The sequence below is a fragment of the Coffea eugenioides genome, chromosome 6 (assembly GCF_003713205.1).
Source record: "Coffea eugenioides isolate CCC68of chromosome 6, Ceug_1.0, whole genome shotgun sequence".
NCBI lineage: Eukaryota > Viridiplantae > Streptophyta > Magnoliopsida > Gentianales > Rubiaceae > Coffea > Coffea eugenioides.
Window position 1 is genome coordinate 2,937,886 of NC_040040.1, and position 58,535 is coordinate 2,996,420.

Below are 58,535 nucleotides of genomic sequence, written 5' to 3' on the forward strand. Positions count from 1 at the left end.
AGGTCGATTCCCCATTGGAAAAAAGGCCAAGGGCTCTGAAGAGGGATCATCTCCTGAGTCGGGGCGTGATGGATCGGCGCATGCAGCTGGCAGGACTTGCACCGAGTTACCAGCTCAATCGAATCCAAGAACATGGTCGGCCAGTAGTAACCAGACAGCATTCCTTTCTTGGCCAAAACCCTCGGGCCGACGTGGTTTTCACATATGCCCTCGTGCAGCTCACGCAGGATGTAGTGTCCCTCTTCCGGAGTAATGCACCTCAGCCACGGGCGTAGGTAGGATTTCCTGTAAAGCACCCCATTTGAGAGCTCGTATCCCCGCGACCTGAGGAGGACCCTTCGCGCCTCCACCCGGTCTTGAGGGAGCTCTCCACTAGCTAAACACCGTACAATGGGATCCATCCATGAGCTCACTACTTGAATAACAGACAAGTCCACCTGGTCATACGCCCGATTTCTGACGACTTCCACCAAGACTTCTTTGTTCAACGTGCCAACCGAGGTGGAAGCTAGCTTGGACAGGGCATCCGCCCTCTTATTTTGGCTCCGAGGGACCTGCTTGAGCGCGAATACTTTGAACTGGGCCCTTAGCTCATGCACTTTGGCGACGTACCTTTTTAGGGGCTCCTCCTTAACTTCGTAACTTCCCCCTACCTGGTTGACTATCAGCTGTGAGTCGCTGTAGACTTCTATTGACTCGGCCCCCAACTTCCGAGCTATCACCATCCCTGCGACCAGGGCCTCATATTCGGACTCGTTGTTAGAGGCCCTGAAATCAAATCTCAGGGCATAGGCCAACTCATCCCCCATAGGGCTAGTCAGGAGGAGCCCTGCTCCGCATCCTTCCTTGCTTGACGACCCATCCACGAACAGGGTCCAGACTGGAATGATCTGATCAACTTCGCCAGTGGCCTGTTCGATCTCGACAGCCTCTTCGGCATGTTCAGCCTCCGCTGCTTCTCCGATCTGTCCGGCCTGAGCTCCCTTTGTGGCCTGCCCGACCTTGACATGTCCCTCCGCCTGCTCGGCCTCGAAAGCCTTGGTGGCTCGCTCGACCTGGACAGCTTTTTCGGCCTGCCTGGCCTCTGCCACGCCTTGGGTCGTTCGGGACTGGGTGGTCTGCGTGGCCTCGACAGCTTCTCCGACCTGCGGGGCCTCGGCTGCGTCTCTGGTCCGTTTGACCTGTGGTTCCGGTTGTCCGAAGGAGACCCCTTCGGCTATAAAATCTGCCAATGCTTGGGCCTTAATGGCCGTGCGAGGTTGGTAGCCGAGGTCGTATCCGGACAGCTCCACGGCCCACCTCACCATTCTCCCTGAGGCGTCAGGCCTTGAAAGAATTTGCTTGAGTGGCTGGTCGGTCATAACCACCACAGGGTGAGCTTGGAAATATGACCTGAGCTTCCGAGCCGCGTGAACTAACGCCAAGACATATCGCTCAATCGAGGTGTACCTTGTCTCCGCGCCCTGCAGAGCTCGGCTGACATAGTATACAGGCTTCTGGACTTTTCCTTCTTCCCGAACTAGTACCGCACTGATCGCCTCCTCCCCTACTGCTAGATAGATAAATAAGGTTTCTCCATGCGCAGGAGAGGTCAAGGACGGCAATCGCGCGATGTGGGCTTTCAGCTGGTCAAACGCTTGCTGACACTCGGGGGTCCACTCGAACTGAGGGCCTCTTCGCAGGGCCCTGAAGAAAGGGAAACCCCGAACTGCAGATTTCGACAAGAACCTGTTCAAGGCCGCCATCCTGCCAGCTAGCCGTTGAACCTCTTTTATGCTTCGGGGAGAAGCCATGTCCATGATGGCTTTTACCTTGTCGGGGTTAGCCCTTACTCCGTCTTTTGATATCATGTATCCAAGGAACTTGCCCGACCTGACCCCGAAGGTGCATTTCTTGGGATTTAGTCGCATCCGCGAGCTCCGTAGGACGTCAAAGATCTCCCTGAGGTCGTCGACGAACTGCTCCTGAGTTCGGCTTTTCACCAGCATGTCATCCACGTATACCTCCATGTTTCGGCCGATCTGGTTTTTGAACAGCTTGTTGACCAGCCGCTGATAGGTCGCGCCTGCATTTTTCAAGCCAAATGGCATGGTGGTATAACAATACGTACCGTATTCGGTGATGAAGGCAGTCTTCTCTTGATCCTCCTCATCCAGAGCTATCTGGTGATACCCTTTGAAAGCATCCAGAAAGCAGAAGATCTCGTACCCAGTTGTTGAGTCGACCAGCTGGTCGATGCGAGGGAGAGGGTAGCAATCCTTCGGGCAAGCCTTATTCAGGTCGGTGAAGTCCACGCACATCCGCCAAGCCTTGTCCTCCTTTTTGACCAGCACCGGGTTGGCCAGCCAGGTCGGATAGTGGACCTCTTTCACAATTCTAGCCTCCAACAGCTTGCCCACCTCTTCTCTAACGACCTCGTTGCGTTCAGGTGCAAAGTTTCTCTTCTTCTGTTTCACTAGCCGGATGCTCGGATCCACATGCAGCTTGTGGACTGCCAATTCGGGAGGAACTCCTGGCATGTCCTCGGCACTCCAAGCAAAGATCTCGGCGTACTCCTCCAGGAGGGACTCCAGGGCCCTTCTTACCTGCTCGTTTAGTCCAGATCCCGCCTTAATCACACGATCAGGTCGCTCGGGGTTGACAAGCAATTCGAGCAGATTTTCGTCCGTCTCCAACCTCTCCTCCTTCTCAGTAGGCTCCCAGGGCTCCAGAAGGACTGTCTGCGCCACCAGCTTCTCCTTACCCTTGAGGGTCGCAATATAGCAGGCTCGAGCTACCTCCGGGTCTCCCTGCACCTCGGCCACTCCCTCGGGAGTGGGGAATTTCATGCTGAGGTGTAAGGTCGAACAGACAGCTCGGAGTGCGTTTAGGGTTGGACGTCCCAATATCATGTTGTAGGAGGACGGCTCCTTTACCACCGCGAAATTCACCGAAACAGTTCGGCACCTTGGTGACTCCCCAATAGTGACCTGAAGGGTTATCATCCCCTCAGGCCTTACCAGCGGACCTGCAAAACCTATCAAGGGAGTACGAACTGGGATGAGCTGCTTGTCTTCCAGCTGCAGTTCTCTGAAGGCCTTGTAGTACAACACATCGATGGCGCTCCCATTGTCAATGTACACCTTTTTTACCTTATAGTTACACGTGACGACTTCTATCACTATTGCCTCGTGGTTATTGGAAGCTAAGGGTACCGCATCCTCCGGCCCATAGACGATCTCCTCGTACATCTTTAAGCGCTTGTTTGAGCTCTCCCCACTGGGGGGAGGTCTGTTATTTCGCCGAGCCGAATGGCTATCCCCTCCAGCAGGTCCCCCTGCAATAGTGTTGATTACTCCCGCCAGATTCGGCACCCCACGTACCGGAGTCCGCTCCCGAGGACCCCGAGGTCGGTCGTGCGAGCTGGACGCCCGATCTCGTTTGAATCCTCCCTGCTTCTGATCAGTTCGCCCCTCGCGGACGAACTGGCCAAGATGACCCCTCCGGATCAGCTTTTCAATTTCCTTCTTAAGGTGGCGGCAGTCTTCAGTGTCGTGCCCCACATCCCTGTGGTACGCACAGTACAGGTCCTGATCTCTCCTGTTTCTATCCCCGGCCAAGGGCCGGGGAGGTCGGGAAAGTCCCTCTTGCTCCATCACCGCGAGGACCCGAGCTCGGGGAGCCGTGAGGGAAGTCCAAGGCTTGTCTCCCCCTAGGGGTCGGCCTCTAGGCGGGTGGTCATAGGTAGGCTTCCGCCCTTGGTCACGTCGAGCGTCTCCTTGGTCGGTTATTCTTCGGCGCTTGTCGTCCCTCTGCCTCTCCTGAGCGCTCTTCAAGCGGTTAGCCTCTTCAGCATTGGCCTTCTCATGAGCTCGATCCAGCATTTCCCGAACTGACTTGGGCGGTCTCTCAACGAGCTCGGTGTATAACTTCTGCTTCCGTAGCCCGTTAATGAAGGCAGCCATGACCACCTTGTCGTCTCGGTCACGGACCTGGAGGGATTCGTTATTGAACCGCACCATGTATTCACGCAGTGATTCCTCGACCTTTTGTTGGATGGTCATAAGGTGAGCGGTGCTTTTAGAGAAGGCTCGTGAGGAAACGAACTGTGCCGAGAATGCTCGCGCGAGCTGGGTGAAAGAGCTGATCGATCTGGGGGGAAGCCCCTGAAACCACTGCCGAGCCCTTCCTTCTAGGAACATCGGGAAGGTCTTGCACCTGACCGCATCCGCGGCCGTTTGTAAGCGCATCTGCGTCATGAATACGAACAGGTGGTCTTCCGGATCCGTGGTGGCATCGTAAGGTTTCATGGTTGGAATTTTGAACTTCGCGGGCAGTTGGTATTCCTCGATGTCAAGCACAAAGGGGGAAGCAATATACCTCTCCGCCTCCGGGTCGAGGATTAGGTCAAGCTCGTCTCGTACCTGTTGTCGCTCCCTCCGGGGGGAGAGCCTCCGGACGGGCTCCGGATGTTCAGTTCGGGAATTCTTGTGAGATGGCTCTACGACCTCGACCTGCTCACGTGTGAGTTCCCGATGCGTCCGCTTGGCCCCGTGATTGGGACTCCCAGTTCGGGACCCTGACAGGTCGGCTCCTTGTACCTTAGGCTCCTTGTCGGAATGACCTCCCGACTGCCCTTTGAGGTAGTCCATGATCGCCTCGAAGGTGGGCAGGTTTGCTGCCACCGTTTGCACCAGCTGTTCGGGTGGGATCCGTGAGGGCCCCGCCCCTGCTCCTTCAGGTATCGGATCCTCATGAGAGTTTTGCGGGCCGCTTCGCTCCATCCCTTTGGATCCACCAGCGTTCCTTTGAGACCTAGTTTTCGGCATGATTCGCGAAGAGAAGTAACGTGTTCCCACAGACGGCGCCAATTGATGCGACTGCCGAGGTGAAGATCCGACCTGCGCCCGGTGGCCAGGGGGCGAGCTGGAGCGTTCGACCTGCACTCTGAACGAGCTGCGGGGCTAAGTCCCCTGGAGCAACTCCGACGATCAAGTCAGAGGAAGATCTTGTAAGTAAAAGAGTAGAGATTGTGCTATGAATAGCGTACCTTGTGTTTTTCCCACGGGTGGTATTTATAGGAGCACAGATGGTAGTCTCCTAGTAGAATAGGGAGTCCTTATGGGAGCAGAACTCTCCCTAGGCTCTAAACTCAGTGAAGGATGCTTGGGCTCTGCAGTCCGCGCGGCCCATCCGCTTGGGGAGACCGCGCCCTCTGGGCCCCCCTCGAGCCGACCTGCTGGGCCGAGATCCTCCTACTAGCCGAGCTTGCGGGCTGGGCCGACGTGTACGTGGGCCCCACTACGGTACCCTAACTGGAAAAAAATATCACACACACACACACTGGATATATGGGATAAAACGTGAGGTTTTGAAGGTGGTTGGAAGGGATAGGGTAAGGAACTGATCTTATCTTTTTATCTTGTCGGATCAAACCGTCTTCTGGGGTGGGGCAGGAAAAAAAAAACTTTAGATATTGAATTATTGATGTAGTCGTGTTAGTATTGGTACGTGGAAGTAGGGATGTAATCGAGCCGAGTCGAGCTCGAGTATCACTATACTCGAGCTCGACTCGACTCATACACACAGAAACTCGAGCTCGACTCGAGCTCGATCGAGCCCGAAAATCGATACTCGAAGATCGACTCGAAGAATTTCCTTAGGCTCGAGACTCGACTCGATAAGGCTCGATCTTTAATCGAGCCTTATCAAGTCGAGTCTTATCAAGCTTTTTGACTCGATTTGACGAAAATGCAACAAAGCAGGGACCTAATTAAGGGACTTATGATGGTGTTGGAGGCAAATATGAAGCTCAGGAAAAGACAGGACCAAATCACTAAACAAAAAGAAAACGGAGGGACTGAAATTGCAATTTTGGACAAGTGATCATCTTCTCCAACGAGCAAATATCAATTACCATTCAGCAACCAGAAATCTGGCTTCAATTTCTAACCATTCCAACAAACAATGAGACTCACAACACTCCCTCTCATAACATCAATTCGAATTCACTCGACCGGAAGCATAAGGAGCAGAAAAATGTAAGACATCAACACACCAAAAATTCTTAGATGCGAGGAAGTGAACTGGCCGACTTGGCCAGTATTTTTCATGTGCAAAAATGCAGACCAATCACCCTTCAACTAAAACTTTCAATCAAGCATTTTGTCGAACAGTAAATGGGCATTAAAATTTTGCCGGATTCTCACTCAAATTAAAGCAATAACTAGCCCAAAAATGATCAGAAACCTTATCAATTCAGGATAACAAGTTTCCTAGTCGATCTTGGCCCATTTTAATGCCAGAGACACAGAGCCAAAAACAGAGGAGCACTTACCTAAGTGAGCCACAGATGAGCAGTGATGAACCAGCGATGAACTAGTGAGATCTTGGTGCTTCGTCTTCGACACTCGGCAGCGATGAACCAGCACGGCAGGACACAGCCGACAGGAGACGTAGAGCGCGGCGGACTGGCGGAGGCCGGAGAGGCAGAGAGCAGCTTCGATTTGGGACTTGGGACTTGGGACTTGTTAAGGCGATGGCGATGGCGATGGAGCCTCACAGATGCGGCGAGCAACGGCGTCGGCGACGAACGGAGTGAGGGTGTAGATCTAAATCAGTCAGAGTCAGCTGCCGGCTGGTAAGTGAATTTTTTTGCTAGGCTTTCTTCGAACAGAGAAGAAAGTCGCACAGTCGGCACAGAGAAGGAAGAAAGGCTTCCTTTTTTTTTTTACATTTTTTCTTTTTAGTGTTTTTTACAATTATGTTATTACTTTTTTGCCATTATAGGATTTTATTATAAAGAAGGTAATATTGTAAATTCCATATATCTTATACCCATAATGGTCATTTTATAATTATAATAAATATATATTATTTAAATTATAAATATTTTATTTAATTAATGCCGGCTCGTCGAGTAGCTCGACGAGCCACGAGCTCGGAATATACGGCTCGAAGCTCGACTCGATTACGAGTCGAGCTACTCGAAACTCGACTCGAACTCGGTCAACCCGAGTTCGAGTCGAGTTGTTGACCGAGCTACTCGCGAGCTACTCGCGAGTAGCTCGGCTCACCAACAACCCTACGTGGAAGTGATGTGGAGTTGCTTGTCATTTGGAGAGAGAGAGGGAGAGGGGGGGGTGGTCAGGGATCAGACCAAGGGGCATCAGAATTTTATCATCAGAGATTCAATATATTGTATGGTATCTTCTGTGTTACACTAGGCGTCCATGCGTCTCTTAAATTTGGTTGGTTCAATAAATGGGCATATTTTGTGTAACACCTAAATTTCTTTTTGGATTATCATCACTTTATCTCCCTAATATTTTGTGTCACTATCAATTTCTCTCTTAATGTTACTTTTTAGTCACTTTATCCTTAAAACTAACGGTCAAATTTAACGGAATTGTTGATTCAAGTGAAAAGACATGTTTGGTACTTAAAATTATTATTATCACTTTACCCCCATAAACTATATCCTTATTATCAATTTATCTCTTAGAGTTATTTTTTAAACAATTTATCCCACCATTAAACGAATTTAGCAAGCTAAAAAAATTTTAGAAGAAAGTGTCCTCCTCTTTATATAATAAAAACAACAAAAAATTTAGAGTGACTCTTCTCCTTTTTATTATTAAGGAAAAAAATAGTTAAAATATTATCTCTTTCTTCTTGGCAATCTTATTAATATTGAAAAGAAAATAGAAAGTTGGAAGAGGAGAGAGAGTTCAATTCTTTTTTTAAAATACAAATAAGAAAGAATTCAATATTTTTTTTATTTCAAAATTACTTTACTTTTATGTTTACTACCTAATTCAAAATAATACGATAATATTAGATTCTTCCATGGTTTATTTCTTTGCAAAATCTAATTTTCTATCGCCTTCTCTCTTATCTTGTTGTCTTTTCCTATTATTAATAAGTGTAAAAAAGAAATTTAAAAAAATTCTTTTATTTTTATGTTTTTGGCACTCTTAGAATGAAAAAAAGGACGAATAACCATTTCATTTTTTTATTTTTAATTATATATTTAAAAAATATTAAATAGGTTAGATTAATGATGGGGTAAAATGTCTAGAAAATAATGTTAGAAAGCAAAGCGATTGTATCACTATAATTTAAAGGGATAAAATAATAATAACAATATCGTAATGCTATAAAATGAAAAGATATTTTTGTCCAAAACTTATTAATATGCTGAGTTGAATTATCTATAGGGGTGAAGTGACTAAAAAATAATATTAGAGGATAAATTGATAGTAATAATATAATTTAAATGAGTAAAATGATAATAATCTTTTTCCTTTTCCGCCCCTTCTTTTCCTTCACGTCAAGCATAGCTAGGGAAAGGATGCGTTTCCAGTGAAATAATTATACGCAGCATTTGTTTTTCAATTTGAGGACACATAATTTGCCACCACAAAAAAGGAAAAAAAAAGAGTTGTGCCCTCAATGGAGTTTGATTATAATAAAATACTTACTTGTTTAAGTTTCAAACGATATAACATGCATTAAATTAAGAGTTCACCTAAAAAAAAAACTATTAAAGAGCCTGATATTCTTAAATGATAGGTACAAACATGCTAGCTCCTAAAACTAAGGACATAATCATCTTTTGATTTATTTGTGTCACTTAAATCGTATGCTATTTAAATTAATGTTAGTACTAAATGATAGGTTACTTTTCTTCGGGTGTTGATGCGTTATTGATAGTCATTTTCTTAAAGTGAAATTGGAAAAAGAAAATATAAACCTTAAGAGAAAAGGAAAAAAAAATTAAATGGATGATGCGGCGGGCCTAAGACAGGAGCAAGATATAGGGCTTGTTTGGAAGTGAAGTTTTTGGCCTAGTTTTTTAGCTACTAATTTTTTAACAACTTTTGCTATAGGAATCCCAAAAAACTTATCAAAGTTTTTTACCTACACACTTCAAAATAATACACAAAAAACTTTCCCTTCAACTTTTCTTCTTCTTTTTCCTCCCCCACCCAACCGACCACCACCTCCACCACCGCTTCCGGAGCCGGTAACTATTCTGGCCAACTTTTGCCGGCCTTCTCTTTTTTTTTTTCTCTCTTTTTTTTTTCTCTCCTTCCCCTCCCTTTTGACAGATATGTTGGTTTTCCAAAATCTCTTTTTTCTTTTTTTTTTTCTTTCTCCCTCCCCCCTCCCCTCTTTCCCTCTGCCTTTCCCCGCCACCTTCCCCCTTTGTCCGCCGCCATCTCCTCCCCTCATCACCAGCGCACGCCGCCACCTTGCCGCACGTCTCTCTCCTCTCGCGCGTTTCTCGGTCTCCGCGGCCGGACACCGCTGCCCACGGCGCGCGACTCCAGCGACACCACAGCCCTTCTCTCTCCCTCGCAACGCCGACGAAGCCACCACACCTCGCGCGACTCCAGCCCAACCGCCGCCTCTTGCTCGCGCCACGCCTCCTGGCTCCACCGTGCGCCGCCGTTCCTCCTGGCCGCAATCCAAAGCCCTCGCGCGTTCTCTCTCCTCTTCGCAACTCCCACCTCGCCGTCATTCCTCTCAGCTCCCTCCACCACAACGCACGGGTGGGGGAGAGGGGTTGCGGGCAGAGGGAGAGGGAGGGGGAGCTTTTGCAGGATGGGGCTGAGGAGAAGGGGGGGGAAAGGGGGTGGCGGGGCCAGAGGGAAAGGCAGGGCAGAGGGGGAAGGGGGAAGGGGGAAGAGGGTGGCGAGGCTGAGGGAGAAGGCGGGGGGAGGGGGGTGGCGGGGGAGAGGAGGAGAAGGGGAAATGGAAGAGAGGGGTGACGGAGGTAACGGGGAAGGGGAAGGGGGAAGGAAGAAGAAGAAGAAAGAAAAGAAAAAGGAAAGAAAGAAAAGAAAAAGAAAAAGAAAAAGAAAGAGAAAGAGAAAGAGAAAAGGAAAGAAAAAAAGAAATGGAAAAAAAATTTCACCTTACAAAAATTTCTACAAAATTTTTCTAGTTACAAAAAACTTCTACAAAATTTTTTCAAAAACTTCTACAGTGCACTACAATAAAGTTTTAGACAAACTCCCAAAAAACTCAGGTTCCAAATAGGCCCATGATTAGCGTGGGAACCTGTGGGATCCAAATAGCGAATGCGAAGCATCGGTTTCGGCCATGGTAGATGACAACTAAACACGAGATAAGGCCGCAGTGGGTCACCCCCCCAAATCCACAAAAACCCTTCAAAATTGGGATCAGGGCTGGAACGGTTGTTAGTGCAACTGTTTCGGAAGCTTGTATGCATTTTATACACGGTGTAACATTATTTGTACACGATATAACATTAAAACAACAGTGAGTAACACTAAAACAATATTTTATGGATTCCACACATGTTAAAATCTGGACCTTACAAATTTTATTGGCCAAATCTTGGCCATTAACTGGCAGGGAGGGTTACCATTCTCCTCAAATTTGTGCAGTGTGCTGACAACCACTGCTAGTTACTAGCAGTAGTAGCAAAGGTAGAAGACGGCTGTCATTTATTGTTGGGTTGCTGGCACAGTTCCACTGTGGGTCGCCGCGTGCTCCACGTGTGTCCAAGGTTTGTCACCGTCCCACTCACAAAGTACAATCGCTTTATTAATATCCTTTTCCTTTCATCTTCATTGCCACCTCTCGACTGACTGCGTGGCCTATGAGTGATGACTAATTCCGGCGTTTTTGATCCTCACAATTCTCGACTGTGTGTGTACCCACGATTCAATCAGTCCTTTTCGCCTTATCCATCCCCGACCAATCCTTTCCAAACAACAAATGGCCCTCCGCTTATGGATAAAGTTTTCAACCGTTGTCAGTTATACGATTGAAATCTTCAGATCTATGCATGGATACAGCGCAGACATCGAGCTGACGATGAATTTAAACACCGACGGTCTTTTTGGTACCCAACTTTTAGAACCGCGTAAGACTTTTTTTTTTTTTTTTCCCGAAAAAAATTCTTTCATACTTATAATTTAAATTTTTATTACGTTAGTGTATATATTTGTTGTATTAGACCATAATTATCTTCAATTAGTTATCGGAGAGTTGTGCAAAAATAGAAGACTATTTTATCTTGTTTTTACAAGTTAAATTTTCAATTCAAATGCAAATTGTTGACCAACAACCAAAAGGGATCAGACACAGGGATATTCGTGTGTCCTAAACTGGATTGGAGAGTTCTTCAGGTTACTCTAAAACAAAGGCTCTCTATGGATTGGAGAGTTTTTCTCAAAAGTTATTTTTGTTTGTGGAGTTCATATACCAACTCCAAAACAACTCTAAAAAACACACAATTTTAAATACAACTTACAAAAATTAAAAAAAAAATTCCAAATACTATCACACTTTGTTCGTCGATGTTACCAAGCGCTTATCAAAAGCGAAAATACAAAGCTTCAACTTTGACCCCACGTTTCTGAAGTGCCCCAAATGGATCAAAGAAAGATCAGTGCCGAAATAGTTGTGTTTGGATTGTATTTTCCGTCATTTTTCATGGAAAAATTACTGTAGCGATTTGATATATGTGAGGGAAAAAGATGATAGGGAAATGTGATAACGAAAAACGATAATATTTTTCCGATGAAAATCAGCAATCCAAACAATCCAGCTTGGATTGTTTGGATTGCTGATTTTCATCGGAAAAATATTATCGTTTTTCGTTATCACATTTCCTAGCATCCGGCATTCAAGGAAATTGGTCCTCTACCAAAATGGAGTTGGGGCAAGGACGGTTGTATACTTGTATTGTATGTAGCAATCATTCGAAAAGGTTGATTACTATTATTTGGCTGAAGAAAATGTAAGGATCATATCACATCTTCTTGTGCATCAATTTTTAATACCGTATTTAGGATTCATAAAATTTTATTTTATATTTATAAGTTATTAAAAATAAGCTACATCACGTGAAAATGAAACAAAACTGGCCCATCCGACAAAAATAACCTTCGGATGCGGATTTACAGAAGCTGAAAGACTGGGCCACAAGACCCACTATGGGCTACTCACATGAAAAAGAAATAGCATAAGAGGATCAAGTCCCCTTCTTGGGCTACCCCTTGAAGTTCTAAATTCACGTAATGCAACGCCGGCTTTCACTGGTCACCGCGAACAACAGGCTAACATACTATAGCTTGTGGACAACCAAGTACAGTCTGTGTAATTGATAGGTTACGAGGTTAAATTATCTGAGGAGTGTAAATAAAAAAATACTATTGATCTAATTTTTTTTTTTTTAAGAATAGAAAAGATTATTAAAAAAAAAATACTGCCAACAAGGGAACCGATCGGAGGCTCTTTAATCATACACAGAGCCTGAAAACTGGTATCTTGTTGCCCTCAAGACTTTTTATAACTGGTAACGGCAGTAGTTACACGAGTACGAAGTTTGTGGCTTTTTTCTTATCTTGAATCCCAAAAAATAAAAGTTATATTAAAACTCACACATAACTATAAGAACTAGTTCATATCTTATGTACCAAACTCATAAAAGTAAATTTTATATACATTGACAGTATATGCACTATCACCATTTGATTCATGATATGCATGCAAAAGTTGAATTTCAAGTTTAAATTTTGTATAGTTATCATTCATTCAACGCTGATAATATATACATTGTTACTGTTAGCGTAGAAAGATTAATACAACTCTTAAACCCTCTCATTTCTTCCCTTGCAAGTCAAGAGTATTCTCTTGAGCTTAAAAAATTTTTTTTTGTTCTTAACGTTCACACATCACTATAAAAAAAAAACAGTTCACATCGTGTACAGCTTTAAGTTTCCTCGTTTTCACATTCAGTTTCAACTGTAACTCATGACCGTATTCATGGGCTGGACTTGTTTGTCGTTAGTCGCTGGATTGAGATTAGTATACTCTCTTTCTAGAAGCCTACCTTAACAGAATCTCGTTTACCGGAGCAGCTGCCTTCCTAGGTGTTCCACATGCTTAAACACCAATGATCTCAAAATTAAGGTACCGTTTGATAATTCAGTCCTACACTAAACTTAAATTCAATGTATTCAATTCTTAACATGTTCAAACATATTTGATAATAAAAAATTAAATATCTGATGAGTCGCACTAAATTTTTTATGCAGAATTTGCTTCAAATAAAAGTGATAAGTCATTTATTATCACTTAATTTGATATACACTTAAATGTATCAGATTTAGTATTTAACAATTTAATGAGTTAATAGACTCAAATTTCAGTTTTTAAAATTTAATTTTATTACATATAATCAACTTGGGGAGATGGTATTAAATCTTTAATCTAAGATTTCGTTGGTTGGTAAATGCCTAATTGATATTTGGTTTAGCTAAAAAGAAGAGAGGTCTGGAGCTCTCGAGTTTCAACATTGCGTCCCCAAATTGGGTGCCGGGAGGACATTAATATCACTCCCAACTAATCCAACCAAGTTCATCAAAGGAGAAAGACTTGTTTGCGAATTTTAGGGTATTTTATTTGTATATTAACTATGAATTAATATTATATATATTTTTATCATTGAATGTATGATACATAATTCGAATTTGAATTTGAAATCTAAATTTTACATATGTATCGGATATTTAATCGTGATAGTGTACACACTCGTTAACAATATGCTGTCAAAATAGGATCCATGGACCATGAGTCGAAATCACGAGCGGTAAAGGCAGACAAGAAGATGTTGAAAATGAAAATTGAGATTTTGTACACCAGTTCTAACTACTGCAATTTCCATGGAAGGCGCTGAAGATTGGAGCAAGCCCCAGTCCATGTAGTTGAAAATGAAAACTGAGATTTTTTACACCAGTTCTAACTTCTAACTACTGCAATTTCCATGGAAGGCACTGAAGATCGGAGCAAGCCCCAGTCCATGTAGTTGCACAATGTTCCCCATCTGAAGCTGCTGCACCATCACAACACTTGCAAACAACTCCAAGGCTAGCGAAAATCTTTGAGTATCCTGCAAAATTAGGATCAGCACAACTTAAGTTCATTGATCATGATACTCGAATCTTTTCAAGTTAAAATGAGAAGAAGGGGGAGAGACTAGAGAGAGAGAGAGAGATTCGGTGGCCATCAGTTCTTACTCTGTTGAGGTAAAAAGGGGAGTGGCCTGCTGGCTCCTGCACTGCTAAATTTCTCGTCCTGCCATCCGAAACTTACTAAAAACAGCATCAGTAACAAAGAAGCCGCCGGCTTAAGCAACCACCCCATATGTGTCCAGTCGATCTTCTGCTGATTTAGTTGGATGGAAATGCTTGGAGTAGAAGATTGATTGTAAGCAGAGTCGCAGACTATCTGGCCGGAGATGGAGGTGACTCTATACGAGTATAGTGATTGATATTCCCGAGGCTGTGGGGGTGGAGGGGCAGTAGTTTGATTCTAATATATACAGAACCCAAAAGAATTAGAATTATCATTTACTACTTATTACGGATGGGAAGAAATCGTTATTAACATAATAAAGGGGTCGTTGTCGTGTCTAGAAGGTTGGATTCTTCTGTTTGTAGTTTGTACCAGGAGCACGTAACCAGTGTGGGCTTCTAGAAAGAAATGTAGGCGTGGAGGCCGCTGTCACGCGTTTCTCAGACTTATTTCGTCCTTTTGTGGCGTCGGTCCCCAAGACTTGTTTCTTTGCACTTCCAGTTCCAGCTTTAGCACAGGGTAGGATTCTGTAGCAATTTAATATCAACCCATTACGCGGAAATTGGGTAGCTCTTTCGCGTTATATCTACGTTTGCGTTTCTCCCAGGCTCTTAGTCTATAGAGCTGTCCATCAAATGTAAAGTAACGAATTAGAGATTTGCCGGCTTAAGGTGTAGTGCTAATTTCCTCCCAGTATGTATGCGCCATACTGGTCCACATTTCTGTGTTTTCTCTGTTTTGTCTAAAGGTAGTATGCCTTTTTATAAAAGTCAGCAGAGCTCTTGTTTTGGCAAGCTAGCTCTTATGGACAATTTTCTGTAGATTTGGAGGGGAGCAGGAAAGAGAGTGCCTAAACAAATTTTCCCGGTAGGGAGATGTGAAAAAGTATAAAAGATTATTGGATTAATTGGAAGACTTTAGAAGCCGTGTCAAAAAATGAGAGAGATGACAAGAGACAATGGAATCCTTGCTTGGATAGCCATTTTTCGTCGAAAAATTGCGTCGTGTTCCGTGATCACATTTTCCTATTACCTTTTTTTTCTCACATACATCAAATTGCTACAGTAATTTTTCTACAAAAAATCCTAAAAAATGCAATCCAAACACAACCATAAGTATGTTTGGATTGTAAATTATTTGAGATATTTTTACTGTAGCACTTTTTGTGATGTGACGTATATGAGATAAAAAGATAATTAGAAAGATAAAAAGGTGTATTGAAAATTATAATAATTATATATGCAAATATATTTAGACAAATAATCTCCTGTCCAAACACACTATTAGTTTGAAAAAATTACTATAGTTGTGTATTTTTTTATTTTTTTTTATAAGTAAAAAATTTTAAATTCAAAACTTACTTGCGTGTTCGTCTTCAGTAAATCTTCAGCCTTGCCTTGGCTCATTCCCCCCAACAAGTCCACCATAACGCTCATATCCTTTCATAAAGAGTGCCACTAACTGACCTACCCACAAGTTATTACCGCCGCCTCCCCTCGACCCACGAGATACGAAAGTGCTCCTTCCGTCCCACTTTGATAGCCCTGTATTCCTTTTTCATTTGTCCCAAATTGTAGTCCACTTTCCAATTGAAGAATGTAATTGTATTTTAATTTTTCTAAAATACCCTTATTTAATGTAAATAGTTGTTACTATAAACCTACCCCATTTAATGAGAATTGATTCTTTTTTTACCATCAATTCAAGTTCCCATAAAGTTGTACCGTATTTAATGTGAGGATATTTTAGAAAAATAACAATCTAAATTTACTTTTCCAACAAAATTAATTACTTTTTTTTTAAACTGTGTGAAAAAAGAAACAGGACTATCAAAGTAGGACGGAAGAAGTACAAGTTATGCTACTTCAGCACAAAACACCTAGATACCTAGTTATGTTTCCTGGTAGGATTCAAGAGTGAAGAAGGGGACACGGAAAGACGTCAGTGCAAATCCTGTGCAGTAGAGCTCCTGAATGCTTGCTCCATTCTACAAGAGGATGTCTTTTAACTCTCGCGCAAAAGATCATTTCTTTTTTTTTTTTCAGCAAGCATATGGGGGGTTCTTTTTTTTTTTTTCCCTTTTTTTTTTGGGGGTGGGGCGGGGCGGGGGGGGGGGGGGGAGAGGTGGAGATTTGTAGTGCTGTTCAGCCCTAGATTGACTAAAAACTGTAGTGAAATTCACAACTCAACAATCCTGGATTGAACAAATTTACAGCTAAACAGTCACAATAACGTCTGAGATTTTATGTAAAGACAAGCGGGCAAAAATGAAGAAAAACAACTTCGACTCAGTCCAAATCTTATATAATATCAGAGCCATCCCCAAAGTGCTCCAAGTCTGGATGAGTCCCACCCCCAGGTCGTCTTGGATGCCTGCATATAGTCACAAATAAAAAACCAACATGTAAAAGCTACAAACCCACAACAAAAAAGGCGAGCAAATGCACAGTAACGCTTACTAAGCATATAAGCAGCTATATTTATCCAGGCTGATACCCCTGTTGGCAAGTAAGATGAGGTGCAAACATGGAAAATACAATATCCCACAAACAACTTTAGAGATTGCGATGCCATATCAGAATCCCTGTTTAGTCCAATCCAAGCACACAACCACAACCTGATGTTAGATATCTAACGCACTTATCCATTCCATTTCCCATTTAAAAAATCTACTGAGCATCCGTTCTTACAAGAAATGGGATATAATAACCCTAGTTAAAAAGAATTTCCCCTATGGGTAAGTTTGAAATAGCAGTGAAAACCCTGATTTGTCAATCCAAAAAGGTCTTTATTAAGTGTCAGCACTACATCGCTGAATTGTAATAGCAATGAGCAAAACATTCCACGAAATGATTATAGGCCAAGTGAATACCAATGTGGGACACACAGTCTATGAAAATTTAAGTTCCATTCAAAGATGCAGATACAATTGCTGATAATGGAAGCTGTGTTCTGCACTCCAAAAACAGTTCCATGAAATAAACACCTTCTTGCTGATGCAGCAAGATTAAAGCACCAAAACAAGCACTTAAGAAAGCCTGACTGGTATTGTGAAAATCTTTTAACAGTAGTATTAAACAGAGATCTACCATTCTCTGCCTCTTAAATTATTAAGAAAGCAGCAGTCTGCATACGTCATGGTAAAACCACCTTGGTTTACCTCCCCATCGACACAACACCGAACAAGGAAACAATAAAGAAAAAACATAAGGAATTCCATTAATTCAACGTGCTATATCAGAATGACCATGTAATTTGGAGAATATTAGTACCTAATAAAGCGATTAGGCTCAAAACCCGGAACACCAGGTGGGCCATATGGATCAAAACGAGCACCAGGAGGGACACCCCTAAATCAATCAACAGATAAAGAAACTCAGCTAGCACCATGTATTTTTAATACATTCAGAGAGAGAGATAGAGAGAGAGCTCACGGTTGTGGTCCTCCAGGGAAATGAGGAGGTTCGTTACCAGAGCCAAACCACCGAGGATCATTTGGTCCTGTATCCACAACTTAATAGGTGTCATGCCAAACAAGTTTAACAACATCATTTAATGAATCAAATCTGAAACAACAGTGGTAAGACAAACCTATAAGCATGCTGCCAGGTCCACCAAAATTGCCCCTTGAGAAAACAAGAACAGATGTCAATGTTTCAAGTTTGAAACCGTTGCTCAAGTAGAAAAAGAATTGCATGCTGTCTACTCATTAAGTTAATGAAAGAAAAAGAATTCAGGTGGGGCAGGATGGGGGAAAGGCAAAGCACCTAGGGTAAACTCCTGCACCAGGACCAGGAAAGAGATCATCGCCCCCACTACCAGGTACTGGAGGAACAATAAAACTGCATACCAACCAAGAACAAGAGACCAAAAAGCATGAGGAGAAAGAAGGAAAAAAAAAGAAACTGAGTCACAACTTCACGAAGTCAATTGTAAAAAAGAGCCAAAGAATAATGTATAAATAAATATTTTTCTTTTCTTTCTAAACCAAAAGTATCAGAAAGTCTCAATATCCTAGCATAAAAATCACAAGTTGTCATTTCCAATAAGGGAACTCATGAATCTATAGCACTATTTAAGGATGCATGTTGCAAATGACAGGTTACATAAATTAATCCAGCAACTTCTTTTCTAGCAACAGCAGAAGTCATAACAACTAATGTCCCCTGCTACTAAAAACTGAAAACAGATGTTTACCTGGTTAAAGGCAAAAGTTCAGAAGATGATCAAAATTTTCACTATTTCTCCAAAAACTAAAACTAGGATTCATTACTATTATGACACGCCATTTCTGTAGATCTGCTAGGACTGAATATAATAAAAGTAAAGAGTTCAAATAATAAAAACAGTCTCTGAATCAGGAGGAGTATAACGCACAGTGTAACTAAAAAGTATACCTTGGATTTGGCGGGTTAAAAATGGAAGGCTCGTCTGGTTCAGAAACTCTTGGGCTAGGTTGGTCAGACTTGGATTCATCTCCCTCTGGAACTCTGCTTTTCGCACTAAAATAATTTGTGTGATTGTTAGAACACATGGAAGCAAAATCAAAAGGTAAAATTCTAAGAAGTGAACTGAAGTGGCAAAAGCAATTGTTAGTTCAAGCTCTCAGGACTTAATCACTATTTCCTAGTGATGAGGGATGAGCCAATAAGTAACTTTATCATAGAGCAAAATATTTGGGGTAACCAATGCTCCAACGGCTGTTTAGGAGACTGGAATTCCAGGGAGTCAAATGAAGCCCCTGGCCGCCCAAAGAAAAATAACAAACAGAAGAAAAAGGCACCTTGAATTATGAGCCGAGGAGCTTGCTGTAGGAGACCGAACAAGTTTGCCCAAAATTTCTTTATCAACATCTCTCACCAGCTTCCCAATATTCTTGAACATTGTAGTATAATTATTTCCTCCATCCTCTGCTACGTAGTCCGGAACACTACGCATCCAATAATTCAAAACCCAATTAATGGTGTTGCCCAAAACAATAAGGAAAAGAAATATCGGCTAATAATCACAAGTTCACAAACCCAAAAATCCCAAAAATTAGACGGGCAAAAAAACGTACTTGATTTCAAGATGGACAGGCTCAGAATCACCTTCCGCCATAGCATCAACAAGCAATTTGTCATTCATAGCTAGACACTTCACCAGAATTTTCTGGGAACCCTTATCGGGATTCGAATAGACGAATGCGTAACTATCATCAAATTCATTCCAATGCTCAATGCCCACTTCCTCTACCCAAAAACAGAAAAACAAGAGTCAATATTCCCACCAGAGAGGGAGAGGGAGAGAGAGAGAGAAGCCCCAAATTGGTCATAAACCAAAAAGTACAGAACAGAAAAAGAAACTAAAAATAGTACCGGTGGAAGTGGACGAAAGAACGTCATCGGAAAAGGCGGGCGGACCGGTAGCGTGAAGAATAAAGCCGGACGCAAGGAAAGAGGCGTGAACGGCGAAAGCTGCCTTGTCGTGAGCGTTACGGAAAGAAGGCCTCGCAGCCCTGATTACTCCCATTACTGATTGTTCGGTCGCACTCCCCATCTTCCTCCCTCCCTCTTCTGGTCTTGCTGCTGCAGTGACTACTGGATCAATCAGTTACAAATGAGTCTGTCGAAAATTGCTGTTCCCAGAAGGAGAACTCCGAGGAAACGTAAAGAAGATGTGTTTAGAATTCCAAAAAAAAACCAAAAAAAAAAAAAAGTTCAGGACAAGGGTTTATAGATAAATAATCAACTTCCGAATCGGGTTGTCGCCGACTTTGCTTGAGCCCCAATATTTCGCACTTTCTATATGCTTACGCCGGGTAACCGACCTTCAAAGGTATATTGTATCGTATTATATATCCACCTTTAAAAATTATCTTTGTTTGGATAGAGTATTATTCTTAATAATTATTTAGAATAATTATTGTAGTACTTTTTATGGTGTAATGTATATAAAATAAAAAAGTGATTAAAAATATAAAAAGATAGATTTAAAAATGTGTTTATGATGCAAGCGAAATATTTTTTTGAAAAAATTGCCATCCAAATATGAGCATGCATGAAGGAGGCTAAGAAATAACGACTCTGGCCTAGATTTGAATAGACTCAATTTTCAAAAATTTAATAATTCAAATTATCTTATATCATTTCATAAAATGGTGTGATTGCAAGCATGAAAGGAGGCTAAGAAATAACGATGCTGCCTAGATTTGAATATACTCAATTTTTAAAAATTTAATAATTCAAATTATCTTATATCATTTCATAAAAATGGTGTGATGTTCTCCGGGATTAATCTCCATATTTTACCAAGGTGCATGAATTCCTCAGCTATTCTTCAAGCACGTTTTGTCACCTGCTATTTTTTCTTCTCCTTAAATTACAAAAAAAAAATGGGGTTAACGAAAATCAAATTTATCTTTCAGGATTTTTTTTTGGTGGTAGCCAAAAGTACATGCACACGGAAACCGGTGGGAATAGAGAAACATATACAATGAAAACTCAATAATTTATTTGAGAGATTTCGTAATTTGTTAAACTACTTTGAACAAGGTTCTAGAAAAGGGATAATTTAAGGAACTTCCCTTGAGGTTTTTTATAATATCACTTAGAACTTCTAAAGTTTTCAAAATCGTACTTACCTCTATTGAATTTACATTTTTTTTTTGGGTAACATTTTAACCCCTTTGGATTGAAAGCAAGAGAAATAAAACTCTATTTTCAATACTACTCTTATGTTATCTTATTTATGAAACTTACATCAATAATAAAAATTAAAATAAGGTTATAAAGTAAAGCTGAAAATATCTAGAAATCACTTATGTTGTTTTCACCAAAAAAAAAAGGCAATTTTTTGATATTTTATCATCAGATCATTTTTTGATTAATCCTTTAATACTGGCTTATTTAAATTTGAACCAGGATCATATGCGGTCATTGGCCCAATTCTGCAAGCCTAGACGATCGGGTTGATTACGTTCTATTTTAGCTGGTAGGAGTGGACTGTTGCGTGATGATCAAGGGAGCTGGCTCGTGGGTTTTGCACTTTTACATTGGTACAGAAACCAGATTGGTAAGTAGAAGTTTGGGCTTTGTGGGCCTCGTGGGACGGTCAGCAGATGGGTTGTGAAGATTATGTCTAAAATGCAACCTGGGTACATCTTTCTTTTGGATCTTCCGAATGGAATGCGGATCATTAATTTATTCTGTAAAGGTTAGGCTTGATGCCTCCATCTGACTGGAAAAGAACCCTTCTCCGACCCCCGACCCCCCTCAAAAAATAAAAAAAAGGAAGTTTGAGTGGTTAGTGTATTAGTGCTAGACTTCTGTTAATAATTGTGTACGAACACGAAATCGAGTTTCTGAGGAGGATGAGATCCGCAATCCCGGGACCGGTTCCTGCAAAACAGCGAAGCAGAGACGGGGCTGGCCCGGTTCAACTCCGATGTCTTAGTTAGTAAAGGTGGGAGTTCGGTAATAAAGAGACGAGGGGATTAGGTTTTGTAATTAGTTATCTTAAGGAATATGCGAAATGAGGTATTTTATAGTGGGATGATTGGTAGGTTATTAGACTTCGGGTCACTTTAATGAGATGGGATGCAACTATAGGTCGACTGTAAGTTTGCGTATTTAGTTAGATATACCTACAAAAGTGTGTGGAAACTCAGAAGGTCACGTTAATCACTTCATGTCCACTACGTGCTATGCTCGTGAGGCCGTTTGAGTCGTGAGGGTGTGATCTTGTTTGATAAGTGCGTGTCCCGAGGAAGAGGTCTTGGGTGCCTCAAACTATAGATTTGAAATTTTAAAGTGATTCTGTCGATTTTTACTAGCTTTTGAGGTTAATTTTGGCTCTTGACTGACATTTTAGGTTGAACGTAACTGATCAAGTGTGCAAATGGAGCAGGGATCAAGCAATTAGCTTTGTCTCCATAGTTGCGTGCCCGTTAGTAAGTTCGCCGCCTCTTCATCAATTACAAATCTCCCTTCAGTGGTATAGTGGCAAGTGAAATGAACCTCAACGGTTTTTAGTTGCGAGATCCAAATTACCTTACGAAGTCGTGCCAAAAAATGTCAGCAAGCTAGAAAATGACGGATTAACTCTCTCATTTCTCATTGTCAATAAGGTTTTGCAGAATAAAAAATCCTACAGTATGTGCTTTACAGTATATTGAAAAAAGGAGTTTTTTTTTTTTTTCCTTTTCCGGGTGGTGGAGTTTTCCTCGTGCATCTATGTGCGGAGAGCCTAATTAACGAGTCACACTTTGGCAACCTCAGCAACAGGACCAACTGGCTCTGTGGTGTTCCTCCTCCTGGTAGCTCTAATGTAGAAGGCAACTGCGACTAAAAATGCCATGCCCAAGCCACCAAGGATTACTCCGCCACCAGCGACTGATTTGTCAAATGAGTGGTGGTGTTGCTGCGTCATACGGGTGCCCTGAAGTTGGGCAGTCGCACTTTTTTCACCCAAGGAGCTTATTGCTTCCGGCAAATGCAAGTTCTCTTTTGTCTGGGTTTGGGGCGCTTGCGATGGGCTCAATCCTGGTGCAGCAGAGGAGCTGATGGATTTGTTGCGGTGCTTTCCGAGTTTTCGAATTTGAGATGCTTCTTGTTTTCTTGCCTTGATGTATGATGGGCTAGAGGCTGGTGGCTGTGGATTGACCGAAGGTGCCGCGTAATCGGCCTCGGTTACGATCAGTAACGCATCCATCAAAACGATCAAGCAAAGAAGAAGAGATCGAGCCATTGTTGACTGCGGAGTGGTGTATATTTCTCTGGGAAGATGCTTTCTTTCGGTGCAGGCAGGCAATGCAGGTTGATTACAACGGGGCTTCGCCGCCGTATATATAGTATCGGTGCATGGGGACAGTAATTGTAGAAAATCAAATAATGCTTTTTGTAGTTTGCTGAAAAGTTCCTATCCTACGGCTCGATGATGGTTTACGTAATATCCTATTATTTGTTGCAGTATTGTCGGCAGAATGGAGGAAATCAACGAAACTACACGTGTAAGCATTATAAAATTCCACGAAGACAACTGGGAACATGATTTCTGTCATGCTTAATTCTAAAATCCTTGCAATGCGATTGTGGCGGAGGCGTGATTCCGAGAAAACTACAGCATCTTTTTAAAACCACCCCATACTATCACCCAAAAAAGGGTACAAAATATGCCGGAAGATGATGAGTTAATGCTTTTAAAAGGTACAGCCATCCCCCGCAGGCGCTAGTAGACGTTCGTTCCCCAAGAGCGAAGGCACTTTGGAAACTCGAGCCACCACCGCTGCTGATAAAGGCTGTCGAATTCTCATTGGAAAGGTTGCCCATCTCGTAATTGAGCTAGGATTTTAGTCATAAACTTTACTTGATCAGGATGACACAGCATACCGAAAGTTCTTTCCGTTGAGCAATGCATTAAACGTGTCACTAGCACTCGGTATCCACAATTGGAGTATTATTCTCTTTAGCTCTTTCAGTTTTTTATTTTCTGAACAAGAGCTCCAGCATAAAAATTTTTATACTCCAAAATGGACCTTACTTTTCGAGTAAGAGTTGTTTCCGGTAAGTAATTGATTCCTGGATATGAATTCTGATTCAATATTTTCAAACTTTTGTCCGTGTCGATATCCATAGCCATGGGCAAATTGAAGTGCAACCTGGACAGTATCTTCGTGGTTGAATTGGATCCCAGGCGGAGATACATAGCACGGGTTCGAAGTTTTAACCTCGGTTCCTGCATTGGTAAGAATCTTTTGGTCGGAGACAATGCAAGCAAAGCGCCGAAACTAAATCCAATTATTTCCGTCCGAATTCACAATTCTGATACATGCAACATATAGCATAAACACAAGAAGCACTTTAAGAAAGCAGAAGAGGGTCCTGCATGTTGTCTGTGATCGAGTGAAAAATTCCCACACCTGCAAAAGCCAAAAAGCTTTTGGCTACAGATTCGCTCAACAAACTTACTATTGGTACCAAAGCAACATCAGGACAATGGACTGGTGTGATTAAAGAATCCCATGTCCCAGAGTCAACTTCCTATGGCTTCATTGTTCCAATATCAAGCAACAAGCCGACAGCAATCTGGTATGTAAATTTCCTGCGGCTTCATTGTTCCAAATTGCAGGAGGCTATTATTTGCTTATTCAGTGGAGTACCCTGGCACGCAACCTGAAATTTCGTTCACCCACGAGAATTGGCTTTTAGATCAGAAACACCGTTAACAATTTCTCTCAGTACCACATTGCTAGATCGACATTCGACAAAGGAAGCTGCAGCTGCTGCAAATTTTATCATTTTGATACCGTCTTGAATTAACCAGGTGCCAACCTGGCTGTCGGAAACAAAAGATGATTTGTTTTACCTGGAAGCACTGGAAGCCAAGGCAAGTGACAGAAACAATTCTATTATATTAGACGAGCAATTCCTGTCATAGATTGTCTCCTGCACTGCACTGAGATAAATTCGATTTGAACAAAACTCGTGTGGTGTTTCGCTGTAGGGCAAAGTCCACTAATCAAAAAGAAAAATTCAAGTGGGACGAAATGCGCTCATCTCATCAGTGGCCTCAGATATTATAGTTGCTCCACCGTATAGCCGGACGCAGGGTCAAAAGCCTAAACTTAGAAAAGGAGAAAAGGAAAATAGAGCCTATGAAACTCATTAAGTAGAGCTAAAAAGTTGCTACATTATGTAAGATACTTCTTTGTACAAAGGAAATGTTAATAGCCCTCTGTTTGTTAATTGCATTGCTTTTGACCATTTTTTTTTTAAAAAAATTCATGTCGAAAGATAAAAATGTTCCTACATTTTATTTTATTTTCGGGTTTCACAATAAGGGTGATTGTAAATTCAACGTCAACTGAGAATATAACTATTCTTGTGTAATTCACACGATTAAAAAATCAAAATAAATGTTATTAAGAAATAAAGAATGACATTAATATTACACTTTGTACAATTGATGCCTTTTATTTTATATTATTGAAAAAGGGAAGCAACAGAACAATGACATTTGCAGGGAGACTAATACTAATGTACAAGCCTACAACACACACTGATTTTTCCAAACGGATCACCACAACCACAAGGTCCGCAAATGAAATTTAGATGTGAGACCAGTTCGACTTGACTTGGGATGAATATTTAGAAGCAGAATCAGTTATAAAAGGCTTTGCTTGGACAAAGTACTCTCTGTCAGTAATATGTTATAGTCAAGTCTACAAAAAAGAAGAATGGCCGGATTAGTCAGTCGGAAAAAAAGGATTTGCACCAGCCGGGAATCGAACCCGGGTCTGTACCGTGGCAGGGTACTATTCTACCACTAGACCACTGGTGCTGAACGCTTGTGCTTAATTTCCGAATCCATTACATTTCTAGTTAGTATAAGACAGACATTTTTACTGTTTTTACTTTTCTGCCCCCTCCGTTTTCAAGGGATACGTGGAGAGAAAGTAAAAGGACTATCTAGATGCTAAAGGGCTGCACAATATTGGATGTTTCTGTGCACATTGTTGATTGGATTTTTTTTTTTTTTTTTTTTTTTTTTTTTTTTTGTCGACGGAGTGGGGTGTCCGGGTCAAGTCCGTAAAGGCGGCCCGACTAATCCCCACTCCGGCCCGGTCTAGCGCCCCAACCAGACCTAACACGTTAGATGCACGACGAACTGATGTTGCTGCGGAGGTTCGACCCCAGGACCTAACGGTTCCGAGGAAGAGGCGCCAACCACCAGCCCATTCACGTGGGGGCGTTGATTGAATTATTTACTCCCGAGTGTTTGACATGGTAGTGTAGGATTTAACATTTTTTTACGCAAACAGGTTTGAACGTATGTTAGATGTAGAACAAAAATGTCAAACCTTCAAAGTGTAATGCATAAATCGTTTGGTTGAAAACAACCAGTTTTAAATAATATTTCGCTTGTATCATAAATATATTTTTTAATTCATCTTTTTATATTTTCAATTACTTTTTATCTCACATACATCATGTCATAAAAAGTACTACAGTAATTATTTCAAATAATATTCTTTCCAAACAAACAATTTTTTTTTTCACTTACTTCCCTCCATCTCTTAACTCTTATCATGACAATTATTATTTAGATATCCATTTCAAGGCCTTTTTTTTTTATTTTGGGTTGTGTTTTATTGCGTGGGTGGGTATGTTTGGGGGGGGGGGCGCGCGGGCGGTGCTGTGTTTAGAGGGGCTGCCATGTTAGACTAATGTCTTGACATTTTGGGGACGGAGGATCGATCTACAGTATTATAGCATACCAGTGCCGGACCACAACGGGCCATGGCCCAAATTATTTCCCCACACACCCCCCGGGCCCCCAACCAAAAAAAAAGGAAGTCTAAATGATACAACCCACAAGTTCACCCTCCGGGTCAAGAGCGTCGTCCTCATCGCAGTAGAGTAAGAGCTTTTCCATCGCATCGCCCTCTTCAGTCCTGCATTCTTATTTCTTCAGTTCAGTCTTCACCCTGTCAGCTGTCAACGGTGTAGAAATTGGGCGTTACCGTTAATCTTAGCAGGTAAGTGTAACGGTGAACAGCCTAATAGTGAAGCTAATTAATGGCAACGCTCTGCACATCTCTTTCGAACCCAGCACCACCTCCAAATTTTCATCTCTCGTCCCTCGGAACCATTTCGGGTCGGACCCATGTTCAATTTTTACCCGCCTCCACCCTCACCACCAGATTATCTTTACTCTCTCTCACAACCACACGCCATCCCTTCAGAACGACGACGATTAGGATGGGTGGTGGGCCCCGAACATACCCAGGAGGCGTTTCAAAGTGGCAGTGGAAGCGAATGCAGGCCAAGAAAGCTAAGCAGCTCCTCAAGGCCCGCTTGGCCCGCGAACGCCAAATCTATGAGATGCGAAAGCGGGCCGAACTCAAAGCCGCCGTTTCCGAGCTCGAGAGACCTTGGGAGGTTGTCGAGAAACCTCCTACTTTGTTCTCCGTCACCGCTGATGAGCAGTTGAAGGTATTGGCTGATCGTTTCCAGAAACCCGGTGGGTTCGATATGTGGTCTGATAGAGATGGCCCGGAACTGTTCAAATCCCACGACGGGCTTCCCTCATCTCGGTTTTTCCCTAAAGGGGTCGTTCATAGCGTCAAGCCTTATGGGAAAATTGAGAATTTAGATGACATGTCTGATGATGAGTTGTGGGGCGGGAATTCCGATTTTGACTTGGGTCGGGGCTCCGCGGAGGAAGGTGATCATGAAACGGCACTTCTTGAGCACGGGATTAATGGCAAACATGCTAAGAAGAGGAGAAATGGGGCGAACGGGGAAAAGAACTTAAGTACTCCAAACGAAAAGAACTTGAATAATCTGTCCAGTGAGGGCTACAGCGGGAAGAATTGGAGAAGTAAGCTAAGAAAGAATCATAATGGAAATGTCAACTTCGGTGATTCAACAAAAGTTGGACAGGTTAGGGAGGGTTCATGGACAGATCATGGAATGAGCTCCAACTGTAAAGACAGTAGGAGGAGGCCTAATGGTAGGGAGAAAGCTAAAGATTCAGAATCAGCGGTCTTTGATTTGTCTATGCAGAAAGATGGAATTTACGGGGTACAGCAAGAGAACAGACCGTGAACAGTTATGTTACCATAATTCAGTTGAAAAAGTAGTAGAGTCTGGCTGCATTTTCATGGGTGGATATTAGAGGGGATGCGTTAATGGGAGGAAATGTTCAACGAAATCATGATTCGCCTGGGGGCAATGGAAAAGAAAAGCGCTGACTTTCTGGTGCCTTTACTGCTTGTTCTTCTGATCGTTAAGTTGTTTTAAGTTGGTATGAAAGGTCAATTTGATCCCAAGGTCCGGAGATGGCCAGGTATTAGCTGTCTTTGTTCATGAAGTATATATGTGTGCCATGGTGCATCGTTTGTATATTGTGATAAATTGTATCTAATGTGGTTTATACAATGCTTACATGAATATGGTATTAGATTTAGACACTAATCGTACTGAACTATACCTAATGCACTACTTTCTTGTTTGATTAGTGTTCTTGCAAGTTGCATCTATGGGGCCATCAGTTTATATATATATATATATATATATATATATATATATAATGCATTTATGATTTATGTATTATTTTTGAGGTTGGTGGTGGCGAGGTTGGGAAGGGGGTTGGGTCTTTGAACTGCTTTCCAGCTTATGGATGTTTAGCCCTGTTCCCTTGTCAAAATCCTTCTGAAACTAAAATACTGTGCGATCACAAATTCTTTTACTTGATGGCAATATGTAATTTTCTCTTTAATTTCCAATGTTGTCCATTGTATTCTTACAATTTTAAATTGCTAATTTTCTACAAAAGCCTCAAAAAAAAAAAAAAAGATATGAATCCCAACTGATTTGATTACCAAGATATAAAGTTCATGAATTTCTAAATTTTAAAACCCTGCACATTTAGGCCCTGTTTGGTTCCAAGAAAGCAGTGAGGAAAGGAAAGCGAGGAAATGGAAAGTGATTCCTTTGAAAATCCTAATTCTTTCTCTTGTTTGGTCAATGAAGGAAAGCGGTCGGGAAATGGAAACCAATTCCAAAGAAAGTAATTCCTTTGTTTGGATTATGGATTGTTTGAAGGAAATGGAAATTAAAAAAAGAAAAAGTATTCCAAGTAAAGAATGAGCAAGATACAAAGTTCATGAATCTCTAAATTGTAAAATCCTACACAAATTTAGCGACAATGAGAATTAGTTGTGCCACACATTTTTTAGGACTTGAGAATGTGGTGGATTAGGAAAACAGCTCTTCAGGATACAAAGTTCATGAATCTCTAAATTGTAAAATCCTACACAAATTTAGCGACAATGAGAATTAGTTGTGCCACACATTTTTTAGGACTTGAGAATGTGGTGGATTAGGAAAACAGCTCTTCAGGTTGAGCGCAGCAAGTATAAGGCCACGGATTTAATAAATGGAGAGCATTTTGCCTGTTATGGTGATCCACTTACACCTGGTATACTGCAGCGGCATGTGTCTTGGTGCTCTGTTGAGGGCCGCTGTATTTGCTTCTTTGCTGGGCCAATGGGTGACATATATCATATGGTTATTACTGAAACACTCAAGATCATCTCAACCTTCTAAAAGCATGTATAGTTTACGCATCCTTTCTGCTAGGGAAGTCATAATATCTCGTGATTACGTGTTTAGACATTGGTCAATTCCCCGTCTATACAATTTAAACTGGGACAATGTGCTCGCTGCATTTTCATTATGGTTGTCATGAAGCAATGATTTATAGAATCAGAAATTGTGTCCTTCTTTTTGGGTTATTGATACGCGAGTTAAACCTTTATGGCAAGTATCTTCATGCAATGAATATTTATGTGTAAATAGTTGAACAATTGTACGGATCATTCTTGCAGATGGTCAATCCAATCTTTCATTGTCAGAATCTACAATTTTGGACAACTGTAGCATAGGAATGAGTTCTCTTTGAAACAATGATGGGAGAATTTGTGCATCAGTTTTTGCTTGACTTTCTTGACTGACTTCGCTGGCCTTTGAAATGATGATAACATTAGTTTGCATTGCTGTAAAAAGTTCTAAACTTGTGTGTTAGTTATTAGGGCAAGGTCATTTGTTTCTTTTGTTTTTCTCTGTAGGCATGCTGGACCTTTGATACTAGCTAGCTTTACTTTTTTCCGTGGCCGGTGGCCGACCGAGAGATCTAACTTTTGAACGGTTTATGAAGCCTTGTCAAATTGGAAAATTTCCACCCTGTTTATGTATCTGAGACTTTGGTTGCTTTGTATTCTTGCCTGCTTCAATTCTTCGCATTTGGTGGAACTGTTTTTAGTGGAGTTTGTTCTGGTCTTTGTGCTTGGTGAAGTGTCCATTTTAGATCATATTATGAACCGACTAAAATAGTGACCAAACCATCAGGATAAATTGCTTAATGGCAGGGGATTCCTTTTTAAGTAACGTGGATGATGAAATCTGAAGTGATTAAACTGTTTGTATCCAGTACTTGTTGCGGGCGCTGCAATGGAGTGTCCGTTGTCTGTGGTGATATGAATGATTTCACATTAGCAATTTCTCTTTAATCATGGAAAGCACAGGTCAAAATGACACTAAGTCTATCTTTGCTGGTGCCATTCAACGCCCAATACATGGTGCTTTGACTAGTGCTGTGCTGTCACCACCACTGTAAACACGTAGGGTTTCAACTCCATCATGGTTTGTGGATACCATTCTATGCATGGAATTCTTAATTAATGTTTATGATTTTAGACAAAGTTTGTGGTTCAAGATGACCCAAGCTACTAGAGATTCTGCGGCGTGGTTGGAGGTCTTCCGATTCAGTACTAGGTTTGTTTGGATAGAGGATTATTTGTCAAAATTTATTTGCTTACATCATCATTACAATTTTAACACACCTTTTTATCTTTTCAATTACCTTTTATCTCAGATACATCACATCACAAAAAGTGCTACAGTAAAAATATCTCAAATAATTTACAATCTAAACAGATCCCTAGTGTTAGCGAGAAGATACTGCAATTTATTGGAATTCGAGTATCTATTCATCTTTCTCTTCTTTCATTACTAATGGTGGCACCTGTTTCTCTATGATCAGCAATGACAACTTATTTGAAGCACATAAAAGGGGATGAAATAACCATAAATATATATGTATATAAAAACTTTAGAATTTTTGCTTAGAATTGCATATGCTTGTATGAAAAAATCTATACCTTGAAGAAAAAAAAGTAACGTCAGGTCCACCTTATATTCTTTTTTTTTTTCCATAGATGATAACTGTTATATAACCTAATCTATCTTACACTAAGGGGAGGGGGCGGATCTAAGGAGGTCCAGGAATAATTCTGAGGGGATTGAACCACCAACGGACCAAACGAGTGCGTTACATATCCGCCTGAATTTTTTAAACAAAGTCACTTTTTAATATGATAATTAGTGGGAGGGAAGGTTCAGCTTATATTCAAGTCTCGTCTTAATAAAAAGATTATAATCTGACAAATGGGTATTTTGAGGAGACGGGGCAGGGATGGTCATCAGAAGGACCGTCCCTGAACAGTGCACGGTCAGGATCTGGCTTAAAAAATTTGTACGGTCCAGATCATTTCTTGTACCTCGTTTTTAACAATGTGTGTGGGGTTCACAAAAATTTATTTTAAAATTGCATGTTGTGCAAATAAAGTTACGTCGTGTGTAAATAAAATTACGTCGTGTACAAAATGTACAAAATCGCTAGGAACGGTTGCAGGTGGGTACATGTCAAAATGAATTTCAACATGTTAACATTTGGAAAAGTGAAGTTAAATTTGAAAAATTCTTTTTAAGTGTGAAAGGACAAGAGATGGATGTGCATTTACTAAGCACCTAGGAAAACCCAAGGAAAGTGGAGATCTTTATTTAGATGGATTGAGAAAGATTCATATAGGAACAGCCAATCCAATTCGTGACGTAGGGAACAGCTTTAGCTTTCTGACCCCGAAAACTTTTTATATTCCATTAGGCAGTATTCGTGTGGTGAAGAAAATAGAGTAGAATCTCAAGAACCCACCGCATCTACTGCTCCTCCACATCAAGTAGTAGTAAATAGGACACAGATCACGTAATCCGCAATAAACGCATGTGTTGTCTGTGTCTGTATCACAGAAATATGCAGGTAGAGAAATCAGAAATGGGGAATTTCGTTTACCAAATTTCTACCTTCCATCTTAAGATTGGAATACATTCTTCACAGTCGACAGTCCCATAAACAACTTTTTAAGTCCAGGCACACGGATCAAATTTTGCTAAGATTTCACGTTTCGCTTCTCTCCAGTTTCCCAGCACATGCAAAACATGCTGAATTTTTAGGATTTCGGCGGACTAGCTTCCTGGACTCGGGAATGCTCATCTGATTCACCCCGTCAAAGTTTTCATGACGGGACTAGCTCCCTAATCTCTTCGTCAAGAGTCAAAAAGAATGTACTCGATCCAGAAAGAGAAAGTTTGATTGTTTACGTTTGCCTACACATATGTTAGTATATGATTGAGTCTTTATCTCAGAAGTGATGGCAAATCAAGCAAAGATTTTCGAGATTCAGTGATTCAGTTTACCTTTGCTTGCGTGCAGTACAGTTTAGCATTTGATTCAGTGAATCTGACTTTCGAGAGCGAGAAAAACATGCATAATTATTTTGAGGTGCATTAGTGGTTATCCTTGAAGCCCTCAATAGGGAGATTTTTTTATTTTATATAATAAATTAATTTCACTGTAATCCTTGGTGGATTACAAGGTTGGTTGATGAGCAAAAAGGATCATCATTAGAAATAGCAGATTGCAAACTTTTTACTGGTAAATGCTATAACAATTCTCGCACTTCGCTTAGTTTAGGGTTGGAATTCAAATAATATAATATCATACTCTCGCAGAATATATATACATATATATATATATATATATATATATATATGTGTGTGTGTATAGACAGTGCCATCGTGATCATCTTATTCTTGGTAGCGTCAAGAATGCTCGGACCACCACTAGAGAGATATATATATATGCTCATAGCAGTTAGTGTTTGGTTGACTATAATCTCTGCAGCCGACTGCCGACCGGACATTACCACCACTAGAGAGATATATATATATGCTCATAGCAGTTAGTGTTTGGTTGACTATAATCTCTGCAGCCGACTGCCGACCGGACATTAGCGCCCATTACAAGTGTTAAAGAATGGATTTGGAAAGCTTTGCTTAATTATTGAAGTTATCAAAAGAAGGCCTAATTACCCAAAACCCTTTGTAGTTAGGTGTTTCTTGCACCTTGCCCCCAGAATTCTTCTCGTCGACACTTTTCCCTGGAGTCAACAATCAATAATTCCACTAAAAGAGACAGAAACACAACACCGATATAGCTCAAATTCCGTGCCACGACTTGGATTAATGTTAATTAAGGCAGTGGAACATTTGAAAACGGTTTTAACACTTGGGGCACAATTACGAGTGCCAGACACTAGCAGCATAGGCTGCTGGCCTCGGGCCGTGGCCATGCATCAAAACAAACACTACTGTTAAGAAGAAGCACAACAGAACAGACGCAGAGCTCAGCAATGATAATACTGTAGCATGGCATGATATTGATGGCAAACCAAAGTATCCATCTTAGGAGGAGCTAAACCACAAAGGAAAAAGTCCATCCAAGAAGATGATACGATGACTTGATGTTGTCAAGTCTCATTGCCAACTAACCCTTGAACGATCAAAAGCTCTTGATAACACAGGACCGGGAATAGCACTTTGTCCACTGATACAATTACATCAAATATAAAATTATCAATTTTCTTTGAAAATCTTTTTAAAAAATTATTTTGGCATGTCTACTTCTAATAAGTCAATAGGTAATGACTAATGAATTATAACATCTAACTTGTCTATATGTATGCTATGGCATATTGATTCCAGATTAAATATGCCTTCCAACGTAAACAGCATAAAATATCTTGTGATATAGACCATGACGCATTAAGAGTGGAAATTGACAGACAAAATAGACGGATTATGTATACTAATTAATTTGGTAAATTATTCAAAGTATGCAAATAATACTAGCATAGGGAAGAAAATCTAGAAAATAAAAGAAGAAAGAAAAAGAAAGGTAAGCAAATCTACGAACTCGAGTGTTTAGCTGCATAGATTTCATTCTACTATCAATTTTAATGTAAATACGAGCCATGAAGTTGGACCCTAAGTCATAGGCGTAAAGTGGCGATTAGAAGATATCGGGGGCAAATCTGTGGCTAAAGCTTTACTTCAGGGGGTTTAGTGTAATTAAGCTTTGACAGCATCTTTGAAGTTTGTTTCTTGGCCCTTATGTAACTTGTGATTTTACTTCATTTCAACATAAATTTCTTTAGAAAGCCGGACAAAGAAAAACTTGTTTATGTGCTACTAAGTTATTAAATTGAATTTAACATCCTTAGACACCATATGAAGATTGAAGAACGCTTCCCGACTTGACCAACCCATGCTTCGAGGTTATATTTCAATTAATTCAGGCCTAAAATCATTCGAAAGAGTAATAAAGACAAAAGGAGTTCCGCATGCAAATGCTTGTTGCGAATATGATAAACTATATTATTTTTTTTTTCTTCTTTTGGAAATCACTCTGTCTAATACCATGTTCCATTTTGGCCCAAGAAGCTCTGAAAGTCCTTCCCTCTTTGATACGTCTTTTTCGCGGATTATTTATGTGCAATGGTGAATATATGCCTTCTACGCCTAGGAGATTGACCACGGATTGCACGTTGCACTCCTCTCAAAGTATTTTTTTTGTTTCTCCCTTATAATTTCTTGATAAACGACGGTGCATTTTCTATCTTTAGCTTTTTATAGTTGAGGTTGGACATTATTAGTGATTTTTTTTCCCTCTCATCTAACGTCAATCTTTCATGTCTCCACCACCCTTTAATGGCTTTAATTCTTTCTTCGTCTATTTTTTTTTCAGACGATAATTGTTATATAATCTAATATACCTTATACTAAGCAGAGGGAACGGACCTGAGGAAATTCAGGAATAACTTGAAGGGGATTGAACCACTATCGAATTAAAAGGATGCGCTATGCATTCATCCAAATTTTTTTAAGTAAAATCACTCACATATGACCATTAATGGGAGGGAAGGTTGTATCAAACTTTAATCCCGTCTACTCCACTTCACCCTTTCTTGTGTGGACTAAGAAAGTACTACTAGCTTTCATAGTCAACGCCTGGGGAACTGGGCAGCACTTTATATGCAATATCGTTTTTGTATTATAATAAAGACATATGAACGCAAAAAGGTTGTAAATTTTTTGCGGAGGGGTCATTTTCCAAAACTAGCGGTTGATATGCACTTCTCATGATGCAACTATGCAAGTATACTTGGAGTCTTTGAAGTAGATGGAGCTCCAAGAGAAGTGCAACTAGCTAGACAATGATTGCTCATCGTGAATATGTTCTTCCTCCTAATGCACGCACATTGGTTCTAAGCTTCTTGGCATTTCGGATTAGTTGCTTTGCTGTCACGGAACCAATCGACAAATATCACTACTCTTCTTGTGCCAGATTCTGTTCTTTATCATCTTTCCGAGAAGTAAATTGATTTCACTGGCTGATCAATACAATAATTTACATAAAGATGTTCTTTCATCTTGAATTACTTATGATTATCGTCAATGTCAATAGCTGAGTAAATGAGTTGGGGCAGGAAAAAAAATGTCCACTAGAAGAAAAAAAAAATAGAGGTTAAAATAAACAATGCTATTTGGAAATCCTGTTCCAGGCATCTTCATAGACTAGCTTAAAAGTTAGCAATATTCGCGCTCATATGAATACTTTGTAATGCGATATTTGATGAGCCCGATTGATTTCCAATTGAATTTGACACAACAATGGAGGTGAGAAGGAACTATATCAGTTATCACTTCCCTTGCTGCCCTGGTATCCCACAAGAACTGCTGCCTCTCACACTTACAGGTCCAAATCTTCTTCGCAAAATAAACAAGAAAGCCATCACCTAACATATCTTTAATACTATGTACTGAAGCTAAGCGGATTGGTTTGTAGTTTTTAAGCTTTACTAGGACCTAGTTGAAGTGTCCTGCATTTATTCATCTACTGTTTTAAGAGGGAGGATAGCTATCGTCGTAACGATCACTACATTTGTCTTAGCTTTGATGATGGAGTAGACTCTAATGATCAATTGGAACATGGATGCCTTTAGGCTTTAGTGGACGGAATGATGCTTTTTTGAGCGTCACATCATTGACAAGACACCTTAATTTCTCCATACCCTTTATCTTTCTTTTTTTTTTTTGACATTGCAGAGATATCCAGGACCACCCGACTAATCCCACAGTGCCTAGGTAAAACGGGCTCGACCGATGCCTAGGATGTAAACAATTGGATTGTGGATTGGAATCGAACCTAGGTGGACTTGGAGTAAAGACCCGTCTCCACCATCCGAACAACCCAGCGCGGGCTTCTCCATACCCTTTATCGATCTCATTTTATTTGAAAAATTTGTCAACAGCAATCAGCATTGAGCTTAAAGATTGAACTGATCCTTCCCTATATATAGAGGTACCAAGCAATCTATTGAGCACCACACTAATAAGCTGTCAGCCCTTCTCTGCTCTCAAATATCCTCTTCCAACTCTTGAGAGTCTTATCAGCCAATTTTTGTTTCGTAATGGACGCAAAAGTAGAGATGGATCCAGTAAAGAAAGGAGAACCAGTAGAAATTGACGAGGAGAAATGGGTTTATGATGCTTCCGTGGATCATAAAGGAAGAGTCCCCTGTCGCGCTACAACAGGCGTCTGGAAGGCCTCCCTCTTTATCATTGGTACGACGTTTAGCCACCTAATTACGTCCATTATTTCTGACTACCCATTCCAAACAGGTCGTTTCTGAGTTTATTTTAGTAACTAGAGATGATTGGAAAAAGATTACTTTTGCATTACAGTGTTTTCTTTGCATATCATTGATGCAAGCGTACATAGTTTCTTTGGGAAGCAGAAATATTAATTAAGAGAAGCATGCTTTGGGACTGCACAGACTCTCTATGTTTCCATCTTCTGTTCCCCTTAAAAGTCCGCCGGCAGTTCAGTGAGCTTTTTAATACCATAGAGGAAAAATTTAGTGAGCCTCTCCATCCTGAGCTCATGGCATGAAGGCTGGCAACACATGTCTGCACTTTTAATTATGATAGAATACTTAATGTCGCTGAGAAACTTGGGCTCTCATTTAGTGCTTACGAAAAAATGGGAGAGAATTTTTTTTTTTCTAAAAAATATAAGGACTGAAAACCTGATTTATAGCAGACAAGTAACTCGATTTCAATATCGTGAGCATGATACTTATATTCTCACAAGGGACTATAATCTTTTGACATGCAGCTGTTGAATTCAGCGAGAGGTTGAGCTATTTTGGAATAGCAACAAGCTTAATCATTTATCTGACTAAAGTGATCCATGAAGATCTCAAAACAGCAGCAAAGGGTGTCAATTATTGGTCTGGGGTAACCACCATGATGCCACTTCTTGGAGGATTCTTAGCTGATGCATACCTGGGCCGTTTCTCCACAGTCCTCATCTCATGCATCATCTATATCATGGTAAACTGCTAGCTTTGAAGTACAGAACAAGAACGCCTGTCTTGATGACAGGAATAACAAAGATATGAAAGGCATAAAGCAGCACTATTATTTACTCAAAAAGATAATAGAGAACTATTAGGATGCTTGTTCTAGCGTTACTGTTTGATCTTATCTCCTAGAAGCAAATTTAGTTTTTTAATTCCATTTTCTCAATGCCAGGGTCTGCTTCTCTTAACGATGTCTAGTACGATCCCTGCTTTGAAACCCTGTGACAATATTGGCATTTGCCTCGGCCCCAGGAAGGTCCATGAAGTGATATTCTTCCTTGGCATCTATTTGATCTCCATCGCAACAGGAGGACACAAGCCATCATTGGAGAGTTTTGGAGCTGACCAGTTTGATGATAATCATCCAGCTGAAAGAAGGCACAAAATGTCATTTTTCAATTGGTGGAACTTTGGTCTCTGCTGTGGACTGTTACTAGCAGTTACTCTTATCGTTTACGTGCAAGAACACGTCAGCTGGGGTATGGCAGATATCATTCTTACAGTGGTGATGGCTTCCACAATTGTGATCTTCTGTGTTGGAAAACCTTTTTATCGCTACCGGCGGCCAAGTGGAAGTCCATTTACACCAATGCTTCAAGTTATCGTTGCAGCAATTTCCAAGAGGAAACTATCATATCCTTCAAATGCTGGTGATTTATACGAGGTTTCCAAATTCGCAGAGACACAGGGAACGCTTTTATGTCACACTCAGAGGCTCAAGTAAGAACTAAACTTGGTCTTAAAATTGAGTATCTATTTTCTGTTTTTATTAATTACCACATTGCGACTCCAAAAAACATGAAATCACCATATATAAAGCTATCGTACATGCACCTTTCAGGTTTCTTGACAAAGCTGCAATTGTTGATGACAAACAAAATTGTTCAGCCAACAAAAAGCAATCTCCATGGAGACTTGCAACTGTAACTAAGGTGGAAGAACTGAAACTAGTAATCAACATGATTCCTATCTGGCTAACAACTTTGCAATTTGGTATTTGCTTGGCACAAGCCTCAACATTCTTCATCAAACAAGGGACAGCACTAAATCGCAAGATCATTGGTGGTTTTCTCATTCCACCAGCGTCAATTTATTGCATTACAGCCGTTGGAATGCTAGTTTCTGTCTCTGTTTACGACAGAATACTGATACCATTCTTAAGAAGGCTAAGAGGGAACGAAAGGGGAATCCAGATTCTGCCCAGGATCGGCATTGGGATGATTTTCTCAATATTGACAATGGTGGTTGCAGCTTTGGTAGAAAGAAAGAGACTGGGTGTTGTGGAAGAAAATCCATCTAAAGCTTCAACATCAATGAGTGTGTTCTGGCTGGTGCCGCAATTTCTAATCATTGGCATAGGAGATGGATTTACTCTCGTAGGCTTGCAAGAGTACTTCTACGACCAAGTCCCGGACTCCATGAGAAGCTTAGGAATTGCGTTTTACCTAAGTGTAATTGGAGTGGCAAACTTCCTAAGCAGTGCTTTGATAACTATGGTGGATCGCATAACTGAGAGGACTGGCAAGAGTTGGTTTGGGAAAGATATAAATAGCAGCCACTTGGACTACTTTTATTGGTTGTTGGCAGGCATGACAGCAGTAAACTTGGCTATATATGTGCTTGTTGCACGGCAATATTCTTACAAGAACGTGCAGAGGACAACGGTGGTGGTGGCGGATTGCTACGAGGGTGGAGGAGTCGAAGAAATGGCTTAATACATCCAGATGCTACTAGGTCAGTCACGACAGAGGCGAAACTAAAGTATTCCAATCTCCAGTAGTAACTTCTGATACATCTTATTACTGTATTTGTCGGCTTTCATTTTGTATATATGCTCTATCCGGTTTAAAAAATTAAGTAATTCCAATGAAAATATGGAACCATGTTCTATCGCAAGGTAACAAACAAGATAATCTAAATGACAGCACTACATCAACCGCGAACCCCCTGCAGAATGAATTCTACAAGATGAAGTTTTGTCTGTTGAATTATCAGGCGAAACCTCTCTTATCCAATCTCCCTCGCCCTTAACATAGACGCTTTTGGCTTTATTTATCTATTTTTTTTCAATCGTTTAGTGCACAGGAGTATGACACGATCATTTGTCCAGTGGACAACAAGTGTTTTGACAAACATCACATGGCGGCCCCCAGCTCTGCAACTTGTAAAGAAGACCCTCACCTTCTCTTCACTCACGAGTGTGTTTGGATTGTAAGTTATTTGAGATATTTCTACTGTAGCACTTTTTGTGATGTGATGTATGTGAGATAAAAAGGTAATTGGGAAGACAAAAATGTGTATTGAAAATTGTAATGGTGATGTAAGCAAATATATTTGGGCAAATAACTTACAATCCAAACACACTCATCAAAGCGATAAAATATTCAGAATATACTAGAATATACTCTTTTTTTTTTTTTGGGGAAAACAAATTATGATGCAACTCATCGATAAAGAATGTATCCATTCTTCCAAAAGATAATACGGGAAGTACAACAAGCCAAAAAGAACCAGATGTAAAAGAAAGGGTGAACGACCAAAATGGTCACTGAACTATTAAGTATTAAGTATGGTATGATCAAACTTTTTTCTTGGCCACAACAGTCACTAAACAAGCAAAGATGGGCCACCAAAGTCATTTTATCAAATTCTATCAGTAAAATAATTGGTAAATCATTGAAATTCAATGACCTTTTCCACAAAATGACTTTTGACAATCAGTTGTTTTACTGGTAAAATTTTGCAAAATAACCTCTCTGGCCCCTTTTTACCAGTTTAGTGACCTTTGTGGTCAAAAAAATAATTTTTTTGATAATTGACCCATGTCATACTTAACAGTTTAGTGATCTTATTGGCCATTTACTCTAAAAGAAAACATAGTTTGGCTCACCGGACGGTGACAAACGGTTTTGCCAAGGGCTAGTCATCATAAACTACCGATGATACTACAGTAATTTCAACATCTACAGCACAAATTCCACTCCTTTGTCAATCAGTCACTCTAACCGGAGCATGGAACGTATTTTAATTTGTAAGCTATCTACAGCTGTTGTGTTTAAAAAATAAAGAAAAAGAGTCAGTGTAATGCGGTATCGGTAGCTGCGCTTAATTCGTAGTAAATAGTAATTGGTTTCTCTATATAACATAATCTACAAGAGTAAACCTATTAACGGACTAGGTTCGGATCAGAATTAAATATCCTAGACCCATACCCATTTATTCATACTTGTTTAGAATTCGACTTGTACACTCAACGACTCTTACACTTGATCTTCGGATCCGGATTCGATCGGATTCGAATACGAGCCGAGTATAATCATATCCAAAAATTATATATTGATAAGTATATATATTTTATAATTATTAATATGTATATATATAATATTATATAAATATGTTAATACGTATATATATTTAGTAACTATTAATTCATTTAAATGAGTTCGGATAGGATACTAGTCAAAATTTAATATTTCGTATTTGACACACTTTTTTATTATTAGAGTAAATAGGTTTGGATTCGTTGAAGTTCCCCGGTGGGCGGGGCAAGTTTTTACCCTTCATAAAGCAAGGCCCTTTTCTGTCTTTTTGGAGTTTCGGTCATCTTCATGGCTTGATGACTTCAACAGTTGCATGTTTTTGGACTTTCATAAACGCGGCCTCAACTCTTCTTCCTTCTTAGTCCCTCCTCATTTGCTCCCAAACAAACAAACAAAAATACTGTACTTAGAAAACAAATGAGCACTACTAGCAGGAATTGGAAGCTTCTTACCTTTATCTTATTCATGTTTATCCGCACGCATGCGGACCTCCCGGGGAGCTGGGAACTCCTCGTCCCGGACGCCGGGATAGCCTCAATGCACACTGCCGTCACCCACACCAACACCGTAATCCTCCTGGACCGAACCAACATCGGCCCGTCCCGCAAGCTCCTTCCCCCCCACCGCTGCGGACCTCCCGGGGAGCTGGGAACTCCTCGTCCCGGACGCCGGGATAGCCTCAATGCACACTGCCGTCACCCACACCAACACCGTAATCCTCCTGGACCGAACCAACATCGGCCCGTCCCGCAAGCTCCTTCCCCCCCACCGCTGCCGCCACGACCCCAACGACCCCGTTCTCAAAGTAGACTGTTACGCTCACTCCGCCCTCCTCGACCTCACCACCAACTCCATCCGACCCCTCATGATCCTCACCGACACCTGGTGCTCCTCCGGCCAATTCCTCCCCGATGGCACCCTCCTAAGCACCGGCGGCGACCTCGACGGATTCACGAAAATCCGCAAGTTCACCCCCTGTACCGAAAGTACTCCCAACTCTGCTTCTTCACTCTGTGACTGGCAGGAACTCGAAGATATTCAACTCTCACAAGGCAGATGGTATGCCACCAATCAAATTTTGCCGGACGGCTCCATCATCATCATCGGCGGTAGAGCTTCCCCTAGCGTAGAATTTTATCCACCTAGGAAAACCGGCGCAGTGAATTTCCCCTTCCTTAACGAAGTCGAAGATAATCAAATGGACAACCTTTACCCCTACGTTCACTTACTCCCCAACGGTCATCTTTTCATTTTTGCCAACAATAAGGCCGTAATGTACGACTACAACAGCCACAGCATAGTCAAGAATTATCCGGTTTTGGAGGGGGGCCCGCGGAGCTATCCCTCAGCTGGATCATCGGCGATGCTGGCCTTAGCAGGTGATTATTCATCTGCTACGGTAGTCGTCTGCGGTGGAGCCAAATACGGGGCGTATTTACACAGGACTACAGATTCTCCTGCCAACGGGAGCTGCGGGAGGATAGAGGCGACGCGGCCCGACCCGGTTTGGGAGATGGAGGACATGCCTTTCGCGAGAATTATGGGTGACATGGTGGTCTTACCCACTGGCGATGTCGTCATCATCAATGGGGCTCAGGCAGGGACCCAAGGCTTCGAGTTGGCCTCCAATCCCTGCTTAAACCCGGTTCTTTATAGACCGGATCAACCGGTTGGGCTCCGGTTTATGACTTTGAACCCGGGTGTTGTGCCTAGGATGTACCATTCCACAGCCAACTTGTTGCCTGACGGGAGAATTTTGATCGCCGGGAGTAACCCGCATTACTTTTACAACTTTAAAAGAGCGTTTCCAACGGAGCTGAGGATTGAATCTTTCTCGCCGGAATATCTATCGGCGGATAAGGCTAATCTTCGACCGGTATTTGTGGAATTGCCGGAGAAGGTAGCTTACGGAGCAGCCTTCGACGCTGTAGTGACGGTGGAGCTGCCGGTGGTGGGAGTGGTGGAGGTGAATATGGCGAGTGCACCATTCGCGACGCACTCTTTTTCACAGGGGCAGAGGCTTGTGAAGCTGTCGGTGACCAGCGCGATACCTGAGGGACCCGGAAGATACAGGATTGGGTGTATGGCTCCGCCTGACGGTCGGGTGGCGCCGCCTGGATATTATATGGTGTTTGCCGTTAATCAAGGGGTCCCAAGTATAGCGCAGTGGGTCCATCTAGCATCCTGAAAATTATGGGATATCTTTTTTTATGGGTTAAAATTTATCAGTTGTTTTGGTCCATTTCGTTCTATATCGAGGAGTTTTACAGGCATCGTACGTATTAATTCACAGTTAAATGTATAAAACGAGATATCAATACTTAAATGGTGAATTTAAATTGTTGAATAATGTGGCCAGAACGGATTGGATTACAATCATAGACTCATAGGTACGATATTCGAAAGGTCTTATGGAGGGTTCTGAGTTGCTCCTGGAAATGAAATTGTCAATACATGACAAAATATTTAAAAGGCCATTTTATACTTTTCTACTAATGTACACCTCTTTTTGCTAGATAAGGTAATAAATGGAAGATAGTTCATTCGTTATGTTTTAGTCAGTTCTTTCTCTCTTGTTTTGCTTCTTTTCTTTATTTCCTCTATTTCATTTCAATAGTCTTTTAATTTTCAATTCTAAGATTACAAATAATATAATAATCAACCCTTCCTCGATTCACTACTGATAGATGGTTGGCGAAAAGTTGCTGCTCAATTTCTTTTTTTTTTTTTTTCCTGAAAAGGACCAAAAAATCTAGGCCCAACGCTTGGAATCTTTTCCACGTTGGCTTTTGCACTTGCTTATTAGGATGAAGGGCACGTGTGGCGTGCATGGCTTTGTAGCTGTTGCTCTTATCCATGATGCCAACTAAGTATAATTGAACTTCAGTCGTCCATTCCAAGTCATTATTATCAGTCGAATTATGTAGCTACCGTTATGCCAAGCCTGAAGTTTTCAATTACTTTTTTGTTTGAAATCAACATGCAGTCATTTTTTATGATTTTGATCAAATCTTATTTTTTTAGAGACAAAAATGATTATGAATTGAGTAATTTATTTAATTACAAATGAGATTTAACATTTTTGTCCTGAAAAAAATTATCATATATTAGTCACATGATGAATTTAGGGTCAAAATGGTCAAAAGATAAGTTGGAACTAAAATTTATTTGGCGAAATGTGAATGACATTTTGAACGATTTTACTTTCAAAAAAACACACCATTATGGGAAATGGAGCAGACTTCTACAGGTATATACACTTGAGAAATGTTAACTTGGATGTCCGGGATGATATTCTTCTCTAGCAAATTCTTGGCTTGCAATTCTGGGCGCTGAAGTGCGTGCAAGCTAGAATGACTGATTCGAATATATAATTGTGCTAGTTCTTTCTGTGTTGTTAAGGGTTGGATAAAATTGAAGCTAACATAATTGGCTGACTTTAATGAGCGTAGAATCGAAGTGAAAATAAGGAGGAAAGGGAGAAGATAAACGTGCTATCATGCTGTACTCGGAGTACTACTTTCTGCCCGATAAATGATGCTCAACGGTTGACAGACACTAGGACCAACTCGAATTGATCAAGGTGGCTTTGCGTTCAACCCATTTTTCTCTTTTGCCCTTTTTGGTAGAGGAATAGCAGACTGCTTTATGCAATCTGCATCTCCACTAATTATTGATTCCTTTCGCTTCACTCTTTGTTTAAGTATAGTTCCTGAATTCCAATCAGTAAATGTGGTTGCGTTTGCTGAATCATGATCCAGGTCGAGTGATTTGAGAATTTCTTGTAGCTCCCCTCCTTTTGGGAACTTAATAACGTCAGATAGACTTCTTACAGTTATACTACTAGGAAAAGACTTGAATTACAGTCTCTAACTCTGTTTTTAGTTACGGACATATCCTGGCCGCACATACAATTTGGTGGACTATGAATACTCTTAAAAACAGTAGTGTGTTTAGTGATTGTATCGATAGAAAAGATATGTATAGGTAACTCAGGATTCTCATTGCATGGTGGGTTTAGATGGATGGGGTGAAATTATAAATCCCAATCAACATAATTGCATCTAGAGTTACCGAAATTCTTGCCATGGATTCACTTGAGAACAGTGCTCCTGATAAGTGGATATGGGTCTATCTGTCTTTGGTGGAACAGAACGCTACTATTGCAGGGAGTAGAGAAACAAAAGCAATGTTTCATACCAAAACCTTGATGCCAGTTCAATCATGGATGAGGAGGTGATTTTTGGGGGGCGGTTGAACCAGCCGAAATCAGCCTCTTCTGAAGTGAGCTGTATCTGTGTGTCCGAAGTGAATAGCGGGGCTTCTCCCCTGGGATCACTCCGATGCTCAAGTTAGTATGGGAGCGAGAGAAAAGCAGTTGTATTGTCAAATGAACAGTATGCTTACTTGCGAAATGTACAGGAGGGGTATTTATAGAGGGGGAGTAGATGTCAGGATGGAGGGTTCATGCTGGTGGGACCCATGTCCTGACATTACGGCTCTGTTCCCTGCTAGGAGGCCTGACTCTGACATAGTAGCCGCCTGGGTTGGATGACGGGGGTCCTGCGCAGTAGTCATTAAGATCACCCAGTGCTTTTCAGATAAAGCACTGGTCCTGGGTGTTGTCAGGGGTGTTGACATCATCAGCGTTTAGCCGAGGTGGTAGCCTGGGATGCAGAGGTCATCCAAGTAGGAGACCATGGACCGAGCCGAGCTCAGGATCCGGATCGGGGAACGGCTGTGTTCGTGTAGGAAACGAAACGAGGTTACCTCGGCCACAAGGTACTGCCGAGGTGAGCACCCTCAATGGACTATGGAAATAATACTGCAAACGGTTTTTTTTCCCCCCAAAAATGTAGGAAACTTTCAAGAAATGATAAAACAGAACAAGGTCGAACAATTTGGATATATCTAGGATTCTGGGATACGAATTAGAGGGTATCTTTTAGGAAGGGTACAAGTGTAAGAGAATCAGAGTGGATGACCTCAAATTAAATGGTGGAAGAATTGAAATAAAATATCATCCAACGTGCGAGGTAGAGGGATTGAGGGTAGCCAAGCCATTGTGTGATGATTGATTGAAGCCACTGAATCTGGGACTGTATTATGATGGATTAGATGGATATTCTGATAAAATTTTCTTTTAACAACTCAATTACTAATCTCTTCGGCATGTAGAAGACCAAAGGGAGTTGAGGCTTCAGGAGGAAGAACAGGCATGGGTCATTCTGTATTTAATAATGAAACTATAGTGCACTTTCTATGATTGTGAAAAAAACCAGAGCAACAGGTTGCCGTGACTCGAACTCTTCGTGTGAACAGTATCCCGCCTAAGAATTGGTGGCAAGGCCTCAAGCTAATTACCAAAATCAAACTTTGTTCAACAACACTTAATGAAAATTAATGGTGCAAACTATTAGGCCTCTTGATGGGTGTTTGTGTCCTCATTGAGCTTCCGCATTTTGAGAATCTACAATTAGGCCTCTTGATGTGTTTCCCTCACTTCGTACCAAAGAGAAGGTTAACAAGAGAAAAAAGGGGAAAAGAAAAGAACAGAAATGCCTCAGCGCTGTATCGAACAAGATCAAGATTCAAGCGGAGGAAGTAAATTGTCCTTGGCACACAAATATTGTTAACAGGCAGCCAGCCCATTCCATTGTTTCTGTGGGTAAAACAAAGGCAACAGCTTCAGCCCAATAACCACTAGGAGGAGCTAGACAATTTTGGCATTTACTGAGGTCCAAGATCAAATTCAGCTTGGAAGAACACCTCAGTCAAGTCACATGAGATTCATGATTCTGATTTCTGACTCTACCATATTTAATTTCCACGAATGTCAAGTGAAGGCAAGATCAACGAGGGCCACTGGCTGCTGGCCAGTGAAGTTGTCTCGCCTGCTATACTTTGTAAAGTTAAAATATCAGGCAGAGTCAGTGGTGTTTCAGGTGCGTCGTAGAGGTAGAACGCAAAAAATTATCGATACTATAATTTCTATTTTAAACCTACTTCTACTCTACACTAAGAAAAATGGATGAGTCCTAAGAGGGGTTGACTAGGTGATTTTTGGAACAAAGAACCGAGTTCCCCGCACACGCACACCTGTCAAGATAGAAACGCAATCGAGGCTTTGTCCCCCGATTTAATTCCGATGCTAAAGTCAATTATGTCATGAATCAGGAGTGAAAGTAGCGCTAGTTAAGCAAGTTATGAGTCAAAGAGAAATCAAGCTTCGAAAATCCTCCCCCTTCTCTAATAAAAAGAGGAGTATTTATAGTAAGGAGACTGGTAAGAGAAATGATGGAACCTACTCCTCATTACTTGCAAGAGATTAGTCTAGAATAATGGTGTCAAAAGTAGGTTTGAGAATGATAGCGGTAGCAGTCACATCAACCTAACTGGCATGAATCAACTTTTGCCTGTAGATACCAAACGTCGAGCGACCGTATAAGTCCGACCTACCAAGGTGGTATCATCTCGGGAAGACGAAGTCGATGATGGACATTTAGATAGTTGAGGTAGTTACCTCGATCGAAAGCATGGTGGGTTGAGTCATCTCGGCGATGCATCGAATCGAGTGAGCAGGGTTAAGTGTCCACATGGTCAATAAAAAATTCAAAGGAAACTGAACCAACATCAAACCAAATTGATGTAGAGACTCGAAGGAAACTGAACCACAATCGAACCAAATAGATATTTTTGCACTTGCTGGTGAATATTTTTGTAAAATTATTTAAAAAAATATATAAATAAAAAAAGATTTGACCTCTTGATCTATATTCAATGATAATGGCCAATGACTCTAGTAGAAGTAGACTTGCTTTTCTTATCTAAAAACATATACACACGAGTAAGTTCTGTTTGACGACGCATCACTGGATCGTACAAATACAAAAAACAATCTGTCTAAATAAAGCCTAAACTAGAAACTTCTTTAGCGGTGTGGAAATACGTTGGATCCAGTCTAAAGTACGCTCGTCTCGTCGGGGAACTTGAAAGTAACCCTTTAGCTAGTTTGGGAGGATGGAAATGAAAAGAAAAGAAAGGTTTTGAAGGGATAAGAAAGTTTTTCCATTGTTTGGGAGTTAAAATGAGAAGGAAAAGAAAAGAATAGGAAAGATTCTACTGCCCTCCATCTTTTGGAAAACTTTCTGCCCAACATTGGGCAGAAAGGGAAGGAACGGACAGAAGTTTAAGTAAATTTTTTAATATGACCAAATTACCCTTAAAATCCTATACAAAACATTTTAATACCCGATGAATCCCTCTCACATTTGTTTATAGAAAGGGCATATTTGTAAAATAATTTGTTTAAGTATCTTTTCCTTTCCTTTGCATTCAACTCCCAAACAAAAGAAAATTACTCACTTTCTTTTCTTTTTTAAAACTCTCAAACAACTTAGATAGAAACTTTGATCCTTTCTTTTCTTTTCTAACTTATCATTTCTCTTCTTTTCTTTTCATTTCCATCCTCCCAAACTAGCTATTAATGTCCTGTGTTGTGTAACTCGTGTTGGGTGGCGCACCCGTCTTATAACCGTTGGAGGCTTTGAGCCACGCCGAAAAATACATACTCCTACTAACTACTAGTACGAGAATACTAAGGGAAAGAATATTCCCTAAATTGTCCCCGATTCTCGATTCTCTCAGGAAAGGGGGGGAGAAAAACGAAAAGAAAAGAAAAGAAGAAAAAAAAAAAAGGCCTCCTCCCAAAAAAACACAGCACTGAGGGTACTAGTTGTGTATGCCAGCGAAAGCAGGGTCTTCCCCAACCCTAACCCCCCTTCCCCCACTTAGGGTTTCTCTCCTCTCCCTGGCCTTCTTTCTTACTATTACAAATTCCCCCAACCCAGGCAACTGACAATGACCTAACAATTTCACTTCTGTAATCTGTTATTTGGATCCTAATTTCTTAGCCTTCCCATTTATTTTTCCCTTTTCCTAGCATTTCCCCGGTGATAATTACTATTAATGGAAGCGAGGGTCGGGGTGTCTGGCCCCGGCGGGGTTGTAGACGGCGGTGCAAGGAAGTTCTTGTCCCAGCAGCAGCAGCCGCCGCCGCCGCCGCCTTTGCATCACCAGTCCCAGATTGGCACAGTACCTCAGCTTCTCGCTGGTGGAATAGCCGGAGCTTTCAGCAAGACGTGCACAGCCCCCCTTGCTCGCCTTACCATTCTTTTTCAGGTTTTCCCTTGCCTAACTAATAATTTTTTTTCTGCCCCCTCATTTCCTAGTCATTCAATATTTGAAAGATTTAGAACGAAAAGTACAAGAAACATGACCGATTTCGAACTTTTTTCGGAAAAATATACTTTTCTATCCCTAGAAGAAAATTTGGTATGTCAAAGAAACGGTTGGGGGGGGGGGAAACACAAAACCCCCAAGTCACCTTTGCTTATTTTATGCTTGTTTTTTAGTTAGTTATTGTTTGTTAATCTGGGAAGATATTCAATTTAAATCTTGGAGTTAGTTATCGTATTGTATTTTGACTCTGTTTTATTTGTCAATCTTTCCTTACAAAAGGTCCAAGGTATGCATTCAGATGTTGCAGTATTGAGCAAGCCTTGTATATGGCGCGAGGCTCTGCGGATTGTTAATGAAGAGGGCTTTCGAGCTTTCTGGAAAGGGAACCTGGTTACAATTGCACATCGGCTTCCTTATTCTTCGGTCAACTTCTACGCCTATGAACGCTACAAGAGTGTAAGTGAGACTGCTGTGTTAAACTCATTTTCGTGCAGTTGAACTGGTTTGACAGTGTACGGTACCTTTGGAACTTGAATGTTAAGGTTGTCTTTCCTCCTGATCTGCTTGTCTTTTTCCAGTTATTGAAATCAATTCCGGCATTCAGTAGTCATGGTGGAAATGCAAGTACAGATGTCTTTGTGCATTTTATAGGTGGTGGATTAGCAGGCATAACGGCTGCTTCTGCCACATATCCTTTGGACCTTGTCCGGACCCGACTTGCAGCGCAGGTATAGTCATTTGACTGCACTTATACTCTTTGTAAAGATGAAGTATTTTACTCCCCTTTTAGTTTTGTCTTACCCTTCTTAGTTGACTGGTATGTTTACAATTATACAGAGGAGTGCAATATATTATCATGGCATCTGGCATGCACTTAGTACCATTTGCAGAGATGAAGGCTTTTATGGTCTGTATAAAGGGCTAGGAGCAACACTGTTGGTAATTTTTTTCTTGGGTTATGTGCTCTTGTATTGATGCATCACTTGTTACTGTAAATTTTTGGGTGATTAATCAAGGCTGGAATCAGTAAGGCTGTTAACGTTATTACATGTAATGCAGGGTGTTGGACCCAGTATAGCCATAAGCTTTTCAGTCTATGAGACATTGAGATCATTTTGGCATTCAGAAAGGTGAGTTATAATTGTTCTCAGCAACTTTTGATGTTAGTGCAGGCTGATCTGTAGCTTTTTGTGGTGTGATTCTGGATATGACGTTCACTTGTTATCAGGCCTGATGATTCTACTGTCGTGGTAAGCCTTGCTTGTGGGAGTCTTTCAGGCATTGCATCATCGACTGGTAACCTCTCAACCACCTTAATGGAGTTAAATTATGACAACATTTTCTTCCCTTTCAACAGTTTGGTACTCAACTTACATTAGCGATCACATGCTCATGTTGAAAAATTGTCCATCTAAATTGGGCAGTTTATTTTGTTTTATAAAGTGGTTGTCTTGGCATGGGATCTTTTTTTATTTTTTCCTGTGGTTTGATGGGGGGTAGATATCCTGATATGCAAGGCAAACTGATTATGCCCTAGGTTGTTTGTCGTCGGTATTGAAAATTGTCACATTACATGTCATATTCATTCTTCTTAGAATACTCGAGACGTGTCCATCAAGGAGTCTGGGTTTGCTGAGTAGGATTTTAACTTATTTTCTGTGCCATGTCATCTCTCGAAAAATCTTACTATGAATATGTCAAAATAGTTCATAGTGCTAATTTGATTTTATTTGCTCATCCAAATGGCTAAAATGTTGACCAGATTACCAGTGAATGGAGAAGCTCTTAACTATTAACTCCTCTTTGAAGACAACTTAATCATCCTTTTCGTGAAATCAGTGACAGGTTAATTTCTTTTATTTTAAGTGATAAAAAGTGGGATGATTGGATTTAATTGTCCAAGTTTCAAATTATATATGGCTGAGCACATGGTAGTCTTGTACGCTGAATGCTGCTATCATGAAATACAAAGTAACTAATGAGATTTTTTTTAGTGATTGACAATGGGTTTTCCAAAACCCTAGGTAGTTTTGTAAACTTGTACATTATATACATGATCTATTGCTATTTGTGAAGAAGATGATGAACATTTTTTTTCCTTCTGTTCTCCTATAATTTGATGCAGCAACTTTCCCTCTGGATCTTGTGAGGCGGAGAATGCAATTGGAGGGGGTTGGTGGTCGTGCTCGCGTGTATAATACTGGTTTGTTGGGGACATTTGGGCACATAATCCGCACTGAAGGCCTACGCGGCTTGTATAGAGGAATAATGCCAGAGTACTACAAAGTGGTACCTAGCGTAGGGATTGTTTTCATGACATATGAAACACTGAAGAATCTTCTATCCAGTGGGCCTTTTAACTCATAGTCGGTGTGGCGTCTCCTACCACTGTCTGTGTTGCAACTTACCATTCGCTTGACAGGTAGAAATCAATCAGTCTCTCAATTTTGTTTAGGATACATGTAAGGGTAAATTTTCTTATATTACCTGGGGTTAGAATCCATGGTAAATTTTGTAGTTGCTGCCATGAAACATTTTTTATTCGATGTATAGGCTATTAGATAGTAGCAATCTCTCAAAGGGGAAATGTATCACTCCTGTTGCAGATGTAGGTCCTTTTTCGGGAACGTGTTTCTTAACTGATGATTTAAATCATCATGAAGTGTTGTTGTTGCAATTGATTTATAAGAATATAGCATTATGTTTCCAACAGGGTGAGGGAGGTTGAGCATTATTATTGTCGGCATGGTCTGGTTGACGAGTTTTAGCACATTGAAATGCCCGAAGATGCGCCTCTTAAGGAGAAGGTACATAATGGCAATGAATACTTCTCTCTCTATGGACAGCATGAGAACAGTAATCGGAATTGTATACAATGTCTAAATATGAATCTATTACATACTCACATGGGCTTCTTCGGTGATCTATTAAGTGAAATCGTTGGTTAATTACTGCGACAGCATAGCAATTAATCAAATTTCTTGGTATAATCTATCCTGCCTGGACCAAATAGGAACGTAGCCATGCAGAGCGTACGCGAATCCAGGAACTGAGATGACCAAGGAAGTAGGTACTAACTACTTGTACTATTGTTTAATCGAAAGCTAATTTGTTTTAGCAGATCATAAAAAAGAAAGAATCAATAAAAGTGGAGGAAATGAAATAGATCGGTTAACGCTATCTCTCAGGGAGAAGCCAATTCAATATTCAATTGAAGTCAAAAGAAAAGGAGAGCCCCATTAATTGTCTTTTTTATTCGTCTCACTAGTGTCAGGATTGAGAGTGCTAGGAAAATTCTAAGCCCATAATTGTCTTTTATGTACTAACTACTTCCTAATATGTTTTGTCGGAGAACTCCAAAAGTGCTTCTCCTTGGGGGACATGTACCACCTGACGAGTGAAGACGCTCAGACAAGCATGAGCGGAGCCAGCCACAAATGGAAAAGGCACGCATTCACTCTCCATCTTCGCTTGCAGTTCAGGCCTGATCAGCTAAGTTGGCGAATTTAAGCGTGCAAGTTGTCACTGATTTGGTGTCATTCCTGGGGTCAATGCCAGGCTATGACGAGGAATGATGAAGATTATGGGCCTTATTATCTCTGACATCCCCACGTAAGATTTGTTAATCTACTTCTGTAGAGGGTAGACGACTTCTGGTTAAGAAAAGCGCACTCGAGCACCTTTGCATTAACTGCTAGGGAATTCTATCCTACAACCTACACCGGTACACCTCAACAATAAACTTAAAAAGTTCTTGTATGTGCTCAGGTAACCTGAAGAAGTGTATTTTTTTTTCTTTTTTTAAATAAGAGACCTTGAATTCAAAATTTTCTAAAAAGTTAGTAGTTAACTTGTTGTCTATATAGTGTAAAATAATGTTAAAAGTATGATTTCAAACAGCTACTCTGGGCTTCATTTAAGCAACAGCTATGCTTTTGAACAAGATTCGAACTTTCTACTTGAAAATATTAGCCACGCACTTTGAGTAACAGTATGTGTAGTCCATCTACCATGGACAAGGTATCTATGGAGTGCATATTTTGCCAACTTTAAAATCAAACAAAATATATCAAGGATTCCTCTACTTTGGGCACAGCATAAGAGATGGATTGGATAAATAGTTGCCTGCAAATGTTTAAATCTCTTGGGGTTAAAGTTCTTTGAATTCAGGGGATGGATGATAAAATCTTATCCTTTCCCTTTAGGCAGGGTATATGATAGAAAGGAACCATATATCAATCGACATATTAATCGATCCCTATTTTCTGTATTCAATGCAGCAAGTAGTGGGTTTTTTTTTTGGGGGGGGTTCCTTTTTGGTAATTCATATATCCAGTGCACAAAGATATAGTTGAGGCAGCAGGTAGTGCCAGCTAATTGCCCTTTTAGATTGCAATTTTTAGGAGTTTTTGTAGAAAAATTTAATATATGTGAAGTAAAAAGATTATTAAAAAATATGTTCACGAAAAATGTAAAAAAAATTTTGGGGAACAAATCACAATCCAAACAAGGCCAAGCTTCTACAATCGCTGGTCCCATGGTTCAAAGACTCGGCCGAGTCGTCACCGTCTCGGGCCTTCCCGATACGATACTGAGACGATACGGTTCCGAGATACTTGACTCGCCGAGACGTCACTGTGAAAAGTTAAAACGGCCGAATTACTTGGAGTCATCCCGAGTTGACTCGAATTTTTATTATTTTTACTAATTTTTTAATGATTTTGTTTATCACATTGTTTACAAATTTTAAAATATTAAATATTTCAAAAATTTGCGTCTCGCCGAAACCGCGATCGATGTGGAACGGTCCGACCCGCGACCGCAATCGCTACCGCGACTTTGAACCATGACTGGTCCTCCGGAGAAAGCAGTCAAGGGTGGGAGAAACGTCATTGTCTAAATAAAGGGAGTTGTCACCCTATCATTGGCTGGGGAGGAACAGAATCAACGACTGGTTCCAGGTGAGAGCACCTTATCTTATTCATAGCCTTATAATGCATCTATCTCTTTAATTGATTGATTATACTGACCTCTCCTCTATTTCGAGAATGATATATGCTAATTAACTTTATCAGCTATTATAAATTCCTCATCTGGTGTGCATGAGCTTATCAACCCTTGTTGTTTTAAGTTGTAACATACAGAGGGCTCGTGCATAACTACATTAATGCCCTAAGTAATTGCCCTCAGATTCACTCGGTGGTGTTCTTGAATCTTGACGTAGTTGATATTGGGTTAGGATCTAGGTAATCTGCATCCTGAGGTTTAGAGCAGTTTATGGTTTTGTTGATCAATCTAGTCCTCAGGATACAGATTACCTCGTCCTTACTGACAATGCATTATCTGTTCAATCTTCTTGTGAATACAAAAGAAACAGGATACTTAAAGGTAGCAGTCGTTGGAGGTGAGCATCTGTATCTTTTGTTCTTTTTCTGGTTATGATTTTGTTTTTGCACTTTGAAGGAGGCCTCATCAGACTTCAGCAAAGAACCTGCTGGTCTAGACTACTTAACCGTAGTCTTGATATTCTGTTTATGTCTTTTAGCATGTCCTTTGGTATTTGAGGGTGGGGGCAAACGGCACAGCTGCGAGGGAAACTAATTAGTGTACTACTTCAAGCTTGTAGATTATGCATGATTGGATGATGATAAAGAAATGGATGAATAGGTCTACTACTTCCCACTTTAAACAAATTATTCTGCCTTGGTAGGCCAACTAGTATTTACTTGCTGAATTTCATTAATAAGTAACAATTACGTTTCAATGAATGATGGGAGCTGAAGTTTTTTGCTTAGGCCCCCTCTGGTATGCTAATTGCTCTTTCTTTTTTTGATGGTTTGTGGGGGGGGGGGGGTATGCTAGTTCTTTACTCCTACTTTGGAAGACTCGTATTGAACCTCCTCGTATTGAATTTCGTTCCAAAAGTGCGCTATGTTTCATGCGGCAACGTAAATCGCAATGTTCCCCAAATTCATGCAAATCCAATCGGGGTATTTACTTCAAGAAATGACTTCAGATAGGACATGGACGGGAAAATGGCAGCTTCTGGTCTTTTGAGTCCACTCATAGATCATGTGATAGTATGTAATAGTCTCACGTATTTTCATACGTTTTCATAAATTACTTATTATCATTACCTTTTTTTTATGTATATCATTATATATTACTCACCATATCATACATCATGCACCATCATTTCTTACATTACCATATACCATGATACTATGTAGCTGTTGCATGTACCACATGATTTACAAATATTCTCCCAGATGTACACTTCAATGATTATGGTGGCATGTTCACTGCCACTGTGCTAAAGCAGATAGCTGCTGATTTAGACGTGCATATGTTTTACGAATAAATTCGAACTTGCCATTGTATTTTTTTTTTTTTTTTTTTTTTTTGTCAACACAGGGGTGTCCGGGTCAAGACCCGAAGGCGGCCCGACTAATCCCCTGCGCCTGGAGTACAGCGCCACCCCAACCGCACCCAGGCGTTAGGTGAGGTTCGATCCCACGACCTTGCGAGTGGTTTTCCAGCCGCAGACCGGGTGATCTAACCCCGGGGGGCTTGCCATTGTATTCCTTGGGGCAATTTTTGTCCAGTATCCTGATTGATAATTAATTTTAGACCAACTAAACATGAATGCTTTATGGAGGATTGCCCAAGAATTTTCCCCCACTTCCTCCTTAGCATATTCCAATAAAGGAAAAGGGAAAGATCGCTTTCTGAGGGATCAGCAAGCAAATGGGATACTGAACTCGTTTTAAAGCATATTTTGATCTCCTTACAAATTCCAAGTTGCAGGAAAAAGCTACCTGCAAATTTGTAAAGCTGCATTGGGTGATGAACAGCCTTTAAGGATCAAACTTTACCAATGCATCCCATTCCATATTATAAAAAACAAGTCTCTCTCTTAGAGTTAAGAACTAAAGATTTGAGTATGGATGGTAATGCGAGCAGGTGCTGGAGAGAAATGGAGCAGAAGAGGACAAATTGGCTCCATCCGATCCTGGATGAGAGGAGTCAATCTCCGACAACACATGAAATTAAATGAAGTAATTGTATAGTTAACCACCAGCACTTGGGCTGGTGGCCACCACCAAGCCCTTAAGGCTTTGGTGGGGTGAAACCCTTGCCTCCCACAAAAAATGCCACTCTTGTGGCTCTGCTTCAAATCCAGACGGGTGCGTAGCGCACCCGTCTGGTCCGGTGGTGGTTCTGTCCCCATCGGTCCCCATAGGCTCAGTTGAGCCTCCCCGTAGATAGAGTAGGAATAGGAGTAGGAGTAGAGATGACAATCGAAAAAAAAATAAAATTGTATAGTTAAAATTAATGGATGAGGAAAGAATATATACTGTTTCTTGTTTATCTTCTTTCTTGTGTATCGCTTGTAGTAAAAAAAAAATAATAATAATAAAGAAAAAGCGAGTGTATTTTGTTAGATTAGTTTGCTTGATTTTCTTTTTCTCTCTTCATGTATTGCACGTTATTTTTGAAAAACTAAAAAAAAAAAAAAAAAACACCTATTGCTTACCATGGAGAAAATCAAAACGATATCTAAACTTCATTTCATGCTAAATTTTTTTAATTAAAAATTCAAAAGAATAAGTAGAAAATGGTTATGGGTATTATAAATATAAAAACTGTAATTGTATAAAAAAAAAAAATGTAGTGGCATCCGTGTGCACTCCCAGCTAAAGGGGCACCCCAAACCAATGTTTTGAAAACCGGACCGGACCGGCCGGTTGAACCGCGAACCGGCCATGGCACCGGTCCGGTTCAATGGCATTGTTGATTTTGCTAGAAAACCGGTCAAAGACCGGTTGAACCGTGAAAACTGCCGAACCGGATTGAACCGGCGGTTTTCCGGTTTTCAGCTTTCCCTCTTTTTTTTTTTTTTTTTTTTTAAGTTTTGCAAAATGTAGCAATCAAGATTCGAACCCAGACCTTTGTAATAAAACACCAATGTATTAACCGTTGCACCATCACATCTTATTAGTTTTTTTTGATAACTTATTTATATAAAGCAAACACTCATATTTCTTTTTTCCATTTTTCTTACAAAATCTCATCCCCTCATGGCTCTTTCTTTTAATTTTCAACTCTCTATCTCTCTCTCTCTATCCTCTTTTCTTTTGTCACTCCCTTTTTAATCAAACCTCTTTATTTTTAATTTATTGATGTTTTCTTCCATCTTTTAATTTTGTTTTTGTCCATTAAATTGAAAAAAGTTATAAAAGAAATTTTTTTAACTCAAATTATTTAATGCCACAACCCCTCACTTTTATCTTATTCTTTGTTTCTTATCAAGTTTACATTTCTATTTTCGATTTTCTTGATTTCCTTTGAACTCCAAATTTTCTTTTTTAAATTACAATCTCTAAATTCCAAAACGTAAATTAAAATTTAAATTCATAATATCTAAATTCTCAGAGACATGAATTTTGTATAATTTCAAAATATTGTGATATTTTGGGGTTGGATTTAGATATAATTGAAATTGAGATGAAATTTATTTGTTTTAACTTATAATTTAAAAAATTTATTTTTAAAAATCCAAGTTATTAAAAAATAGTAAACTTTTCATCATATAAAATATTAAATTAGTCCATTACATGTCTTATTTTGTACATATATATATATTTATATAAATTATTTTTTAAAAAATTCATTGAACCGAGGTTGAACCGGTCCGACCGGTTGAACCTCGACCCTTTCATTTCACCGGTTCAATTAACGGTCCGATTTTTAAAACATTGCCCCAAACCCTCCCATGCCATTCCTAGAGTTGAAGGCTATGTGAATCTGCTGCAGCCTTTTAGTATCTGCTTCCTCGATCTCCCCCCTTTGTTATCAACTAATCATGGTGACACACGAGTATAAACTGAGGAATTCAGCTTGCTGTATTAGACAGTGAGATGTGCAGCTTCTACTAACTATTTCGGTATCAGGAACAGAACGAGGTAGAATTAAACATTGAGCTTGAAGAAGGCAGCTGCATGCGCATGAGCTTTCCTCCACCATGTTTAGCTCCCTAGTTAATTTGAACAAAGCATCAGCAACCTAGAAATGGTCCTCATTTGAATGGTTTTAGACAAAGGAGAACTCAAAATCTTGAAAAGTGGCCGGAAAGCTTCGAATCTGTTGTTTTTGTGGAGGGTAGTGCAATCGATTTTAGACCAGCCATAGAACTAAGAAAGGGCCGACATGCAGGTCGGAAGCTTAAATATCAAGCTCAACTGGGACGATACCTACAATGGCAATACCGCTATTTTTTGGGGGATCCAACAGGGTAATGCATCATTATCTATCCAACAGGGTAGTATATATCAAGTTCCCTCCTCCCTTTGTTTTTTTTGGGTGGGGGTGGGGAGGAGGAGGGGGAGGCAAGAAGTGTTTTGAGTTCCTTGGTCTAGTCTCCCGAGTCCTCAAAAGTATTCCTGATTAGTTAATTGTAGCTTTTACTTTCCGTTAATGCAAAGGGGGCTTGCAATCATTCCAGTTTGGGCTGATAAGAATCCATTGTAAAAGCCATCACCTAGTACAGCTCCTCAATCATCAATTCCTATATTTCATGGTACCTGCAGGGAGATGCTTCCGGGGCATTTTTCCCTGGTGGTTTAAAAATTTCTTTTGCTTGCCCTGACCTGATTTAATCATTTTGACACACTCTTGTCCCTTTCTCTCCTCCTCAATTTATTTGCGTAATACCAGTAGTTAGCTTC

At 40.7% G+C, this 58,535-nt stretch overlaps 6 protein-coding genes and 1 non-coding gene across 9 annotated transcripts; 4 read left to right on the top strand and 3 right to left on the bottom strand.

Moving 5' to 3' along the window:
* Window positions 1-13,603: 13,603 nt before the first annotated feature.
* Window positions 13,604-15,524, bottom strand: LOC113772943. Its single transcript, XM_027317440.1, has 3 exons — window positions 15,459-15,524; window positions 14,040-14,334; window positions 13,604-13,912 (listed from the first exon to the last, which is right to left on the bottom strand). Exons 1-3 carry the CDS (start codon window positions 15,522-15,524, stop codon window positions 13,773-13,775), a joined length of 501 nt encoding a protein of 166 aa, XP_027173241.1. The 3' UTR covers window positions 13,604-13,772.
* Window positions 15,525-16,252: 728 nt separating this feature from the next.
* On the bottom strand, window positions 16,253-19,851 carry LOC113773393 (probable proteasome inhibitor). Its single transcript, XM_027318029.1, has 9 exons — window positions 19,455-19,851; window positions 19,157-19,328; window positions 18,881-19,027; window positions 18,495-18,599; window positions 17,865-17,939; window positions 17,689-17,723; window positions 17,532-17,598; window positions 17,370-17,447; window positions 16,253-16,470 (listed from the first exon to the last, which is right to left on the bottom strand). The coding sequence occupies exons 1-9, from the start codon at window positions 19,633-19,635 to the stop codon at window positions 16,398-16,400; spliced, it is 933 nt and encodes a 310-aa protein (XP_027173830.1). The 5' UTR covers window positions 19,636-19,851; the 3' UTR covers window positions 16,253-16,397.
* A 5,494-nt stretch (window positions 19,852-25,345) lies between these two features.
* TRNAG-GCC lies at window positions 25,346-25,416 on the bottom strand. The gene has a single exon. It is a non-coding gene; the product is annotated as a tRNA-Gly (tRNA).
* A 986-nt stretch (window positions 25,417-26,402) lies between these two features.
* LOC113773391 lies at window positions 26,403-29,859 on the top strand. Of its 2 annotated transcripts, none has more exons than XM_027318026.1 (2): window positions 26,403-27,927; window positions 29,711-29,859. In XM_027318026.1, the coding sequence occupies exon 1, from the start codon at window positions 26,655-26,657 to the stop codon at window positions 27,684-27,686; it is 1,032 nt and encodes a 343-aa protein (XP_027173827.1). In that variant the 5' UTR covers window positions 26,403-26,654; the 3' UTR covers window positions 27,687-27,927; window positions 29,711-29,859. The 2 variants fall into 2 exon arrangements, with proteins under 2 accessions (XP_027173827.1, XP_027173828.1); XM_027318027.1 differs by lacking the exon at window positions 29,711-29,859 and adding an exon at window positions 29,471-29,683.
* A 6,362-nt stretch (window positions 29,860-36,221) lies between these two features.
* LOC113773389 (protein NRT1/ PTR FAMILY 5.6-like) lies at window positions 36,222-39,129 on the top strand. Its single transcript, XM_027318024.1, has 4 exons — window positions 36,222-36,446; window positions 37,000-37,217; window positions 37,419-37,966; window positions 38,088-39,129. The coding sequence occupies exons 1-4, from the start codon at window positions 36,293-36,295 to the stop codon at window positions 38,959-38,961; spliced, it is 1,794 nt and encodes a 597-aa protein (XP_027173825.1). The 5' UTR covers window positions 36,222-36,292; the 3' UTR covers window positions 38,962-39,129.
* Window positions 39,130-40,962: 1,833 nt separating this feature from the next.
* On the top strand, window positions 40,963-42,939 carry LOC113773009 (aldehyde oxidase GLOX). Its single transcript, XM_027317522.1, has 2 exons — window positions 40,963-41,153; window positions 41,299-42,939. The coding sequence occupies exons 1-2, from the start codon at window positions 40,984-40,986 to the stop codon at window positions 42,752-42,754; spliced, it is 1,626 nt and encodes a 541-aa protein (XP_027173323.1). The 5' UTR covers window positions 40,963-40,983; the 3' UTR covers window positions 42,755-42,939.
* Window positions 42,940-48,258: 5,319 nt separating this feature from the next.
* LOC113776003 (mitochondrial substrate carrier family protein B-like) lies at window positions 48,259-51,693 on the top strand. Of its 2 annotated transcripts, XR_003468961.1 has the most exons (8): window positions 48,259-48,747; window positions 49,087-49,263; window positions 49,386-49,535; window positions 49,645-49,746; window positions 49,867-49,937; window positions 50,036-50,103; window positions 50,933-51,229; window positions 51,521-51,693. XR_003468961.1 is itself a non-coding variant. In XM_027321070.1 (7 exons), the coding sequence occupies exons 1-7, from the start codon at window positions 48,535-48,537 to the stop codon at window positions 51,172-51,174; spliced, it is 1,023 nt and encodes a 340-aa protein (XP_027176871.1). In that variant the 5' UTR covers window positions 48,260-48,534; the 3' UTR covers window positions 51,175-51,519. The 2 variants fall into 2 exon arrangements, 1 of the variants encoding a protein (XP_027176871.1); XM_027321070.1 differs by lacking the exon at window positions 51,521-51,693 and having other exon boundaries at window positions 48,260-48,747; window positions 50,933-51,519.
* The last annotated feature ends 6,842 nt before the right edge of the window (window positions 51,694-58,535 follow it).

Coding starts and splice junctions, on each gene's coding strand:
- LOC113772943 (XM_027317440.1), bottom strand. CDS start 15,524: ATGGTGGACTTGTTGGGGGGAATGAGCCAAGGCAAGGCTGAAGATTTA. Junction 14,335..15,458: donor TACTGAAGACGAACACGCAA/GTAAGTTTTGAA, acceptor TGTATATATTAG/AATCAAACTACTGCCCCTCC. Junction 13,913..14,039: donor CCCCTTTTTACCTCAACAGA/GTAAGAACTGAT, acceptor CTAATTTTGCAG/GATACTCAAAGATTTTCGCT.
- LOC113773393 (XM_027318029.1), bottom strand. CDS start 19,635: ATGGGGAGTGCGACCGAACAATCAGTAATGGGAGTAATCAGGGCTGCG. Junction 17,940..18,494: donor TTTAACCCGCCAAATCCAAG/GTATACTTTTTA, acceptor GTTGGTATGCAG/TTTTATTGTTCCTCCAGTAC. Junction 16,471..17,369: donor GAGCCTAATCGCTTTATTAG/GTACTAATATTC, acceptor GACTATATGCAG/GCATCCAAGACGACCTGGGG.
- LOC113773391 (XM_027318026.1), top strand. CDS start 26,655: ATGGCAACGCTCTGCACATCTCTTTCGAACCCAGCACCACCTCCAAAT.
- LOC113773389 (XM_027318024.1), top strand. CDS start 36,293: ATGGACGCAAAAGTAGAGATGGATCCAGTAAAGAAAGGAGAACCAGTA. Junction 36,447..36,999: donor GGCCTCCCTCTTTATCATTG/GTACGACGTTTA, acceptor TTTGACATGCAG/CTGTTGAATTCAGCGAGAGG. Junction 37,218..37,418: donor CATGCATCATCTATATCATG/GTAAACTGCTAG, acceptor TCTCAATGCCAG/GGTCTGCTTCTCTTAACGAT.
- LOC113773009 (XM_027317522.1), top strand. CDS start 40,984: ATGAGCACTACTAGCAGGAATTGGAAGCTTCTTACCTTTATCTTATTC. Junction 41,154..41,298: donor GTAATCCTCCTGGACCGAAC/CAACATCGGCCC, acceptor CCTGGACCGAAC/CAACATCGGCCCGTCCCGCA.
- LOC113776003 (XM_027321070.1), top strand. CDS start 48,535: ATGGAAGCGAGGGTCGGGGTGTCTGGCCCCGGCGGGGTTGTAGACGGC. Junction 49,264..49,385: donor CCTATGAACGCTACAAGAGT/GTAAGTGAGACT, acceptor GTCTTTTTCCAG/TTATTGAAATCAATTCCGGC. Junction 49,536..49,644: donor GGACCCGACTTGCAGCGCAG/GTATAGTCATTT, acceptor ACAATTATACAG/AGGAGTGCAATATATTATCA.